Source organism: Uloborus diversus, chromosome 5, assembly GCF_026930045.1.
Source record: "Uloborus diversus isolate 005 chromosome 5, Udiv.v.3.1, whole genome shotgun sequence".
NCBI lineage: Eukaryota > Metazoa > Arthropoda > Arachnida > Araneae > Uloboridae > Uloborus > Uloborus diversus.
Genome location: NC_072735.1, coordinates 34,154,817 through 34,226,905, shown reverse-complemented (window position 1 = coordinate 34,226,905; position 72,089 = coordinate 34,154,817). Strand labels below are relative to the sequence as shown.

General features: G+C 32.0%; 2 protein-coding genes across 3 annotated transcripts in view; one reads left to right on the top strand and one right to left on the bottom strand.

Annotated features, from left to right (window-relative positions):
- Positions 1 to 5,030, bottom strand: part of LOC129222771 (endothelin-converting enzyme homolog) — a 150,598-nt gene extending 145,568 nt beyond the window's left edge. For both annotated transcript variants that reach the window (XM_054857301.1, XM_054857304.1), the window contains exon 1: positions 4,940 to 5,030. The gene's annotated coding sequence lies outside the window, so the exon portion shown is untranslated. The remainder of the gene's footprint in view (positions 1 to 4,939) is intronic.
- A 22,615-nt stretch (positions 5,031 to 27,645) lies between these two features.
- Positions 27,646 to 59,666, top strand: LOC129222769 (SUZ domain-containing protein 1-like). Its single transcript, XM_054857299.1, has 4 exons — positions 27,646 to 27,767; positions 32,031 to 32,083; positions 41,383 to 41,637; positions 56,323 to 59,666. The coding sequence occupies exons 1-4, from the start codon at positions 27,708 to 27,710 to the stop codon at positions 56,435 to 56,437; spliced, it is 483 nt and encodes a 160-aa protein (XP_054713274.1). The 5' UTR covers positions 27,646 to 27,707; the 3' UTR covers positions 56,438 to 59,666.
- The last annotated feature ends 12,423 nt before the right edge of the window (positions 59,667 to 72,089 follow it).

Below are 72,089 nucleotides of genomic sequence, written 5' to 3'. Positions count from 1 at the left end.
TTAGGAAACTTATGACATTTCTCTAAAAAGCTGATTAGTTTTTTTTTTTTTTTTTTGAATCGATTGTTAAAGGAGTAACAAAAGATTCAGTTCCCTAGTGGAGAGTTTCAATCAGGTAGATGCTTTCTCGTTAATTGCTTTGGTCTTTGGGAACACACCTTCTATGTCATCATAAGCGAATGATTAATGGAGAATTGGTTCCTGACAAAAGAATAAATCGTCTAGATATAACAAAAAGTACTCAAAACTATTTTTTGATGGGTTTTTGCTCTTTACAATACACTAAGTTTTAAAAATTTTATTTTAAATCTCAACAAAATGCTCATGATTATTTTTCCATTATAGTTCAAATTAGTTTTTATAGTTATTTTAAATGAATTAACAGAATTACTACTCGTCTTCTTCGATAAGATATATTACGAAAAGCTAGACGTATCGTCTTTGGCAAAAAAGACGTATTTGAGCATATTCAATTGATTTAAATCGAATCAGATGATTTCAAAAGAAATTTATTTGTTAAAATAAAATTTAAAAAAAGGTAACTGAAGAAAACAATATATTTTTTAAGAGTTAATAACTAATTTCAATAAACATATGATGGCATCAGTGGGATAGCAAGACAACTAGCACCCGCTCAAGTTAAAATATTTTTTTTTCTTTTAATTTAAGAATTTTGTTTAAATACGTACTTAGTGCTATTTCTGTGGATTATTTATTTATTTATTTATTTGTTTATTTGAAAAAACTGTAGGATCTGCGTCAACAGCTGAAGTTTTCCATCTAGGTGCAGTGAAAGCTTCTGATGATAAAGAGATAGAGACTAAACACTTATCACAGCAAAAGCAATTAAACAAACTAAAAACAATTATAACAGCTTTAAACTTGGAAGTCTGTAAATAATATTGGTTCAGAAAACAATCTGATATAAAGCTAATATAAAAAGAAAAAAATTAAATTTTTCAAAAAGAAATAAATCCGATGTTTTTTTAAATAATCTGATAAATTCATTTCGTTTTAGAAAACACTAGTCTCAGTGTGTCTGTTTTACAAATGAAGAGAATGTTAGAGCCAGGGGTGGCCACCTCCCTAAGAGCAAGGGCTCACTCCCCCCCCCCAAGTGAAAATTACCCCTCAAAACAACTCTCCCTCCTAAAAATTTCAGTGGCGAGTCTGCGCCATGAAATTAGATTATAATAATGTGAACACAAAATAGCATAGTTTCAAATTTCACTAGATATTTGTTTTAAAAAAAATGTACACAACTTTCATGAACTTATGATGCTTTTGATCAGTTACTTATTATCCAATACAGTTGTGAACAAAAAAAAAAACTATATTTTATAAATAAAACTAACAATTTTTTTAAAGTAGCGTAATGAAGCTAAAATTACAACAACAAAAAAAAAAAGAGAGAGAGAGAGAGGATGACAAGCATGAATATCATCTTATTTGCTTGTTGTCTAGCAATAATAAAATTAAGAGTTTGACCAATTGTATTAATTTTTAAAAAGAGGGAAGAGAAATGTAAGTATCCGTGTACTTATAAAAAAGAAAGAGAAACGTCAAATGCAAACAATTCGTTTGTTGTAGTTCTTAAAGTTCCGCTCAACCCAACTAGATGTGTGCAGCTTAACACATTTTGTCAATTTTTCAGGAAAAACAGATTGATATTACCTTTTCGCTTCAGAAAACTTATTTCTAACTCTAGAAATCCAACTTTGCATTCTATCCGCTAATGGGTCTACGTAATAAATGTAAAGCATTCCCTTCCACGTGTTTCTTTGGGGTAAATTACAGGTTTCTGACAGTTTGTGGTGCAATGTAATTTTAAAGGAATAGAAAAGAAAGCTTCCCATAAACACGATAAAAAATTACTGTCATTCACTAAGCTTCAAAGTAAGTTATAATTTACGAGATTTGTTCGTTTTACCTTTTTCATCCGCCATGAGACAGTGGCTGCAGCGCCCCCTATAGTTTGTTGGAGTTGCGAATAAAGATACATCCAACATAGAGATTATTTGCAGACGATTTGTTTTTAATTTTTATAATGAATATTATTTTTTCTTAAGTTGACATTTTATTGTTTTTTATTTATTTTTGAATGTACATTTATTCATTTTTTATTAATTTTTGGCAACAGGGGGAAAACAAACGATTTTTTTTTCTTTTGTGAAATGCTATTTGATTCCCTAGAATGGTGAATCAGCTCTAATTCATGTAATAATCAGCTCGAATAAATGTAAGTAGTAATATGTACTTACATCCCAAAACCAGCATCTTTATGCAATAAAAAAAAGATGCTTCAGTGTTCCCACAGAACTACATGTATGCAAGTTGTTTTGCAATATTATGCATCACAACGCACCCTCCCCCCCCCCCCCCTCCCTCCCTAAAAACATTCAATTTTTCACGGTTAACACTAATGTTTGTACTAACCTTCCTTTATATTTTCATTCATTAAATCTTTCTCCGGAAACTTATGTAGAATGTCACAGGGAAAAGAGAGTATTTATTTTCAAACTGTGGTATAATGCATAAAAGAATACAACAACGTTAAAATATACTGCAAATTAACACTGTTATTAAAATTTAATATGATTTTGAATTATAGAATGAGTAATTAGTTGGATACATTGAACAAATAATGTTCATTATTGTTTTTGTTTCTTCATTGTTATTGTTATATACAGTGGCTCCCAAAAGTCTTCGTACACCTACGACTTTCAACGAAATAGGCCCCAAATCATTGGTTAGAATTAATATTTCGGAATAGGTATTTAATTATAAGATCTATGATCAATTTTTAACAAAACTGCATGAAAAGTATTTGAAAAATATTAAAACTAAATTTTTTAAAAATCAAAAACCGAAAAGTGCCGGAAATTTTATCTCACAAAAGTCTTCGTACACTTTATAAAATGTCTATATATTATTGACTAATCTAACTTTTGATTAAGTTATTGAATAGTAGAATATCATACAGTATTCATAACGCCTTTTAAACATCTGGGAATAGATTTCATTCTTTTTCTTTCTTTTTTTAGCGTAATTTCTGAGTAAGTGTTATACCACACTTCGAGTATTACTATTTCTAGCTCTATTTTCGTTTTAAAGCCCTATTTTCGTAATCTAGCCTCCAGATATCTCTAAATACGTTACAGTAAGTTACAATCTGGAGATTGAGGGGGTATTTTCTAAATTTTAGGACAATTTTCGAGGCACTAGACGCAAACGTTGAAAACCGTGTGCTTCTTATCGTTATTTTGATAAAAAACAAAGTTGTTTTCAATAACCAAATTTTTGGCTAAGAGTTCAAAATTGGTTTTTAAAATAGTTAAAGAAACAGCATGATTCATTATTTCATCAAAAAATTACAAACTACCAAGTCCTGATGCTGATATGCACCCTCACACTAAAACACCTTCACCGCCCTGATTAACTGATCCAAATAAGTTCTTAAGATTAAGTTCCTAATTTTTACTTCTACTTACAGTTATACAACAATTTAACGAAAAATGTTAAATTGATTTTTATCTGTAAGTAAGACATGATTCTAAACTGTTTTTAGCTTATTTATCATTGATTTTGCGACGAAAAGCGTAAACTTTCTGTTTTTCGCACGACCAAGAAAATTTCTGCTTTAAGAGGACCCATGTAATGCAGCTAATCAGATAACTTGACGAACAATTTTAGGTGAAAATTAAATGTAAAATGTTTCATTTAACTCTGCAGAAACTTTTACAGTACTAAAATGTGTATTTTTCATAAATTTTTTAACTTTAAATCTACGATCACGTTTTGTCAACTTTGCCGTTTAATCTTTTCTTACCTTGTTTTCGGTCCGATTCCTTTCTATAAAGCATTTTATCAAGCACTTTACTATACAAACAAATACATTAACTAATTTAGAGACATTTCAAACCAATTTACCACTACTGTGGGAAAAAAATTCAAATTTTGAATGGCGTTTGCGGTTTTTTACGAATACCAGCCATTTTACAGTAATAAGCAATATATTATGGAATAAATAAACCAAAAATTAAAGCCAAATGACTTATAAGGGTCAACACAATGCAAAAATATTAATAAAACGGCATATGATAATTTTAATCATGAATTTATTCGAAAATATTTGAGTGTACGATGACTTTTGTGGCGTGTTATTTCTCTGTCTCTTCGTTTTCTGACCCATTTCAAAAAGAAGATCCGTCAATATTTTGAAAAAAAAAACAATGGGTTATATTTAGAATGACATAGGAATGATGTGAAAAAATATTGGACTTTATATTCGAATTCAGCTTTGAGTTATTTTGGTTTTACTAAAAAATTTCCAAGTGTACGAACACTTTTGGGAGCCACTGTATCTGTCTACTTTATTCTCATCTTTAATTGAAAACATTTATTAGTACACTTTATAAATATGATTTTCAATTAGTAATATCAATGAACAGATTCTACCTTTTAAACTGATACTATTTTCATTGCTTATCTCCTCCTGATATCTAATTCTATAAAATAATGTAATGATGCAAAAGTAGAACGTTAGTTAGAGAAAAAAGTGTGGTTAGAAAAAAGATAACTATGGAACAGCTAGTTCTATTTCATTCATATGCGCATAGCATATTTGTTTACTTGCAGATGGTATTACAAAAACATGAGTATTTGTTTTTGTTTTTTTTTCCCCACAAGTAAACAAAATTAAATTACATTCGTATGGAAAAGTCTCTGTTGGTGACACAACTTTTAACTGTTAAAAAATTGTAAAACCAACAATACCGGCAACGTAGCACGTCTTAGCGCTTAGCGAAGGAAGAGAAATGTTCCGGGATAAAATCCCCTTTCCCGAACGAAATTGATCTTATTCATCTGCAGAAAATAACCGTCTCCAGCCCATGCATGAAAAGGGTAAAACAATGATAGCATTCGAAAATCAACTCACTTTTATGATGTCAAGGGAAATCTGCAGGGTCAAGGTCAACACCGAGCAGGTGAGAAAAAAAAGGCGGAACAGAAAGAAAGCTAACAAATTTTTATCCTTTGCGATCCGGATGCAACGCCATATTGCTCGGTCCAGGAGCTTGCCGTCAGATGGCGCTCGAGTGTGGATTCGGAGTCACTTGATTTCTCCCGGGTTTTCATTCGAAGCACCCGATTTTTCCACTGCAGTCATTAGCATCAGCAAATTTTGACAACCATCGAAAAACAAAGGGCGCACTAGAATAATCAAGAGAAGTGGTGAAATGTTATCTTCTGAAGGAAAAAAACCATTGCGTTGTCAAGGGAGAGACTGTTTCATCGATTTGTCGTTTTCCGGTGTAATTATCCGCGTACTTGACATGAAAATAGGTATTTAAAATGGCGAAGGCCAGAAATTGATAAAGTTTGGCTTCGGTGTTTGAACGTACGTTATACGGTCGGACCTCCATACATCGAAGTAGCAAATTTCAGGAAAAAAATTCGATATATAGAAATTTCGATATATAGAAACAATCGTTTTTTATCGTACAAATCTCCTAAAACACTAAAATTAAAGCTAAACTTCGTGTATAAAACCCAATTTCTAATTTGTAGGAGCATCGGATTAAATAAAAGTTGAAAAAAAAAAAAAAAAAAAAAAAAAAAAACAGAAATTACATTTTTGCTCCGTCATACATCTTCATTCTTCTAAAATTAACTTGATTCATAACATTAGAGGGGTTTCGTTTTGACAGTGTAATCGAGAAAAAAGTAAAAAATCAATCTACTTAACTTGAATGATTTTTACTGAAGCTAAAAAGACTGGGAATGATAATCCACAGACAAAAGGGATAACTTGAAAATGATTTTACAGTGTTACTGGTTACAACTTAGATTTGAAATAAACTTGAGGGAATTTAAGAACTCCAGAACGGAGCAACGACCTATCTACACAGCCCTCAACCCCAGATTCTTTATGAGATTCGTAGCAACTTTTAGTGAACACAATTCTCTCCCCTAATTTTCATTTTTCATGAGACAAACAGTCTGAAGTGGAAAAAAAAATCTACGAATGTCTCGATTTTTTTTTTCGATATATAGAGATTTTTTCGATATATAGAAACAATTTTTCTATGTAATGAACATAGAAATTCGCTGGGCTTTCGATATATAGAAAATTTCGATATGTGGAAGTTCGATATATGGTGGTTCGACAGTATTTCCTCGCTGACAAGTACACACATACCGATATAGATATGCAATGCATACAGTGGCTCCCAAAAGTGTTCGTATACCTACGACTTTCAATGAAATAAGACCCTATCCATTGGTTAGAATTAATATTTCGGAATAGGTATTTAATTATAAGATCCATGATAAATTTTCAACGAAAATAAATGACATTTTTAAAAAAAATATTAAAACTTAATTTTTTAAAAACCAAAAAGTGCCGGAAATTTTATCTCACAAAAGTATTCGCATACTTTAAAAAATATCTATATATTATTGAATAATCTAACTTTTTATTAGTTTATTATTTAGTAGAATATCATGCAGTATAACAACACATTTTTAACGTCTGGGAATAGATTTCATTTTTTTTTTTTTTTTGCGTAATTTCAGAGCAAGTGCTCAACCACACTTCGAGTCTTACTGATTCTAGCTTTATTATCGTTTCAAAACCGTATTTTCGTAATCTAGCCTCCAAATATCTCGAAGTATGTTACATTAAATTCAAATCTGGAGATTGAAGGGATATTTTCTAAACTTTAGGACAATTTTTGAGGCAATAGACGCAAACGTTGAAAACCGTGTGTTTCTTATCGGTGTCTTGATAAAAAACAAAGGTGTTTCCGATAAATAAAATTTTGGCTAAGAGCTTAAAATTGATTTTTAAAATATTTAAAAGAACAACACAATTCATTATTTCATCAAAAAATTTCAAACTACCAAGTCCTGATGCTGATATGCACCCTCACACAAGTACACCTTGACCGTCCTGATTAACAGGTTCAACTAAGTTCATAAGATTAAGTTCCTAATATTTTCTTGTCTTCACAATTATACAACAGTCTAACCAAAAATGTTGAATTTTTCTTTAATTGTCAGTAAGATGTAATGCCAAAACGTTTTGAGCTTATTAATCATTGATTTTGGGACGAAAAGTGCAAGTTTTCTCTTTTTCGCACGGCCAAGAAAGTTTCAGATCCCATTTAATCCAGGTAATCAGAGAACTTAGCGAACAATTTTAGGTGAAAATTAAATGTAAAAATTTTCATTTAACTCTGCTGAAACTTTTACAGCACTCAGATGTGTATTTTTCATAAATTTTTTAACTAAATCTCCGATCACGCTTTGTCAACTTTGCCGGTTGACCTTTTCTTACCTTGTTTTCGGTCCAATTCTTATATTTAAAGCATTTTATAAAACACTTTACTATAGAATAGAATAAATTAACTAATTTAGAGACATTTCAAACCAATTTACCGCTACTGCGAGGAAAAAATTCAAATTTCGAATGCTATTTGTGGTTTTTTACGAATACCAGCCATTTTAAAGTAATAAGCACAATATTAAGGAATAAATTAACAAAAAATTAAAACCAATAGACTTTTAAGGGTCCACACAATGTAAAAATAACAAAAAAACGACACATGATAATTTTAATCATGAATTTATTCGAAAATATTTGAGAGTACGATGACTTTTGTGGCGTATTATTTCTGTCTCTTCGTTTTTGACTCATTTCAAAAAGAAAATCCCTCAATATTTTGAAAAAAACTACAGGGTTTTATTTAGAATGACATAGGAAAGATGTGAAAAATATTGGACTTCATATTCGAATTCAGTTTTGCGTTATTTTAGTTTTGCTAAAAAATTTCAAGGTGCACGAACACTTTTGGGAGCCACTGTATATAATGGCGTTTCTACCACGATCGTCAACTGGGGGCAGTCTCTTGGGATGTCCTGCAAAAAAGAACAAACAAACAAACAAACACACAAAAACATGTCGTAAACTTTCAAAACGCAGATTTGACTTCCTTAAAGAAGAGAGAGAGAGAGAGAATTACGAATTGACTAAATTATTTAAGGGTCAATATCAGGAGAAGTGCCAAATTGAAAATGGAAATTTTCTATTTTTAAAGACAGTATAAAGAAAATAAAATTAACACGGTATTTTAACTGCACTTTGTCTCTCAAGGTCTTTGTCTCTCAAGGTCTGGCTGTCAATAATGTCACACTTATTTTTCGATACATTGGACCTCCTCCTCCTCCTTTGACACAAAATGTCACACTTCACCTTCCTCCCCCTCTCCCCAAATCACACGGCACGCTATATCGTAACAGCCAAAACTACCGAGGCTAGAAAACTGAAATTTGGAACATAGGTTCATTTTATAACGTAAGCGCGGGCTAAGAAAGGATTTTTGGAAAGTTCAATTTTATTGGGATAAAACGGGATGGGGAATGTTGCGCACTTATATGCGAAATTCTCAAGAACGGGCTCGAGTTCAGAGTTGAACCAGGTATTAAAAAATTTTAAATTTTATTAGAGTCAGGAATATTTCAGCCTCAATTACCAAGGACGCAAATTAACGAAGACATTAATTAAAAACTCAATTTTACGTCCACTTGAACATACGTCTATTTCAAGAAATGGTCCAGATTTTTCGGTTTTTGTACCGTTGGAAAGCCCATAAAAAAAATCATTTCAAAAATATCCGGAAGGACTAGAGTCGTGGACATCGAAAAATGACTCAGAAAATGTTAAATGTTATAAAAGTTGGAAGTAAAAATTAATTTATTTCAAAAAGAAATTTCTTTCTCCACTTTTTGCGCGAAATTAATTTTAGCTTGAAAAAAGCTTAACTATGTTAATTGTTGCCATTCTTGCTTTAGTATCTAGAAGTAAACTTTCCTGCAATCGGTTTTTAATGAATTTGGGCTTTGTCTGTAGCAGGGCATTTAAAATATATTTCCCTTTTGATTGGGTTTTTATAAAATAACTAGCAAAAATATCCGGTTTTGCCAGGCCAGTAATAATGGGGTTGTTTCCTTCAGTCAAAAGTACTACTTTTAGTCACTGAAATTGATATAATTTGAAAAAAAAAGGAAAAAATAACATGGACCCAGAAAATACATTCATTTTCCCAACAGTTATTTTTTAATTAACTTTTTAAAATGTCCGACTTTTCAAACAAGGCGTGGTCTTTATGACGTCACAAATGATGCACTTTGGTGCATCTTTCTTCCACATTATGATAATCAAGAAGCGAATTAAATATTGCACTCTACTGTCTAACCACGGATTGTATGGAAAGGCAAACATCCGGTTTACACGCGGAAATGGAAGCATCTATTAGTTTTCAGGGATGTCAGAGTTTGCAGATGTATGTCAGCCTCTAAATTAAGCAGAGTTTCATTCAAATGAGCGGAATACGCGCATAAAATTTTTATTTTTTCCCCTCATTCAGATGGAGTCGCCTTAACTGGATGTTTGCCAATTCCATACAATCCGTGGTCAAACAGTACGCTTGCTATCAACCAAATCGTTGCCAATACACGTGAGGAAAGATGCGAATTAAATATTTTGCTCTGTGAATGGCAACTTTGAATGACATTTCATCATTTGTGATGTCATCGGCAGAAGCGTAAACAATAAAAGCGCACCGGTTAAAGTCATTTTTTAAAAATATTAAATTTAAACAAATTATTTAAAAAGTAATCAGATCCTATGTTTTTAAGCATGCTCTTCCAGAAAAAAATACTTTTAAAATTTTGGAAACGACCCCATTCCGTTGATTTTATTTTTACTGAGAAACCTCACACTACCAAACTTCACACACGAAAATTTTCATAAGTAATTAATTTTTCATGCTGCTAGCCATTCTTTCTCTTTTTCGACAATAAAACTCGAAAAAAAATTGTAGTCTTGTAGTCTATGTAGTGTGAAGTAAGAGTTGAAAATTATAGCAACTGCGTGATCTCACTTCTATGCATTTTTGACTCAACACAGGGGAAGAGCGGACTCAAATGTTAAAGTAACTAAACTTCAAAGTATTTGAGACGCTCGCATATTCTCCATGTAATGCTTTCATTTAGTTTAATCAGCTTTTTCGATCAAAAGCATCTCATTAAAACGAACGCTTTCAAATTATTTCTCATGAGTAAGCTTTTTCAGCGTTTCGTCATGGCTATCATTCTCAATGAAAGCATTAAAAGCGGCACTTTGCAATGACAGACTAAATTCTTTAAATGTAAAATATGTTATTAAGTATGCAAATATTTTTATGCTAAAAGTATCGAATGTGTGAAACCAAAATGAATTAAAAGGAACAATATTTTCTTGAAACCGCTTGAGCATGAGACTTCATCAGAAACAGGAATGTTAAAGCTCCGCCATTACAATATTTTTTTCGCGAACCCCCTGAAAACCTCTTGTGAAACCCCAGGGGTTCACGAACCACCGCTTGGGAACCTCTGGCATAGATGATAACTATAAAAATACTACTATAGTTGAGGCTAACAAACCTGGTGGCTATGTGAAGGCTAAGCAGATCCTTATCACTGCATTACCTCGCTTCCAGGTTAGGTTTACCCCCACTATAGATCAATGACACTGAAGAAACTTGATGCTTGCTTCAGAGAAGCCTTCATTCAAAATTATCATTACAATTGCAATTAATATTACTGTTTTATGGCCCGAACTTTTGTAACAAAGGGTTTTATATTTAATCATTTAATAGGGAAATTGCAAGAACTTTACTGCTTTTTGCCTATAACTTTTTTTCTAAAGAACAAATATGGTCAAACAAAGTAATGGAACATAAATCGAGTCATCCCCAATCCATTAAAAAAAGAATCATCAAAATCGGTTCACTAGGTGAGACGCTGTGAGTAAACAAAAAAAAAAAACCATGCGGTATAAAATCTGACAACCGCCTCCTTTTTGAAGTCGGTTAAAAAACATTCTTCGTAAGCTCTTTTTTTTTTTTTTTTTTTTTTTTTTTTTTTTTTGCAGTATTTTTCGAGAAATTTGCTTAGACCATTGGTTTCCAAACTTTTCTGATTAGCCAGAGATAGACCAGGGTGACGTGAGAAAATTTTAATTCTTCAAAGGGTGCCGCAAAGTAAAAAGGTTTGGGAACCCCAGTAGCAGATATTAATGCATGCAAGTATAAAAAGCAAAATCGAAAGTACCTATTATTAAATACCGATAACACAATCAAAACGTCCTAAAACATAAATATCAATTCTAGCGCCCTTATTCTGGTTGAAAATTTAAAATTATACTTTATGCCGTAATGAAGCAATAGAAATTAAACTCAAATTTTGCTCATCTTATGAAAGATTGACAAAAGCTGTTTTAAGTAAGGCAAATTATTTATTAAAGAACAATAAAGAAAAATCTTGTTGAAAAGTTGCATTTAAAATTTAACAAAATTAAATGTGAAGGTACTTACCGTGGATCTGTCTGCCAGCTACTTACTGATAAGATCAACTTTGTTTTGCTGATGTGCTTTTTAATGAAGTCTTTTGTTTCGATACTTTGAAAACACTTTCCTATTGAATAAATTCATAGCCCCAGTAGATGGCGCTTCACTACTCTTTGCGTTTGCTCATGCGCAGAACCAAGACGCAGAACTATTTTCGTAGCATTTATAACAAGAAGTTCCGTCTAGAACTATACGAGCCTACTTTCCCGTATACCCATACTACTTTCTAGTACCTGATCAATATTCTCAAAAAAAGCTAAAATCGCAAATTGTTTCAAACATATTTTTCCAATATTTTAAGCTAATTTCTAGGAATAAAATATTCCTCACTCATCTAAAAAAAATAGATGCGTAAAAAGCGTTAAAAAAAAAAAAAAAAAAAAAAAAAAAAAAAAAACGAACAAATAAAATAGCAGCACTTTTTAAACAAAGCAGCTAATACACTTTTTTCCATTTAAAAAAATTCTTTAACAGCTTTCAAAACGAATAAATAATAATTAAAATTAATAAACTCATTAAAATAAATACATCATATAAAAAAATATAAAAAAATTGTCTCTTTTTCCCCTGTTGCCAAAAATAATTTTTTAAATGAATTAATGCACTTACCAAGATAAATAAAAACAATAAAATGTCAACTTAAAAAAATACTGTTCATTGTTTAAAAAAAATAATAATATCGTCTGTGCATATCTTAATGTAGAAACATAAATGACTTCGAGTTTATTCACCGAAAACTGAATACCTAAATTAAAACTTTAGCGTTAAAATAAAAACAAATCATATCAACACTAATTATTTCACAGTTAAAACCATAGCTGCGGAGTCTGAGTCGGAGTTAATCTCATTTTGGGGTAAAGAAGTCAGAGACGAATATCCAAGAATCGGAGTCAGTCATTTGTCCTCCGTGTATAAATTTTTGCCAAAGCTACGAAGTCAGAGTCGAAGTCGGGGAGTCGGAGTCCGATTAATTGTCGGGCACGGCAGTCGGATCCGGAGTCCGGTGTCCCTAAATTCTTGGAGTCGGAATCTGGAGTTTGGCGTCAAGAGCTATTTCCAACAAAATTTGTTTGAAAAAAATCCGTCTTCAAGTACGGAATCTACATTGACTTTCAGTTTCCCCGTAGGCGCTAATGTTAAGGGATTTGAACTGTTCAAAATTGAACGGAAAATTGTTCAAATCAAAAAGATATTTTATATACAAGCTTTTCATCAAAAGCTTTTTCATACAAAGTTTGTTTGAAGCAAATTCGCCTCACAGTTCGGAATTGCCTTGAATTTCCCCGTAGGCGCTAATGTTAAGTTTTTTTGAACTGTTCAAAATTGAACAAAAAATAGTTCAAATCAAAAAGTGAAATACGGGAATGAGGTGTCTTCGCCGAGATCTTTCGAACAAAAAAAAGTTTATTCGAATCGGACTATTCATTCAAAAGTTATTAGGGGGGGGGGGACAGACCGACAGATATTTTTCCCTATCTCAATGCCCTGCTTTCCAATTTTTAATTTTTCGACATTTATTTAATTATTTTATTTATTTTTGACTTTTTTTTTTTGTTTTTCGCGATATTTTTAAGATGCATTAAGCCTTCTTTCATGCTTTTTTCTTCTTTTTCTGAATTTAACTGGGAAAGTAAGAAAACAGCTCTTGTAGGGTAACTGCAAACCAAGGATGTTCGTCAAAGTGGTTGACATGGCACGGACTGCTGCCCTCTTTTTAGTAATAAAGGGAGGAGTTGCGCCATCTCTCTTGTTAGGGCGATAGGCACCTATGAGTAAACTCTTGGTCAAATGTTAACAAGTTAACTCGGGGGTTACAATTATTGTGGTTTACGACATTAAAAAAAAAAAAAACTATTGGAAAAATATTATGACTTTTTTAATGCTTAAATGAAACACTAAAAAATATTTCTACTTTCTTAATTTTCTTTAAAGTAGTATTTAAATATACAAGCCCAAGAATCACTAAATTTATTTTACAAAAGTATTTGACTTCGATAATAAACTAATTTATTTTTTTTTTAATTTCGTGAGTGTTTGTTTTTACTATTAATTAATAAACGGAATAAGACAAAATAATAGATAAATATGCAACTTTGAACAAACACATACATGTATACAAGGTTTGTTAGAAAAGTAACCGACCTTCTTCCCGAAGGAAAAAAAAAGGCAAATGGGCAATTCCATGAAACTAGGGACATCACAGCAAAAAAAAAAAAAAAACTTCCTTGTATCAGTAATTTTTTTTTTCTTTCATATGAGGTAAAAAAAACTATTTTCATAAAACTATGCGAAAAAAGTTATCAGCACATTTTTGTAAGTTTTATAGGCCTTTTTTGACAGCACTACTCAGCGTCCATGTGTCGTTGCATTAGCGATTCTAAAAGTTACTCTTTTTTTTCACTTTGGAAATTAATTGCCATGCCTACAATCTTATTTTTTTATTGAAATGTGGTTTATCTAGGAAGAGATTAGACCAACAAAGAAACTTTAAACTGTTATAATTGTCTTGTAGCAATTGTTTTTAAACTAGGGCTCATACTAATGTAACAACAGTCACAAAACTGCATAAAAGTTTGCATTGCTTAAACAAAAACAAACCCAAGTTTTTAAAATGTCATTTTTCTCTTCATTTATGATGATATCTTTAGTATTAATCCCTTAAATATTTAGAAATAGTTGAATTTAATTATTTAAAACTTATTTAAAGTATGTAACATCAGTCACAGTAACAACAGTCACATTTCTCTTTTCGTTAATAAACCTCAAACAAATTGCACAAATAGCATTGACTGCTGCAGAAAGGCAAAAAAGGAGTCGATATAAATTAAGAAATAAAGAAAAACATGAAAATCACAACAAGTAAAACAAAGTAGAAACTAAAATGAGCGGATGATGAAAAATAAATAAAATAATTTTAAAAATCTAGTATAATTACTAAAGTTGGTTTAGAATAAAATTAAAAAGAGAAATTAGGTGAAGAAATAGAACAAGTATAGAACAAATTTAAAGTATTGAAGTCCCAGGTTTAAATTAGCAGCTGCATTGCCCCACTTTAAAATGATGAAACCTTGGTAAAATCTGTTAGTCACTCAAAGCGCTCTTTGTTATATCTTCACAAAAGAAAACTGCTGCTGTAAAATTTTTTTCTGGCATGACATTTGATAAACAGATACTCCTAGTTTTTCATCCATTACGTTTGAATAAAAGTGCTATATCATCTATACAGAAATATTTCTAAATGTCACAGTTTCACGCAAATTTCAGAGCTATCACCATCCGACTTGCAGTCATGTTATAAAGAGTTATATTTGAGTGATACTTTTTTTAATTCAAAATCTGTATTATGTGTTTAGCAGCGACCCTTTTTTTACAGTAAAGGAGAGAATCACTCCCAGCAGAACATGTTCCAAAATTGTTGACTGCAACTGGAGAACGAGTTCTTGAAGAATATGACAAACAATTGTATCACGAGAAGTTAGATGCATTGAAACTGAAAACTAGGAGTATTTAGTAACTGTCGAGATTCAAGCAGTAAAACATTGGAAATAGCCTGTCAATGCGGATGAAATTTATTATTCACATGAGAAAGGAATAAAATATTTAGCACACTAGATGTAGTAAAGGCAAGATGACTTTTTATTTTATGAAATACATCAAAAATATAACTTTTAAAACTTTATAAATGAACTTTTTAAGTATTTAAAATACAATTTTACAATTCTAAATGCTAATTTAATTTTCAAGGAGAAATAATTTATAATTACAGCAATTTATTGTAAATGTAACATCAGTCACAAAATCTTTGTAGCATCAGTCACGGGTGTTAAATAATTTTTATACTTTTCGTTTCTAAGTTATTTCAATAAAACAAAGTGTTTTCATCAGGTCTAAAATCTCTATTTTAAGGGGAAGAAATCTGTTTAGGTTTTACGTTATTAGTTTGAAGAGAATTTCAAATTATTTATAAGTCACTTTTTTCAATGTCTCTTCTGCGTAACATCAGTCACGTTTTTTTATTCCCCTTAATTTCATACAAAAAAATTTCCTCAAGTCTGAAAACAAGTGTGGGGGCAGTGATGTACCATATCATGATATTTTAGTTCAATTTCAGAAGAAACAAATTTAATTTCAAAACAGTGCTGAATTTATAAGTTAAAAATAGAGTCAAATTGTAACGTCAGTCATCGTGGACATACCCAAATCAGGAGCATGGAAAACCTAATAATTTTTAAAGTAAAAACAAACTCCCCACACTTCTCTCGATGTTGCTGCCATTGTCGGAAACATTCCTAGAAGGCCTTTTCAGAAAGGAGTTTAACTTTGCTGTAATTGAAGCCACAATGTCCTCTTTTGTCTGAAACTCGCACCTTTCAACGCCTCTTCAGTTTTGTGGAACAGCCAAAAGTCGTAGGGGGGCATATCAGGAGAGCAAAGAGCAGTCAAGTCATAGGAGCATGGGAAAAAACGTACAATAAAATCGTCATCGAAAGCCACCTGCTGCATCTTCTGGATGGTTTCAGCTTCTGGCAAAACCTAATGCAGTCACCTGTTGCTCTATTCGCTCCGTTATTTTCCTTGGAATTAAAAAATCCCGACAGGAGCCCTACACACTGCGTCAATCAAACTCTGTTTGCCAGCGACTGACGCAATTGACAGACTCGAAAAAAGTAACGGATGCACACTTAGGTTCTAAGTTAGCTCATGCAAGAGAACTTGATACATATCAATCAGGTTTTCAAACAAATAAATATATGAATAAATAAATAAGGTCGAAATCTTTTCTAACAGCCCTCGTATACATGTTACAAGAAGTGTGTAATTTCAGCTTGTTTATAATTCGGCTTGACGTTGACGTTCAAGCTTGTTTTATTGTAAAAGAACGAAAAAGAAAAAAGGGGGGGGGGGGAATACAGAATGTGTTTGAATATAGTATCTTGTGATAAATTTAGTTAAGAATATCTCTGAAATTAGATTCAAATTCACTTCTTATGAATATTTTCTTAATTGCCTCAGGCAAGGGGTACTTAAATTTCATAGAATTTCATGTCTATTAGTGTAATTTCTTATTTCCTTCACAATTCTACATAAGGTTATATAATGGCTCCCAAAAGTGTTCGTACACTTTAAAATTTTTTAGTAAAACCAAAATAAAGCGAAATTGAATTCGAATATGAAGTCCAATATTTTTTCACACCATTCCTATGTCATTCTAAATAAAATCCTGTAGTTTTTTCAAAATATTGACGGATCTTCTTTTTGAAATGGATCAAAAAACGAAGAGACAGAGAAACAATAGGCCACAAAAGTCATCGTACATTTAAATATCTTCGAATAAATTCATAATTAAAATTATCATATGTCGTTTTTTTTTATTATTTTTGCATTGTGTTGACCCTTAAGAGTCATTAATTTTTTGTTTATTTATGTCTTAATATTGTGCTTATTACTTTAAAATGGCTGTTTTTCGTAAAAAACCACAAACACCATTCGAAATTGGAATCTTTTCCTCACTGTGGAGGTAAATTGGTTTGAAATGTCTCTAAATTAGTTAACTTATTCCATTCTATAGAAAAGTGCTTGATAAAACACTTTAAAGAAAAGAATCGGACCGAAAACAAATACAAATACAAATGTGACGACCAGCAACAGGCTCTGGGTCCAGCTAGACTGGTCCTAGTCAATTTACAATCCCCAGTGAAGATCAATGGCCCTTTTAAAACTATCTACTCCCTTGCTCATTACCACCTCTTCCGGTAAACTGTTTCAAGGTTCCACTACCCTGCTATAATAATAATTTTTCCTAATATCCATGTTAGCCTGAGATTTAAATAGCTTAAAACAATGACCCCTTGTCCTCTTTTCAGTGCTAAACTTCAGCCCCGTAAAATCTTTCATTTTAATAAATTTAAACAATTGAATCATGTCCCCTCGGTCTCTTCTTTGCTCAAGACTGTATATTTTTAACCTTCTAAGCCTGGAATCATAGTCTAAGTGAGAAAGTCCATTTATTAGCCTTGTAGCTCGCCTTTGAACCCTTTCCAATACATTAATGTCTTTCTTAAGATAAGGAGATCAAAACTGAACAGCATACTCCAAATGAGGTCTTACCAAACTTCTATATAAGGGCAGAAGAACTTTTTTAGATTTGTTTGAAATAGATCTATTGATAAACCCAAGCATCTTATTGGCCTTGTTACTAGCAATGCTGCACTGTTGGCTAAACTTTAAATCCTGACTTATTAAGACCCCCAGATCAGTAACTTTGTCTGCCTGACTAATGACTGAACCTTGCAAATAATAACTTGTACACTTATTTCCATGCCCTAAATGTAGCACTTGACATTTCGCATTATTAACAGCCATACCCCATTTATCAGCCCACTCCGTAATATGATACAAGGCAAGAAAAGGTCAACCGGCAAAGATGACAAAGCATGATCGGAGATTTACAGTTAAAAAATTTATGAAAAATACAATGTGAGTGCTGTAAAAGTTTCTGCAGAATTTAATGAAAAAACTTACATTTAATTTTCACCAAAAATTGTTCGCCATGTTCTCTGATTAACTGGATTAAATGGGAATTCTTCCCGCAGAAATTTCTTGTTCGTGCGAAAAACGGAAAGCTTACGCTTTTTCTCGCAAAATCTATATATATAAAAATGGATGTATGTTTGTGGGTATGTGTGTATGTTCCTTATACAAATCCACAGTTTTTGTCGGATTTCTTCAAAATTTGGCACATAGGTAAATTGTTGCTCAGGAATTCATACAAGCTGGTTTTTGGAATTTTAAAAATACCCACAGAGGTCTAATTTTATATTTTGAGTCATAAAATTACTCTTTTCTGCACGAACGAATTTTTGTATAGTTATAAATTTAGTCTAAATGAAAAGCCAGTAAAAAACTGCCCTGGATGAAGTTTTTTCAAAGATTAACTTTAACCGTTAAATTTGTGAACCTTGGTTCAAAGCAAATGAAAACGGTTATCAACATCTAACCACCAGAAGGTATTTTAAATGCAATCAACACAAAATGTATCCTGAACGATTGCTGTCAATGCTATTTAGCGAAAGCGTTAAAGCATGTTTGGCGAGAAAGCCGTAGATATAAGAAATGATGCTGTACATCGTTTCTTAAACTGCGACCTACGAAGCCCCAGGGGTCCATTGGTGTTACTTGATTTGAATGCTACCGTTAAATTATAATTTTTAAATATTGTTGAACTATAAAAACCACAACAGTAAGTGTTGCGTGTAATTTTTGAATAGCGTTTTTCCCGTTAATAGCAGAGAAAATACGAACATGAGTAAGGTAGTAATATTGCATTCAATATTGACGTACAATCTTCGAATGTTTCAGCATTAGACTACTTCTATTAAAACCACATCTATTTCATCCTTGCAACAGAAATTTTATTTAATGTTCTATAATCTTTATGAAACCAATTTGCAATATATAAATTTTTTTTATACTATTCCTTGATTTACGTCGAATCTTTAAGTAATTCGGTTCAACTATAACCGATAACTTAATTCGGTTTAATAGAAGTCGCTCCAGGCGGTCAAAGAACAGGGGTACCAATAAAGCAAATAAATTGAAAAATAATCATAGTAATGTACAATAGCGCATTCGGAATTTATCTTTCAAAGGGGAGGGATGTGGTCAAGGCTTTCCTCACATGCATCTATATATATATATATATAAAGGGATGTATGTTTGTGTGTGTGTGTGTGTGTGTGTGTGTGTCCTTATACAAATCCACAGTTTTAGTCGAATTTCTTCCAAATTCGGCGCAGAGGTAAATTATTGCTGAGGACTTTATATAGGCTGGTTTTTGCAATTTAAAAAAGATCCAAAGAGGTTATATTTTTAATCATAAAAATGCTGTTTTCCATGTTACGAATTTTCATATTTTTATGAGTTTGGTCTGAATGAAAAGCCTGTAAAAAATGCCCTAAATGAAGTCTCTTCAAAGATTAACTGTAATCGTTAAGTTCGTGTTGGTTCAAAGCAAATGAAAATGTTCAGCAACATATAACCACCAGGAGATATTTTAAATGCAATCAACACAAAAGGTATACTTAACAGTGGCTGTAAAGTCGATCAGCGACAAGCGCAAAGCATGTTTGGCAAGAAAGCCGAAAGGAAAAGAAATGCTGCTAATTGTTTTTTTAATAGCATTCTGCAAAGCAGGAATGCATTGCGGTCTCCAACGGTTCTACTTGCTTTGGTATTTCCATAGCAGTAATGGTAGAGCGAAATTATGGATCAGTATTTTCCACATGAACAGCCCAGAAAATACCAAAGTTAGTTCGGTGTCAATAATTCATTCATTATCTATGTACAAGCTTCAACAATTTAATGTTGGATGGTCCTTAAAATCAATACGCATATATTCTTTATACTATTCCATGATTTACGCCGGATCTTTACATAATTCGGTTCAACTAAGTTTAATTGCGGTAGGCTAACAAAGAACAGGGGTAAAAAATACTAATTTCTCAAATAAATTGCAAAATAATCATATTTGTGCGTAGTAGCGTATCTGGAATTTGTTTTTCAAGGGGGAGGGGGGATGGTCATAACGTTTCTTACATGCACATAAACTACTATACTAGGATTGCCAATGTGTGCTAAAACTAAAGGTTGTGCATCTTTTTTATCTGCAAAACCACGGGGAAATATAATTCGGCGGAATTCATACAGTTTGGGAGGGTTGGAGTAAGTTTGGAAGAAATGCAAATAATTATTAATTTAAATTTAAACTGTATTACACTGCAAAAAATTGCTACGTTTTTAATGTAAACAAATTTTTTCATTTGAAATTTTATATTACCTTAACGCTCGAGTAATAATACACCTGATGAAGCATCTTCGCCGACTAGCAATAATTTTAAATCTGTTAGCTGGTATGATGCAACTTTTGACAGAGATTACTATTGAAAAAGGCATGATGAAATATTGCTCCACAATATGAAGTTTTTTCTTCATCGTGAAATAAACTGAACAAAGCTACATTTGCAATTACAAAGCTCATTTCGATAACTGCTATTGTAAACAATCGAAAAATATTGGAAGTTTGTAGCTACCTCTAAGCATTTCAACCGTCTTTGAAGAAGTGCTGTGAGATATGAATGGAAAATTATCACTGTAATAGCTTAAATTCTCTTTAACAGTATAGGGATAAGGTAAAACACTTTGTATCTCACGTGTAACCACAATGGACCTTTTTTAAACTTCAAGAGATTGTAATCTTCAGTGAGACTTTCGTTTTCTATCATGAACAAGTCATGAGAGCAGTCGATTAAGTGCTGTAGATGCATTTGAGATGTAACTATTTTCGATATAGATAGCTTTATGTTACTTGCTCAGTTGGTTTCACTCACAAATGTAATTTTTCTTGCTGCTGGGAGGGGGACTAAAAACAATATTTATCAGAAAAATTTGAATCATTTAAGTTTTAAATTTTTAGACTACGTTTCAAAACGGAAAATACATTTCATTTACTTTTAAGCTGTGGATAAGGGGAACAAAATATGCAACAAGATTCTGTAAAATATAAACAAAAGATTTGTCTATTAGGCAGTTGTAAGTACAAACAAGACGTTTCTTTTTAATTTCATGGACTGCAAATAATATTTTTAAAAAAATCTAACACGGATATTGACCAAAAAGCGTACGCCTACTTCTTTCTCTATAACGCAGTTTAATTAACGGTTTTTAAATAGTTCGTTCAATAAGTTCACGTCCACTTACTTCTATTTTTATTGTTTTAAATGTTTAAAATAATAACTGTAATGTAGTCAATGAACCCATTCCCACCTCTCATGACCACTGTCTCTCAATAAATTAAAATTTTGGTGTTCTCTAAGGAATACTCTGTCTAAAGCAACAAAACTTAAACACGTGCTCTCTCTACCTGCATCAGTGTGAGATATCATCTTTAACATTTACGGCAAGTATTAGGTTTTAAAAATTTGAACAAGAACTTAAATCTTGACAAATTTCAAATCGTTACAAGACATTAATATTACTGTCTAACTATCATTTTTACTTACGAAAATAGAAATTTGACGTCAATATAAGAAAATAAAATGTAACTGACGTGCGTCTTTTTAGGCAAGTTACACTTATCCAATTTTACTCTAATGCATGGCACTAAATCACCATGGAAAGAGCGAGCATACACATTTTGTAAAGTTTTTTATAGTAAGCAAACTTTTTCTGCGAAATGTGCTTGCCTGAAAACATACAAAATAACCTATCACTTGGTCGCTTCATTCGAAAAACATCGCCAAAAAATCCGTAAAACGGAGTGTTATCGTCTTTTAACAACACAGACTGAATTCTTAATTTTCTGTACGGTGGGTTATCAGTTTAGCTTTTGGACATTGGGGATGATTTTAAATTAATCCGAAAATGTTGTAACTGTGTCCAAGAAGACTATTTTATACATATTTGTGCCTGATAATAGGGATTGTTCAGTACAATGAACACTTTTGGGAGTCACTGTATACATTAGTTCAGTGGTTGGAAGTAGCGACGCTACTGTAGTAGCTACATTTTTCAGTAGTTTGTAGTGTAGCGCACTACTTTTAAAAAAGAGTAGTGTAGTGAGTAGTTCGCTACAAAAAAAAAATAGTAGTTTGTAGCGATTTCTGAAAACTACTTTTTAATAAAGATTTTTTTTTTATTTTTTAAGAAACAATTCGGTTCAAACGAATTTGACTCGTGCAAATCATACGCGAGTGCATCAACGGATGCAATGAGAAATAAGACTTATAAAAATACGAGATGACCTCTGGCATATCATTTTGACGCCATACGTTCTATCTGTTTGACGCCATTAGTTCGTTTGCAATTGTAATTTTCATATTTCGCCAAAATTTTTATTGAATAGAGCTTGACTTAAAAAGAAAAGTATATATGAATTAGCGATAACCGCCAATTTAGTAACTCCTTTGTTTTTTCTGACTGTCGGGAATGTCCCGTGGATGGACGTTTTAAACTTCAAAGAGATCCAACACTGTAAAAAATTTATTTTCGCGAAAATGAAGATATCGATGATTTTGCGAATTGAAAATTTCGTTAATTTTATATGAACAAACCTAAAGTTGAAAAGAAAAATATATATAATATATATATTTCGTGAAGCTTAAATTTTCAAGCTACTGTAAATGTTATAGATGAGGATGATATTGAATTGCCCTTGTCGGCTTACAATGAATACGAGAATTACAGTGTTATATGAGAGAAGAATAACGGACATTTTGGGGAGAAATAAATAAGAGATAATTCTTAGTAATATTCCATGTTCAAATGAGCTAATTTGTCAATCTAAACCTTTTTTTCGTTCAATCCTCTTACCGTGTGTGTTTGCATTAGGGTGTCCGCCAAAAATTGAAAATTGATTTTTTCAAGTCGCACACCCTTTTATATTTTCCCGCTTACATCAAAACAATTATAAAAAAGTTTCATATAATTTGAACAACTGCTACCAGTGCCAAATTAAAAAAAAAAAATTAGAAACTCGAAATTTCTGTTGATAAAACGTTGCCCCCCTATACCCCGCATGCACCACAAAAACATGTATTCAAATTAGAAAACATTAAGGTATCCCCTACACTTGGTCTAAAATTATAACTTTCTTAAAAAAAAATTTTTTTTTTTCGATACATATTTTTTTAAATTTATGGTAAATTTTACGAAATTATCAAGCTGAAAAATATCAAGAGTAAAGTAGGTAATTAGCGTTAAATAGAAATTTTTGCTCTCCTGCAATATTGAAGTCTTCCAGATAGTACTCAAAGATATGGATTTTTTCAAGGTTAAGTTGAATTTTTCATTTTAAATGTATTATTTTTTTACTCATTTGAAAATGTTGATCTGAAAATGAGCTCGCTAATAATTTTTGAACTTGATTTTTTATTTAAATTCATGTGTAAATTTTTAAAATATAAATAGGAAAAAAAATCAATTATTTGAAGAAAATTATGATTTTTAGGCTAAGAGTGGGGTATCCAAATGATTTTTAATTTGAATAAATATTTTTTGTGGTACATGTGGGCAGTAGGGTTTAGGGGCAACGTTTTATCAACAAGAATTTCGAATTTTTAAAAAGTTCCTTTTTTTTTTTGGAGGGGGGGGGGGGAGCTAGCATACAAGTGCTAGTTTACACTTTCAGACGTAAGTCGGCACGGGTTGCCGTTATTCAACAAATTATATGAAACATTTTTTCAAATTGTTTTGACATAACTGGAAAAATATAAGAGGGTATGACTTGAAAAATCGACTCATTTTTTTGAGACACACTAAACCCGCTTATTTTATTTTATTTCATTTTTTTATTTTTGTTTATTTACTTATTTTTTGAAAAGTAGCGAAGTAGCGACTACATTTCAAAAGTAGTTTGTAGTTGCTACTTTTTTAAAAAAGTAGTTGTAGTTGTAGTTAATTACATTTGTAAGAAAGTAGCTGTAGTTGTAGTTCGCTACCAAAAAAAAAAATGTAGTTTTTCCAACCACTGCATTAGTTACACCAATATTTATCCGGAAAGTTAAACTGTATTTGTCAATATTCAGATGAGATTTCTACAGTGGTGGACATAATTATAAACTCTTTTTTTTTTTGAGTAATCACGATTGCTTATTGCTTTCATTTGACTGTTTTTGGCGTGCTATCATTTTTCCCACCGGCGCAGCGCCACCCTCTGCCAGCACCACCCGTCGCGTCGGCCGGCCTCACGATGCTGCTCCTCTAGCGAAAACCGTCTCGAGGTTGCGTCCATATCCCACACACACAAGCATACATACACGCACCAACACACGCGCACACACAAACACATACACACACATGCACAAACACCACCATACACACATGCACAAACACCACCATACACACACATACCCCTAAACACATACACAAACACACACACGCAAGCATACAGACACCTACACATACACACAAATACACACAACTGCCCACACATTCATGCCTGCACACAGACACAAACACATATGCTTACACACACATACACATACCCCGCTCCCACGCACACAAACACTCATACACACAACTACCCACACACTCATGACTGCACACAGACACAAACACACATGCCTACACACATACACATACCCCCACACACAAACACACAAGCCTACATACACACACTCGTGATTGCGAAAAACATAATTTGAATTCAAGATGACAAAATTCAAATTATTTTTTCTTTCTTTTTTTTTGGTTTAATTATTCGTAACTCCAGAGCTCGAATATGCTACCTTGCGGTGATTAACAATACTAAAGAAAAAGGTAAAACATTCTTTTTCACGTGTTTTCTTTGGGGTAAATTACAGGATTTAGACAGTTTATGGGGTAATGTAATTTCAGAAGAATAGAAAAGAAAGCTTCCCACAAAACGATGAAAATTACTGTCATTCACTAAGCGTCAAAGCAAGTTATAAGTTACGGCATTTGTTTATTTTACCCTTTTCATCCGCCATTGGACAGTGACTGCAACGCCCCCTATGGTTTATTGGAGTTGCGAATAGATTAACTCAATTTAACTTTTTTTTCACTAAAATAAAGATGAATTCGCAACTTCAACGAACTATAGGGGGGCACTGTAGCCACTTTCTAATGGCGGACGAAAAAGGTAAAGCAAACGCATGTGGTAACGAAGAAAATGCTAATAAGCCTAGTAAATTTTGTTCATATGCATGATTTTTTTCGCTTTATTCTTTTTAAATTAATTTTCAAAGTCTTGTTGATATTCTGGCCTACGTAGAAAGAAATGAGAATTCAAGAAGCATTACTAAACGTTAGAAATTAATGCAAATTACGCAGTTCGTAGCTCTAAGCAGCCATTTCCACGATGTTGAATTCGATATTTATCAATTCTTGATAAAACTAAATAATAATTGTGGCCTGAAAAGAATAACAATTAATGCTAGAAACTTTAATTATATGACATTACGAATTATTGGCAAAAGAAGATGATACTTCTTTGCCTTGTTTGACTAGCGCTAATTGTTTTGCATTTGTAGCTGAGTTATTTTTCTCAAATTGCCGAATCGGTTCATTTAAAATTTTTCTGTTTGGTATGTTTCTAATTTCTGAGTTATGATTTAATTATATCATGCTATACAAGTCATCAACAAAATTCTCACGGATATATGGTGGTAGTTTTCTTTTCAATTGATCTACCATTATTTCTTTTTACTTATCGAATTCTGTAATCTTTCTACCATTTTATTCCACTAATGATAAAAAATAAAAATGGTTTAACTAACATGGGCGGAATCTCGCCAAGGATACTTAGCTCGCACAATACTAAAACTATAACCCTAAACAAATTTGGCGAAACCTTTCAGTGGATAATAAAAGCAACAAAATAAATTCTTTCTCGGTTAAACATTTTGCATTTCGTTCTACGATAATATATTCAAGAAAAAACTTTGCATACTGTCTATTTAACTAAATGCTGCTGTAAAATATGGTTTGTTAAATTAATTTAAGATTAAAAAAAAAAAAAACCCATATTCTTACACATTCACACAAAACAATAAAAAAATTTTACCTGGTATAAGGTTATCCAAGTTTTTTAATCCAGAGTTTTCTGGTGTTAACGCGCTTTCACCATTTCTCAATCAAATCACTTTTTAGAGGGAAATAATGAAAACTAACATTATTTTGAAGAGCTCGAGAATACTATTAAGGGACAAAACACTTTCTGTTGCTGAAAGCACAATCCAAGATACATCGAATGCGTTAATAAATACTCAGAACAAACTGCCATAAGCAAAGTTTTCCTTTCTTTAAAATACCCGAAAATTACCAGGAATTTTCAAAATTTGCTTCCCAAAACTCTTGATGGTTCTTTCCCGGGAATAAATTTTCCTCCCCTTTCAACACTAATGGTGTTACCAAGACTTTCAAAGACGGCGTATTGATCTCGTCATCGGCGAGACTACATAAAGCGATATAGAGAAATATCAGAACTGTCGAATAAACGATGACGTCACAATGTCGTTTACGATATCACCGCAATACCGCATAAACGATATAGGAAGATATCGGAACTGTCGGCTTCGGCAAAACAATACCCACACTAGATTTCAGTAAATTACCGCCCTATAGCCAGGGCTAGGCAGAAATACATGAAATACACCGTCAGTTCAGTCAATTCCAGCCAAGGATTGCAATTTCGTGCTGTATTAGCTACCAGTTTGTTTGGCCGCACTCTTGGCTTCCTTAACAGGTTTTCCACCCCCAGCTCAGTTGCTTCCTAAGCCGGACTGATGAGTGCTAATAAGCACGAAACTGCAGTCTTTGGCTGGAATTGACTGAGCTGGCGGTGTATTTTATGTAATACCGGCACTATATCATTTACGTCGTCGTCCCAATGTCGTATTTGATATCGTAGTAATATCACACCCGGTGTCGGATTAAACATCGTCATATATCAGGGCCTGACAACGTTACGATATAGCATTGGTATTTTTTACGATATGGTCTACTAGGCATGTGCTACTAGGATTCCCTCTTTCCTCTCTGTGATGTACAAATCCGTCTTTTGCTGCCCAGCTGTGCTGGTAGAATGCTGCTGCTAGAAATAGAACAGAATAAAATGAAAGCATACACTGTGCCTACCATTTTGTACACAACAGTAGATAGAAAATAGAAATCTGCGTTCAGTGCAAGTGAAAAAAAAAAAAAAAAAAAAAAAAATGGGGGGGGGGGGACCCGTGGCAGAGTGGTTAGAAGTATTAGTTTCGACGAACTAGAAGTAAGCTATCACACCCACTCCCAGGTAATAATTTTAATTAAAAATTTGGGGAAGAGAAAAACATTTCGAAAAAGGGGAGGGAAGGGCGCTCTTACTGACGTCATTATTAGTTGTTGGTTGCCAAGTTCTAAAATTAAAGGTTGAAAAAAAATATGATACTCTTTTCATTTGAGGAGGTTTGTAAGATAAAGCCATTATAATTGTGAATTAATTCAATAAAATTTACCACTTTTGTAATTTCAGGTTAGCATCAGCAGCGATTTCCAATTCGCGTGTTCGCAAGTCTCGTTCGTTTATTTTCATCATTGTCGTGTACACTTCCGTGCATATTTTGTGTTTTTGTAAGCTTAAATTCTTACGTTTCAATATTCTATTCGAGAAAATATTCCAAAATTCAGCACAAAACAAAATGAAACTGTTTGCACCGTTTTAATCTAGAACCTGGCTACGATGTTCCTAGTGAAATGGCTCAAGACGTAGCTGACGATGTTTGTGACAGTTGGGAAGATATGATCGAAAATGGGGTAAATTATGTGTTCGTGGTTAATTAATACTTTCATGCTGTAATATGACAGACAAGTGATCTTTCTTCATTCAGCCAGCTATATTTTTCAATGTCAACAATTTTGTGTTGATTATTTACTAGGCCTAACATATTTAGCGACAGATAAATTTTTGTGCTGTGATTTTTCTTTTTACCAAGTCAAGATTTCATTGTTTTCATTTACATAATTATTCGTCTTATTGGTTATTTTTTACGAAATTCATGGTAGTATTACAGATAATATATTCTATGAATTAACTAATGAACTAACTCTTTTTTTCCTTTTAGTAATGTTATAACCTATAAAAATATCAATGATAACCTCCACTTTACAGACACTTCATTACTGAAATTTCGAAACCATTGATCCCACATTATATCGTTTTAGCTCGTAACCATAAAATGTTGTGTTCCCTTGCATTTTCGTATACACTTGTGGTTAGAGGTAAATTAAGAAGTAGAGAGGTTTTTGATGGTGGCAGAAATGCCGATTTCATGCAGTCTTCATCTTGTATAGTTGATTTTACTTTGTAGTGAACTGATGTTTCGTTTCTTGTTATAATTTTAAACGAAAAAATCGATTATAAAGATGACATAAGCGTTTAATGTTTACAATGTTTTTCTATCTGAGTATTATGAGGTCATGTGCAAGAGCTGACAACCTGGCACGTGCGTTTTTCATGATCTTCAAGGGTTTGGTTGCAAATCTAAATAGACTATTTCGATCAAATTTTTTCAATGAAATGCATAAAAAATAAATTAGCATCATATTTATATAAATGCATTTTTTGCTCTTAAGAGAAACTTGAAGAAAACTGGGATTGCAAATTTTGAGCTTTTTCAGAAACAAATTTGTATTGTTTTTAAATTTGCTGTTTAAATAGTTACTTTAAAGTTTTAAAAACTTAGAAATAGTTACATTGATCAAAACTGAGCTGTTGTAACTTTATTGGTGACTAGGAAAAATACCCGTCATTGCCTGGGTCTGTAATAATTATGTGAAACGCTACTTTTATTCATTTTCTGCTTTAACTGAAAGAACTCAAAACGCACCGCTTTGAGGTGATTAAAAATCAAGCTACTTTCTTACCCATAAAGTAACATGTCAATAAGCGTTAAGAACAAAATAGTAGGTAATATCCTTTTAGAAACAAAAAAAACAACATTTAAGCATATACAAATTTGAGGAAACATAGTCTTCAACCTTCTCTATATGGCTATTGAAGTACAAACTGTTTTTAAAAAAATGTAGCTGCCTGTAATCCTCCTATACTTACTTTAGTTATTTTGGGAAATTTAAATTATTGTGGGTTCTTTTCTTACTGCAATTTAAAATGTTACCAAATTTGCAGCAATAGTTTTGGGATACCTTGGATAAGGCTCCCCATCCCTACTTTTAAAACTGTGTGTTACTAATTTTCGTTGAAAAGATATTGTCCCAAATACTGAGATACTTCTGGTGACTATAAAATGCTACATATTTTCATCCAAAATGTTTCCAAAATAAGTAGTAAAATTTGGCAATTGTTTGAAATAGTGCAAAAAGACAATTTAATGCAAGTTTTTGTGCTGTTTAATGGATTTGCTTAATTTAGTATTTTGCAGATTAGTATGCATGTTAACAATTAAAGTATTTAAAGATTCTTTTAATGGCAATATTTTGGTTAAACGGCGAAAACAGAGAAACATTACTTTGTAGTCTTTAGCTTCAAAAACAGTGACAGTTGAAGATTTTGCCAAATGTCTTAGTTATTGAAATATAAAAGTTTTGCGAGCTTCCTGCTGGTTGGGTGGATAATGAGTAAATGTCCAGTCAACACAAATGCAATGAAAAAACCCTAGTAAAATAATCCGCCAAATTCATTGCTTGCCAATTTTGTGCAAAAATGTTACTTTAAGATTTGACTTGAGAAAAGCCTTGAACAATCTGACAAAAGCAAAAATGTCAACAATACAACAATTCTAACTATCGACAGAGTTGAGATGATATACTAAGTACTGAATTGGGTCGATGAAAGCCTTTGAACATGGAACTAAAGAGCATATAACTTGTTTTTTTATTTTATTAAAAAATTTCAAACAGGTGCCATCTTCAACAGAAAAATCAGAGCTTTCCATGGACATATAATGTTAATACGTGCAAGTATTTTTCACACCAATATTAGAGAAAATTGCTCCCTATGGGGGGGGGGGGGTTACCCCCCATTACGTAATTTACATCATAAAAGTACATTAAAAGTACCCTATGTGTTATCCTAATGCATAAGCTATGTTATTGTAAAGTTTCATTTCAATCCATTCAGTAGTTTATGCGTGAAAGAGTAACAAACATCCTCACAAATTTTCATATATATAATATAATAGTATTAAGATGTGCCAGATTTCCATATTTGGATATTAGAACTAGGTGATGTATGAATTTCTACATCATGATGCAGCTTCAAACTTACATTGCGATGTTGTGATGCATCACAATGTTTTTTTTTTTTTAAGTTTATTTTTCTTTATTTAAATTTACAAATTATTTCTAAGATATGAAAGTATACATTATTGTGCTAGATACAGTATAACCTCAATTTAACGATTGTTAAGGGACACAGAAAACATTATCGTTAAATCTAGGAGCAGACATTCAATACAGTCAAACCCGGACCAGTGAAATGTATCATTTAATTGAGGAAATCACAAAATCGAGTATCATGAAATCAAAGCTATACTGTACTTACAAACAGATTCTAGTACCAGCAAAATATCCTTATATATATATATAAAAAAAAACATAAACGTGTTAAAAGCGTAAGATAGTGCTGACAGTATTGCTGTGTTATTAAAAAGTGGCTCCTTTGTAACACCAAGTATGTCTGACATTTTTGTTTCAATTTTGCACTTTTAGCTTGGTTTTTGGCTTTTTTTTTTGATAGGAAATGGTAAACTTTTTTTTCCACATTTTTGCTTTGAGCTAAAAAAAAGTTTGCTTTTCTTGCATGTTTTGGGAGAGGTGAAAGTCTTATGATAATTCCACCAATGTTTGTTTGAAAGTTTCTATACAGTTGTGTTGCTAAGCCAGGTTAGCTAAACGCTCTGCTAATTTAATATTGGTGTGACAAAATTGGAAATTCGGTATCAATCACAAACCGGTATCTGTACATCAGTGCTTTTATTTGTAGTGAATGCAAGTAAGTGTCAATGCATTGGTCTAAGGAAAAATTTATAACCATCTTAATAATGTGAGATGGACGCTAGTTTTTTGTGATGGATCGCCCAGCTCTAGTGGATAGGAGGAAAATAAATATCCCTATCTGTTCGATATATGTTTGGCAGATCTTAAATAGTTGCTTTTTATTGATTTGGGGATTGTATTATTCCTCATTTTTGGTTTTCTTAGGCATTATTCAGGAAAAGTGAGACTAAATTCTATGTTTACCATTTGCAATTTCATCAATAAGACCAAGTTGGACGAAATATGTCAGTGCTGCATTTATGCCTAAATAAAATGCCAAAAATTTATTCTTGTTTCTTCAGTGGGTCTAGCCATTTTATTCTTTTTGCTACATCAACTAAAAAAAACCTTGATATAATTTTTTCACATTTTAATAAAAGAATTGTTCCATTCTTCCTGCTCTCCCATTCTTCCCGTTTTCCAGTGTATGACTCAATGGAAATGATACGAAAAAACATCCAATCGCATGTAAATGCTTGAATTTCCCAAAGCCAGGGGGGGGGGGGCAATTGACTCATGATGCTGTGACCCTTTAAATGGCAAGGCTGTGTATGTACAGGACAAACTGTTTAAGTATTGTTCCATCCTCCGGATGTTTTAAATGTATTTAAGCTGAACATTTATGATGCATTTCCAGTGTTTCCATAGGTAGCATTTAATATAACTTTGATTACCATTTTGATTTTAGTGCTCTATTACTTAAAAAGTTTTTTATTATTTAATTTTTGGTTTATATTAGCCCCTATTATTTAATAAATTACAGTTAAGATAACTCCTACTAATTTGTTTGTGATAATAACCAAGGCCTTATTACTGCATCAGCAAACCAGGAATTTTTTCAATGCCCCTAACTCCATGTTAATAAAAACATAAGAATTTTGTCTCTTTTACTTAAGCCTTTTTAATATATATATATATATATATATATATATTTTCTCCTGTGGTTTCTTCCAAGTAAGTGATGTTTAATTTTATTTTTTGACTTTATTTTATTCTTATTTTTTACCCTTTGATCATTTTCAGGTTTTGGATAAAAAACTAGAAGAATTACAAATGAAATCTCCAAAGACAAACAGGTATGAACAAATATGAATACATATTTTTTAGTTTCTCAATGAAAGAAAGAACCTGATTTTTTTTCATAATATATTTTAGCAATAAGAAACTTGATGACATATCTACGTTTTTTCAGAGCCAGGGCAAAATCTTGAAACTCCTCCTCCCCCTTACCCCCATCTTCCTTCCAGTTTTATATTGCATTTTAGCAGAAAAAACACTAAAATTGGACGAATGTGCCTCCTTTCATACATTGTTCTCCAGAGCAAAAAACGTGGCTTGTTGACTCTGGATCTGGCACCGAGAAAACCAATTATTATGCTTATAACAAGAAAGTAAAAGATTGTTTAGATGAATAGATTTCAATTCCCTTCTATGGCTACATAGTTCTATACCGGGACTAAAGGGCACTAAAAGTCGCTAAAACAAATTTGTCACTAAACGATTTTAAAGTTTTTCTTCTGTAATACTTTGCAGGATTGTCATTTATGGGCTAATAAAATAAAAATTTGTTTATGATCTTTATACCTCTAAATAGAGCATAAAAAGTTAAGAAAGATATAGTGCTTGAATCTGGATTTTAGAAAACAAATTGACATAGTAATTTACCTCCCTTGTACAGAATTACACAAAGTGCAGTTTAACTTGTCTACAACAATACTGTTGGGACCTAAAAGAATATTGTTATAGACAGGTTATCGTTATAGACAGTTTGATTATTCAAGCTGACATTTTTCTGGGACCAAGGAAAATATCGTTATATTTAGATTTATTGTTATGGACAGTATCATTATACACAGGTTTCACTGTACAGTGTACACAGGTTTCACTTTACAGTGCAACCTATCTGAACGGCCACCTGTCTTAAGTGGCCACCCCTCTCAATGGTTACTTTTTGGCGGCACCGATTTTTTTTAGCCCATAGACTTAATGTTAAAAACACCCCCTAGCAACGGCCACCCAACCCTTCTGAACGACCACCGAGTGGATGCGCCCATTACATTTTTCAGGAACATCTATTCCCTTTCTGTTTCCAATCTGCAGCTTTTTAGTTCAAAAAGGGGAATTCTTATTGGCCTTTAACAAATTCCGATAATTTTGGAGTAAAAATGTCACTCAGTTTATTTTATTAGTTGGTCAGTGTGTATGTGTAATCTGGGTTGCAAACAACGCTGTCGGAGATAATTTTTTGAATCTTGAACTACGTATTGAAATTCTGAGCAATATGAACTTGGAAAATCGGCGAGAGAATTAATAGAGTACGATTTGGAATTCTTTCCAGCACGAAACATCAATGGAGAGCTTTGATAATTACACTGCAAATTGAGACAAACATTTTGTGGTTAACAAGTCAGCGAAAATAATCGTTTTTGAATCAAATCTAATATTAGTTTTCGATTGGTTTAAATTAAATAATCAGCTCGCTTTGTGTATTTTATTTACGTCTTTTGATCAAATACATTTTTATGCCTTTCAGGCACTAATTCGGCCTCTGACAATCAATTTACTAATACTTTTTGCAGGGCTCCCAAATGGTCCACTTTTCCCGCCAAAGTCCATTTTTTATGGAAAAGTTCGCTTTAGACCGCTTTTAACATTTTGGTCCGATTAGTCCGCTTTTATATTGTTTTTATTTAGATATCAAATTTTAAAAAATTTTCATTTCGTTAAAAGTTACTGTATACCCAAACACGCCGCCGCAGTGCGTGTTAAACAAGGTTCATACGTCCATAAAAAATACCTTGAAAAGTTCTAGGGGGAAAAAAAGAAGAGGTCATTTTCAAGTGCTTGAAAACCTTGAAAAAGTATGAAAAGTTTCTTTATTGCTTGAATTCTTTCAAAAATCATTGGATTGCGCTTGTAATTCTTTAAAAAATATATTACATTAGTGCAATTTTCTGAACATATGTATTCGATATGATTTATCGCGAAAAATTGCTTTCGTGTTTGAAATTTCAATCCTTTTGCATCTTGTGAAAATTTTGATGTTTTCTACAATTGAAAGTTATTTTAACATATGCTACCTTAGTTTAGCTTATTTTTTGTTTAATTTCAATAATTAACAAAGGAATTATTTTGGAAACCATGGCAACATTAAACTTACTCGGACTTCACGGTAAAATGCTTTTCGCGTTTGAAATTTCAATTTGGGGGGGGGGGGGATATTAAATTTAAACAATTGAGCACATAAAATTTTAAAGTAGCGTTTGTATATGAAACAAAGTTGAATTATGTAATTTTATGAAGTTGAATTTGTATACATCATTTCATTGTCATGATGCCTGCTAAAAAGAAGAATTTGTTTTTTCCCCCCATAAAAGTTCAAAGCACTCATGGCCCTGCAATCATGGAGTATATTTTTTTTAATGTAAGCTTTATGATTCTTGAAAATATACTTTGAATATGAAAATTGCAAAACTAAGCCTCATGTGATTTGCTTCTCTTTGTGATTGAGCATTTCAGACATTTTTAGGAAAACTTTCAATACAGTAGATCTGTTTGGTGTGTGATAGATTCATATTGGTTTAGAAGGGATACAATGCTATTAAGAACTCTCTTACAGGACTGGACAGAAAAACACAAAAATAATTTTAAACTAAAGAAAGATGTAGCACAGCTTCATCTATCCTTCGGTGAGACTACCAGCATCCCTGGTTCAATTCAAAATGTATCATTACGCCCATTTAGTTCTAAGGAGGCTGCCTTAAGTCCTGAGCTAAGTGCCTCACCCCCCCCCCATCCGAATGTTTGTGTAAATAATATTATTCAATGGATAAAAAGATCAGTTGTGCAAAAAGTGATAAAGGAATTGTATCATTAAAAATCAGTATTATGGTTAATTAACAAATTATCTTCACGGATTTAGCAGCAGGCAGCTAATTTGCCCTTTGGTGCTTCCTTGGGTTTAAATGAATGGTCCTCCCAAGGTTTTTTTTTAAAATCCTAACTGGTCCTCTTTAGTCCTCTTTTTGATTGAAAATGGTCCTCTTTTACCCCTTTTCTAAAGCTAAAATGTGTTGGGAGCCCTGGTTTTGTAATCAAGCAAACTAAACTTTCAAGTAAAGTGATTTTGGGGATAATAAAGTCATCGAAAATGCAGATGCAATGACAAATAAATGGGTTAGAGCAATTTATTTGTCATTTTGAATTGAAAAACATTTGAATTGCAACGAGCAACATTTTGAATTCGATTTTGTGAACAATTTATGGAGAAGACTGGAAACTTAAGTCACAAATTGTATTCTTTCTGCGAAAAATATAAACTATAATTAAATAATGTACTATTTCCCTTTTAGAACGGTCGCAAACTTCATTCTATGTATTAGACTTGTTTTTATTGTGTATTATAGAATTATATTGCAACTGTACTAAAAACTCTTTAAAGCGACCACTCCATCTGAACGACCAAAATTTTTGCAGAATGGAGGGGTTGCCGCTCAAAGAGGTTTCATTGTATTTACTTTAAAAAAATTATTGGGTATTCAAGTAAAATACCACAAGACTTTTGTTCACCATCATTTAAAACAATTTCATTTTCTCTAACTTGGATATAACGGATACTTTCATCTCTCTAAGTTTCAAATTGCCTTTGTTTGTTAAAAGAAAAAAGTAATTATACATGTTTTAAAATTTGTCATCCCAGAAAATTCACAGAAATATACTCTTTGTGATTTTCTTTTTCCAGAACCTATAGTAATTGAACTGCAAAATTATTTTTTTGCCAAAAAATCATGTCCCCTTTTAAGAAGAAATAAAGTATCTCTTTATCGTCTCCTCAGAGCAACAGTAAGATAGATAAGCCCAGGAATAATAGTAAGATATCCTACTATTGCTTTGAGGCGAACTTTTTTTCTTTAACTTTATTTTCCTATTGACATTGAAAGGACAATCAATACAAAGGAGGAATACAACCCTTGCCTGCATCAGACATTTTTCCAACTTGAAGTTCTACAATGCAAGTGTAGACCATCTTTGATGACATTATGGAACAAAATGGAGATCGAAACTACTAAGAACCCTTTTATTCTCCAAACTTGTTTTTCTTTTGTTGTTCTATTTGAGATTGCCTTTTGTAGTCTCTGTTCAATGAAAAAAATGTGTCAGTAGAAAAGTACAAAGTATTTTTTCCAGTTGCAATATTTTGTGGCAACACTGGAATTATCCTGAAGAGTAAAATTACTTGCATTGCAGTATTTCTGGTGCAAGGGATTAAGAAATAGGACATTTTCATTTTCAATTGCCTTTTTAAACTATGAGAGTCCAGCTTGTTGCTCTTTGTATTATAGATTTACATAAAATGGCTTCAAAAAGAAACTTAATTGAACTTGAGATTGATAAAAAACATGAAATATTAAAATTAATTGAAAAGGGAGGAATCCAGAGAAAATGAGCTGACACATATGGAATTTCCAAAACTAGTGTCTAATAAGTGCGCCAAACTTCAGTAATGAGTTATTTTGTTGAAAAGTAGATCATTATAGTTATAAATGCATATGAAAAAAAAAGAAGCGAAAAAATTTGTTATTTTTGATTAGCTATGAATTTTTAGGAACTATTAATATCAAATAATTAACTTTTCATAAACAATTTTTTTTTTTGTTTTTGATCAATTAACTGAAATTTTAAATTTGCATGACACATTATATGTCATTCTGGGAAAATAATCTCTAAAAATATGTTAAATAACATTTTAAATTATTATTTCAAAGTAATGTTAAGCAGTGAAAGTGAGTTGAACAGAAAGAGTAAGTGCCAATTAGTCAAAAAATGAATACATTGTTCAAAAAATGACAAAACAAAAAATCATTACCCTCTTTATAAGTTGACTAGCAAAGTACTTCTGCACTGCAAGTGGTCAACTTACACAGGTTTCACTGTATGTTCAAAAATTTAACGGGAGGAAATTTGAGTCTGTTAATAGATCCTTCACAAAAATTCAAAACCTCTGATCATCTAGTACCTACTACAAAAAAAAAGTTGGTACTTTTAAGTTGCTTGCACAAGTGCTAAATCTCTAAATACTACTAAATATAGCACTTCCTTATGTAGTTTGTTTCTTTAAGATGAAATTAACTCTAAATAATGTCTTCTTTTGTTATAATTTTGCTTGTTTGTTATAGCACAGCCAAAACAAAATGGCTAGCAGCAGTGCTATAGATCCATCTGAAAATGCAATTGTTAACAGCTTGAAATTGCTGTGTGCGATTTAACCTTTCACTTTTCGCCCCTGCCACTTTCTCTCTCCTGATGATTAAAACAAAATACTTAAAAATAAAGTTAGGGCACATTAGCAATTTGAACTCTGAACTGAAAAGAGATAGGTTGAAAAGATGTGATCGTTTCAGATGAATTACCTGCCATTTATCATCTGGCATTCAACTTTTATAGTGATTTGATAGAATATATTCCTAACATTTATCAACTTGGTAATATTTTTGCTTTTATGGTAAGGCATTATAATTTTAACTGTCGTGGCTGGGTGAAAATTATAATGAGTTAAGAACTTTTGATGCAAAACTAAGCAGACAACTTTTGTCTATTGCAGCTTGTAAACAGTTAAAATAAAGATTCGTAATTGAATACATTGGAGCAAATGTAAAATCAGTTGTAAATGGAAGGGGATTGCTTGTAACACAGGATTTGATTTCGGCATCATTATTAGTTAAATTAGGCTTTAGTGTCTCATAATGCTCATTCTGTTTTACAACTCTAACAATTTGTAATTGATTCCATCTTGATTCCTTTTTTCGGTTGTTAACATAGATTGAAAAGAAAAAGAAAAATTGACGAAATGAGCTAAGCATCTCTATTAAAATATTTTCCTTATTTTTTGAGTGAAAACTTAAAATAAGGAAATTTAGAATATTGTTGAATTAGTGTTTCCCCTGGATCTGAAAAGAGGCAGGGCACTTCTTGATAAAAAGGCACTCTTTCAGTTAAAGGGCACACTCTCAAAAGAGTTTTTTAGTAAAAAAAGGTACAATGTTTTGTAGTATAATCTTCTCACACCAATTCTAGTGGACAAGAGGAATTTGAGAGATGCATTTCAAAGCCATGCTTGCACGAATTTTTACCTTTTGAGCAAAGAATTTGCTTTTGTGGTCAAGTGTTGATAAATTTTGAAGGGGAAAGAAGGGCACATTGAGAAATGCAAAAATGAGGGCAGGGTGCGTCAAAGGTTGGCTGAAAGAAGGCAGGGCACAGTGCCATCCTAAAAATACCTGGGGGAAACACTATCGAATAAACTATATGCTAGTTGACCCGTGCGGAACTCCGCACTGTGCTTCAAATCGTTTCATAAGGCATTTCACTCTAAAAATTTCAAAGAAAGAACATTTGAAGAAGAACCAAAAAAAGTAAACGGAAAAAAGTAAGCGCACAAGAGAAGGCATGTAATTTGAAGACATCAGCACCAAAACCTCGTTAAATACAACGTTGTGATAATTTGATCATGATAATTTGATCATCGCTCACCTTTTGGTTGTACGTAGTTTCAATGCAAACATAAATATCATTAAAAGTGTGGCTGAGTAATGACTTATGAAAAAGCAGTAATTGTGCATGTGAAAAAACAGGTTGTGGCAAATACAGTCCTGCCTATCTGAGCATCTGACGGGGAAAAAAAGAAACATTAAAAAAGAGATTTATTGGCACGGATTCAAATTGAAGCCATTCTGATTAACAGCCTGACACCCCAACAAACTTAGCAACTGCGCCTTCTTTTTCGAAAGCTATTCATTGAAGGAATGCGTAGTAAAAAACAGCAAAAAAGCTTTTTGCCGAAAGAAAGTAATCAGATTATGCGTCTATGTTTTATCATTAGCCAGCATGATACGATTTAAAATTATTCGTATAACATGGGATTCGATTAAAGAATGAGGAATATCTCACGTAGCAATTGAAACAAACATTCTAGAGAAGTAATAAATTAGATTGAAAATAAGTGTTTTTATTTTTGAATATTGAACTATTTCCCATAACTGGCTACTTTAACCGTTACGGCTTAAATTCCCGCACATGTTTCTCTTTTAATCGAACACTTAAAATTCAAAACCAAAACCAGTTAACCTGAATCCGTTTTTTAAGTGTAATTTTTCGAACATAGACAAAATGTATTTTTATTTTCAGCAGAAAGCAGAGGAGTAGAAATGATTTCTTACGAATGGACGTTGATAATAATTTTAATGTTTTATATCGCATTCGCGCAAATAAAAAATTAAAGGTTTACTGGGTGAAACTCGTAGTTTCAATTTGGCCGGCATATTTTTTTTTCATTTGTACAAAACGTTTAACACTATTATTAGAAAAATCTTCATTTCAGCACACAATGAAAATGTTTTTCTGCACAAAAAGGATTTCCTTGAGGTAAATCTAATGCTTTTTTGTACTTACATTATGCTTAGTGATCTGGATGGAGTCAAAACTTTAAAAAAAAGAACACCCTTCGATTAACAGTCAATTGATCCGAACGATAACTGTAGCATGCATAAAGGAGTCGAAACACCAAGTAGCATCCCCACTACATTTATTTTATTACGTTTTTATGTTATGAGTACATGTAATATTAATATAAATTTGATATTATGTCGGACAGCCCAAACTTGCCCGAAGTTCAGATAGTTTATGGCCGAACGCTCTACCGAAAAAACTTATCAATTTAACCGAACAACTAAGTCCAGTGCTTTTAAGCTTTATGAAAATATGAACATACGCACAGGCTTTTTTTTTTGCGGAAAGCGACGTAAAAAAATGCATAAGAACTACAGGCTGCATCAAGGTTTTGAAACAGCAAGGGGCGTTTTCGAAAACTTGATTTTTCGACCGTAAGTCTACTTTTTGTCATTAGCCAGCCTGATTAGTTTTAAAATGAGAGGGGAATAATATATAAGATAAGATATTGAAGAAAAATGTTTTTATTTTTGAAAATTTTTACAATTTGTTACCGCAGGCTGCTTGAACTGTTCATTTAACAGCACGGTTAAAATACAAAATAAATTGTACTATGCTCTTTTTTAAGCGTAGCTTTTCGAATGTAGTAAAAATGCGAAAAGCTATTTGTTTGTTTTTTTGCAAAAAGAAGAAAAAATATATATTTTACCCTTCAAATTGAGGTAGTAATTTTTTTATTTGTACAAAGAGTCAAAAACTCATTAGAAGAATATATATTTCAATGTACGATTTATTATTTTTTTCTGAACAAAAAACAATTCTATTGTAGTCTGAAATCTTAAACCTGTTACTTATATTTTCGCTTACATTATGCTTTAATTTTCTTACCAGAGCCAAAGCTTGAAAAAAAAAAAAAAAAAAACGTACATTTTAGAAGTAATTTAGCACAAAGTCACATCAAGTTTTCATAACAGCAAGGAGCGTTTCCTTCACATTTATTCTCTATCCTCATATTTGTTATTCACTTAATTAAGTGTTCATGCAATGCGCGAAATTTCTCAAATTTTTTGATGCAGATCGTCCGGACGCGGGCCCGAACACGCATTCTCCTGGTTACGAGGAGAACGCTCTGCCGATCAAGCTATTCAGCTCTGTCGGTCATAGTGCAAGTTAAAGTTATAAGTTTAATCGAAAACCTCATTCTGGTTCTTTAAAACACGTTTTTCGGCTGAAAAAAACAATTTTTAGACCGTGGGTCTATTTTTCGTCAGTAGCCAGCACCATAAGCTTTAAAATAAGGTGTAAATCTAAGAAATCGATCAAGAATTGAGGAAAATCTGGCATAGAAACAAAGAACAGGCTACAGAAATAATATATAAGGATAGTTCAAGATGCTCAATGGAGCTGTGGCTCTCCTGCCTCCAAAAACTAGTGAGAATTCATAAGAATATTCCCCCCCCCCCAGAAAGGAGAATGATACTCCAACCCCCCCTTTAAAAAGTTTTACAGCATAATTTCTATCATGTCCCACCCCATACACTATACATATAAATTTTAAAATTTCAAATTATTCCATTTTTTTTGCAAAATTATTTGTTTTTTCACGTCAAAGGGAACCAAGGAAAAATCCTGGTTCTAGACACCTGTTGTTGTTTTTCAAGGAGTTGGGGGGGGGGGGGGACATAGAAAATTATATATTTTATAATTTTGCAATTTGAATGAGGTAATACTGAAAGTAATTTATTGTTTTTTGTTGTTTTTTTTTTTACATTTCAAAAATTTTGATTTTATCACTCAACTGCTGTTGGTTTTAGTCAACAAGTTGTTTTGTATGAAAGTAACATTTGAATGTTGTTAAGTTTTTATAAAATCGATTAAATACAGTTGAATTTAGTTATAGTGACATTACTATATACTTTTTTCTCTTTAGTTCTTCCGAAAACCACACTAGTGATACTGCTTTGTATTCTCAAATGAGGCTGGAAGACAATTCTCGTACCCCATACGTCCCTCAGGTAAAAATTTTGAAACGTCCAAATGATGCCAAAACAGTTGGCGTGGTAAATGATAAATCACCCAGCAGACAGCCCGTCAAAACTCTAAAGCAAAGAGAAGCAGAATATGCTGAAGCCCGTCTTAGGATACTGGGATCTGCACATAGTGAAGAAGAAGAACAAAGTGTTAGGTAATTTATTTTTAAAATCAATGCATGTAAAATAATTTTTTTTGAAATGAGACATACAGCATGGTTTGATGATTTATTGATCCAATTTGTACAAATCATCGAAGCTCTTTAAAATTTGAACCTCCTTCTGCACCAATATACTTGCGCCATTGCAATTTCCTAGCCTAAAAGGCACCCTAGAAGTTCTTGGTCGGGATGTCCTTAAGAAACTTTGCAATGTGAGCTTGTAGGTTCTCTGCAGACTCCCAATGTTTTCCTTTGACCTCTCAGTCGCTGTCCCACTTACAGCTGATGTTGAAATGTTCAGAGTGTCTGTGATTTGTTGGATGCTTAAACCGCGTTCAAATTTGTGCACTTGTTTTATATTGGCGTCAGGCCTTGTATGCGGTGCCGGATTTGGAAGTGTGGAGGCCCCTGGCAACGAAGGAGTGGAGACCCTTAATCAGGGTTCGAAAAGATCATCATATTTTCGAAAATATCTGATACTTTGATATATATCCAAATATTTTGATATATATGTATATATCCGATACTTTCGACGCGTGAAAGTTAGGATATTTTGTAAAAATTTTATTGTGGGGTCCCCCATTGTTGTGCAGGCCCCAGGGCAGTAGCCCTGCCTGCCCTCCCCTAAATCCGACCCTGCCTGGTTTTTGTTGGCTGTATAGAAGAATGCTCATTGACGATGTCATCTCCCCCCCCCTTTTTGAAAGACTTGTGCCATCTTGTGCCTCATTATAAATTCTGAAAATTTCACAGTCAGAAAATTTTACTCAAGTCCACTATTACTGATTAATTGATAAATGAAGCAGTGAGAAGCAAAGGGCTGCAAGTGGAGGATTTCGAGTTATAAGTAAAAAGTGAAAAAGAGTAAAAATGAGTAAAAATTTGAAGATAGGCTTTCATTGAAATTTTTTTCAAATCATGCTTTATAACAGAACCTATTAGGCTACTAGTTCTATCTCTTGTCCGAGGACAGAGGTGAGGTTCAACTGCCATTTGTACTGGTTATCTCAAATTTATAATTTTGCCACTTACATTTACATTCCTTTGCTTCTCACTGCCTCAAATGTGCATAGTGGCCTGGCTGTTATTATTTAGCAATTATTGGCACAAACAGCTGACTTTTGTGATCTGTGGCTTGATTAGGAAAATATGGCAAGGCCTAAGGCCTTTTGACCTATTAATACTTTCAGAATAATGAATGAAGACTAAGTACAGTCGACTCCCGCTACAACGCGATTCGGATTTTGCAAAATGGCTATAACGCGAGTTTTTCAGGAGCAACGAATTTTAGAGCTAAAGCAAATTTCTCGCTCTCAACGTGAAAATATTAGGAAAGGTATTGTGATGCTGTTTCAGCTTTGTTATCGACATTGACTTCGTCAATGTACTTTCATCTTTTCAGCATCACTGACTGCGCAAGTTGCCACACACCACACTATAAACATTGCTTTATTAGTGTATATATAGCACCACTCCTCATTTTGCACTTATTTATTCCAAATATGAATGGTGATGAAATATTGTGGCACCTAGGCACGCTGTTTCATCATCTAAAGTTTGAAGATGAAAACAAAAAGCGAAAGTTTGCGACAATTTAAGAAAAGATTCTTGATACGCTTAAACAACTAGAAAGTGAGTCCAAGGTAGCACTACAATTAGGTATGAATAATCTTTCATACGTATAATTAAATGTCAAGAGCAGTCAATCCGTATAAGTCCAGAACTTAATTTTAATATGAAGCTCGCAGAGTCGTGTTAAAGCAAAATGCAAACAATATGAAGTTGGAACCTGCTCTTGTATTGTAGGTTATAGAGACCTTGAAACAGGGATGTTACCATCAGGGTTGTAGTTTTGGCCCAACAAAGCCTATTTTGGCCATGCCACTGGCAAAAAACCGTTTAAAACTGGCCAAAACTTATAAAAGCACACCAATATGTATACTCATACTGTTTGTATGCATAGCATTGACACATTTTTATGTATAATTAAAATAAATAGAATGACTATTTATCGTAATTGAAATAATTTTTAAAACTGATTTATTGATTTAAATTAACTTTTTTTATACTAACATTAAAAATTGTTCACAGCAAAGACATAAGACATTCGTTTATTAGGAATACGGAACGGCATATACAATATAAACCAATAGCCATTCTTGACAAAACTTGTAACATGTATTCAATGAATTATAAATTTTTTGTATTTAATTTAAAATTCATTTTGTGTGATTAAAACTAAAAACAACTATTGTGCGGCTCTGAGAAGTTGAGCTCCAACTCTGACAATGTTTACCTCTGTTTCGGAAAATAGGGAGCGGTTTTTGGAGCAGGGAAGAGGTGAGATACTTTCTTAGTAGTTTTTCAAAAATATTCCAACTAAAATCTGAGCCAATAATGCCTCTATTTTTCACTAAACTCCCCTAAAACAGGTAAACATAGTCAAGGTCACAGCTCAACTAACCAGAGCTGCGCTATATGTGCTATTTACATTGTTTGAAACATATTTTTTAAAGAATTATGATACATTTCTCCTATGATGTGTCTAACCTTCTTTAACATGCTGCAATTTATTATTTGCCTAGGGTGTAAAATTAACTGTTTACTTAAAATGAATAGTGACTGATTATGGGATTGATGGTTTATGTCTTTTAATTATGTACTCTTTTATTTTGATTAAAAATTTTATTTCCTTTTTCCACATCCAATGGCCAAAACTGGTTTTATCCAAGCCGGATTTAACCACTTTTATCCATGTTTAAAAAAACCACGGGCCGAAACTCTTACAACCCTGGTTACCATAGATGTAAATGTTATAAAAGTAAATGCGAAGCTACTGTATTTATAAATAGTACATTAGAATGACAATCAGATTGCGCAGCATGAATCATCTTCAATTTTTTAAGTTATAAATGTAACTTATTGTCTCTACTGCATAGTAGGACTCGACCGATGCATCGGTCGAGTCCTACTATGCCGATGTTTCAACAATTTAGCCATCGGCATCGGCGGCCGATGGTAACTTGCAGGAAACATCGGCCCATCAGCCTTAAAATACATCGAAAAGCCGATGGAATTGGCCGATGTTTTTGAAAAAAAAAAAAGTACCTTTGCTGTTTTACTTTTTAATACAAAGTAAAGAGAGTTATTGTTTTCATATAAAATTGTTTACTTAATTTTCAGTATGAATTTCTATATTAGTCACCCCTGAAAGAGTTTTTAATACTGCATTCAGGTACCAAACAAATTAATTATTGCGTTGTTTCTTGCAGCTGGATGTACGTATATATCTCTCATAAGTCATAACTCAAAGATGGTAAGCTGTAGAAGGTTCAATTTTCTCATGTGGGGTGTGCGTACGTTCCAGTTGCGCACTTCCTTTTTTGTTTTCGATCGGGTGTTCTAAAAAGCCGGTTTACTCATTTTTTGTAGCTACTAATTACTTATTTCAATGCAAAACTAATCTAGCGTCTCAGACTGATAATCATGTAGTGATATATTGCCGAATTGGAGATCATGGAAACAAATATGAGATGGCGAAACCGGTTTCCGTGTCATTTTGGTAGATTCCTGTTGAATCGACGGTAATTTTTAATTTTTCCAATACTTGTAATATGAATCACAGTAATGCAGTCTTTTCTGTATCGCTTCGGCGGAGTTAGAAGTTTAGGGCCTGTCGAAATACATTTTGGGGCCCTATTTCTCTATCACAGAAGTTGTAAAACATTTATCATAAGCATTTTTGTAACTCCTACGGTGCCCCTATGGTTATGGGGCAACATTTGCTATGTTTTAAACCCGTCACTGCACGTCAAAACAAACTCGGGTGCAAGTGTTGAAAGGTTTTTTCTGATCCATATTTATGACTATTTTGAACTCTATTTTTTATGACTATTTTTTGAATTTCCGAGAACACTTGCGTGCCCCTCCTCCCACTCCCTCAATTTCTGAAATTAAACTCTAGTTATACTTCTGAACTCTTTAAATTAACACCAACATAATTTAATGTTTTTTAACTATTTTTAGTGTACCTAAATCTATACATTATTACAATATTACTGAAATCTTAGTTATATGTTCAATTAAAAAAACAAACAAACAAACCAATTGATTAATAAACAGTCTCTTTGTTTTTCGTCCTTTTTTTTTTTTTTTTTTGGCTGTTCTTTCTCTTTCATCATACAGCAGTCAAAAAAAGGAGAAGCATAACTACACCCTATACATATTGTACGTAGTACGGTCCAAAAGTTCGGGGACAAGCTGTATAGAACCTTACCCAGAATAATTCACATTACTGAAACACATCCACCTTTAAAAGGTCACCTTGAGGGACTATGTACAGCGAAACCTGTGTAAGTTGACCACTTGCGGTGCAGTACTTTGGTGGTCAACTTAGACAGGTAGTCAACTTATAAAGGGGGTAATGATTTTTTTTTTTTTTTTGTCATTTCTTGCACCATGTCATTTTTTGACTGTTCAACTCACTTTCATTGTTTAACATTACTTTGAAACAATAATTTAAAATGTTATTCAAATATTTTTAGAGGTCATTTTTCTCAGAATGACGTATAACGTGTCATGTAAATTTAAAATTTCAGTAAATTGATCAAAAAAAAATCATTGTTTATAAAAAGTTATTTGATATTAATAGTTCGTAAAAATTCATAGCTAATCAAAAAAACCAAATTTTTCGCTTATTTTTTTTTCTTATATACATTTAATACATTTATAATCATGATGATCTGCTTTTCAACAAAATAACTCCTTATTGAAGTTTGGCGCACTTATTAGACACTAGTTTTGGAAATTCCATATGTGTTAGCTAATTTTCTCTGGATTTCTCCCTTTTAAATTAATTTTAATATTTCATACTTTTTATCAATCTCAAGTTCAACTAACTTTCTTTTTGAAGCCATTTTATGTAAAACTATAACACAAAGAACAACAAGCTGGACTCTCATAGTTCTAAAAGGCAGTTGAAAATGAAAATGTCCTATTTCTTAATCCCTTGCACCAGAAATACTGCAATGCAAGTAACTTTTACTCTAGCACAATTCCAGTGTTGCCACAAAATATTGCAACTGGTAAAATAATACTTTGTACTTTTCTACCGACACATGTTTTTATTGAACAGAGAGTACAAAAGGTAATCTCAAATAGAACAACAAAAGAAAAACAAGTTTGGAGAATAAAAGGGTTCTTAGTAGTTTTCCAATGTGGTTAAACTTACAAAGAGGTTTAGTTATGCTGCTGTTTTATTTAGTTGGTAAAATGTTGGTCTGGCATCAAAAATATTCTTGGAAAGCTATAAAAAAATAATAATAAAATAAAATAATTTGCTAAATTAAGTTTTAAAAAAACAAACCAAGTGGTCAACTTACAAAGGGTTTTTTCAATACTCCAAACCAAATTTGGGGTACATTAGTGGTCAAGATAGACAGGTGGTCAAGATAGAAAGGTGGTCAAGTTACAGAGGTTTTCCTTCATTATACAATATAAGGCTAGTTCCGTTCCTGACAAAAGCGGTCAACATAGACAGGTGGTCAACTTACAAAGGTGGTCAACTTTACAGGTTTTACTGTACTTCTGCCAGTGATCATATAACTTTTGGAGACACTCCTGAAAGCCATTTTTCGCAACCTTCTGTGATGAAGCTTTATCTTCTCCTGACGGAAGAAAGCGGTGCCTATACAAATGTTTTTATGCTGGGTACAGGTAAAAATCACTCGGAGCTAAGTCCGATGAAACGTTATGTTATTTGTTTGTCATACCAGAGTATTGACCAATCGAACCGTGCATCCTCAACATGAAAGTCGCCTTCTTCCCCACGATGAAGTTAAAAGCAGCTGCGCAAGAGGCCTTACAGGAGGTTGCATAAAATGTCTTCCAGGAGTGCTTCTAAAAGCTATACGAACGTTGGCAGAAGTGCATAGTCGTCCGAGGTGACCATTTTGTAGATAGATGTGCTTCGGTAATGTGAACTATTCAGGGTAATGTTTTATACAACTTGTCTTCGAACTTTTAGATCATACTACGTACGTATGTGTTTTCAACTTAATATTTCATAACGTTTTTGAGTGACGCAAGTTTACACGCATGATGTCATCACAAGAGAATTTGCAATAATTAACTGAGGAAGCGTTCAAAATGGATATTTCGGTCACCTATATGTTCTTAAGTACATATGCATGTACAAATGTGCCGGAAAACTTGTGAAATTTAAATTTGGTGATCGTAAAATAGAAATTTAGGTCAAAATCTGATTTTTTTTTTTTTTTTTTTTTTTGTGATTATACGATTCCTTATTCGTAGAAAGAAAGTAAAATAAAATGAATCAACGATCCTTTAAATCCCTGATAATCTTATCAATTTATTTCTGTTTGATTTTTTTTTTTTTTTTTTACCATCGGCAATCGGCCATTTGGAGGAAAACAATCGGCCATCGGCTGTCTTTGAACAATCGGCCAACAATCGGCATCAGCCAAAAAATGCCATCGGTCGAGCCCTACTGCATAGCACTCTTACAGTGCAGTGGTTTATAACTACATACTGTACATATCGTACTGGTTTATTTTTGTCTTTCTCTCCCATTGATCATTGATTTTGTGCACCGTAAGAGTATTTTATGTTGAATAATGCTTTTTTTAAAACATGGTAAAAATTCAGCTCCTTATGTAAGAAACGGAAATGTATATTTAAAAAATGGTCCAAAACACTTTAAAAGGTGTTTAAAGATGTGTAAAATGATCGGGTATGTTAATAAAAAAATTATATACACATTTTTCCACAACTCGAAATTCCGACTTACAAGAAGGTCTTGGAACTCATCCCTCGCGTAAGTCGGGATCCGACTGCAATTCTTAAATGTCTTCGAACAGTTTTTTCTTTTTTTTAATCACTTCCTATCCATTTTAATTTCCCCATTTTCTGACAACCTGTTGGCATGAGATCTTCCATGGATTTACGATTTCCCGCTTTCTTGTCTTTCCCCTGATTTTTAAAATCTCTAATTTCTTTGGTAATGCATGATACAGCTAATCCTGTCCCATAGTTAAGCTGTAGTGCAAAAATGGTTTTCAGCATATAAATATGAGACAAAAATCATGAAAAAAAAAGGACATGTTTTACTGGTGACTAGAAGTTGATTGCTTTTTGTTTCTTTTTTCGTATTTATATCGTATAATTTCAAATTTTTAAATTTGCCCATTTTCCTGCTGTTTTTGATAATCAGATTTTGCCTTTTTCGCTCTTCTCTCTTACTGTTCTATTTACATCAGCGGTGCACAACCTTTTTCACTCGGTGGGAATCTCGCAGAGCAGAACACATATAAAATTTATATATATATATACATTCTTTTTTTCCTAGATAGCATTAAAATGGAAAAAAGAAAAAAATCAAACCTAGTAGTGTTAACATTACTCAGGGGCGCAACTTGCAAAAATTATTGAGGGGGCCTGACTTAACTCGGGGGGGGGGGGGGGGGGGGGGCATAGAATTTTCCTCAGCAAAAGGGGTCTGGGGGCCCTCCACCAGAAAATGTTCTTATTTATTTGTACCTTGAACATGCTATTTTACATGTTTTCTGATGTGCGTAATTTGCATGAACCAGCAATACGTGACATGGCATTTTCAAGATTAAGTGTAGGAATCTAAAAATTAGTACGCAAATTTTCTGGCCTTTAGGGGGGCATTTTTACAGTTCAATATTTGCAGAGCCATGCAGTGGATGTATATTGTTTGCGGCTGTTAGTCTAGATCTAGAACCAACTTTTGAATTCTAGCAAACTTCCCCCTCATATTAGACGCAACATACTCTAAGCACGCCTCTTAGATCCAGAAAAGGCAAGTCTAGGCATACAAGAACATCTTTTAGTAGGGTCTTTGCCTTGATATATAATACAAAACTTCATAAATGCCTACAAATTCCTAAAAACTTGGACTCATGCAAAAAGAAACCTTGAGTAAAGCACTGATCATTTCCTCTATAAAAAAACAAAAAAAAAAAAAACACCCACACACAAATTATTGGGATGAGGGGGGGGGGGGTAGCCCCCTCAAGCCCCATGGAGTCTGCGCTAGTGACATTACTACAAGCTTATTTTATTAATACAAAGTTTTCACCTATTTTAAACTAATTTCTTAATTGACTTGATATGTTTTTTGCTACTTAACATTATAATTTTTTTTTTCTGACTATGTTAATTTAAATGTGGTAGTAATAGTTAGGGCTAATGTAGTGTTTCATAAGATTAAAGAAAAATTGAAATGCAACAAAATTTAAACTTTCCATCCAAGTGTTTTCTCCTACAATAAAATAACTTTGGATGTGATAAAACTAATAAGTAAAAATTGGAATTAATTTTGTTCTAAGGTACTATACTATAACTTTCATTTATTGTATAAAAAAATGTATGTTTGTTTACCAATTATCGAACATTTAATTTTATTTATTATTCAGGGTTCGTACGCTCCGGGAATTCCGGGAAAACCGGGAATTGTCAGGGAAAATGACACTGTCAAAAATGTCAGGGAAAAGTCAGGGAGTTTTCAAATTTTGTCCTCCAAAAATTTTTTTTCCATTTTTAAGTACTATGAGATCTAGTCTTCGTTTTTATTGTGATTTCACGAAAAAAATTGTAAACTTTTATCTAAACCGACGCTGGCACTTAAAAACTGCAATCGAAAAATGAACGTTTTTTTTTCACAACGAAAAATGCGCCAAAAAAGCGAAGAGTTTCTTGCATGGAGTCAGTGAGGGGAACGCATTTCTTTCTACTCCCTAAAGTTTTAGATGAGTTGCCACAACATTCTGTTCGGTTCAGGGTTCGTAAGCTCCGGGAAAACTTGGAATTATCAGGGAAAATGACTTAGTCAAAAATGTCAAGGAATTTTCCAAATGTGTCCCCAAAATTTTTCTTTTCCCAATTTTTTCCTAGGGAATTTCGTTTTATAAGACCTAATCTTCATTTTTATCGATGTATTTAAAATAAATTGTAACAATTTTAAAGCAATGAAAAAAGTGGCGACCCAAAAAATCTTCAGCAGCCGCCATTTTTGGCTCTCAGTAGTTCCCAAGGGGAAAAAAATCAGGTGAACAGCAATTATGCACAAACTCAACTGGAGAGAAGACAATTTACTGCTTCGGAAGCACAACCTGTAGATGGGAGGGTCGATCGGGAAAAATCGTTTTTTTTTTTTTTTTGATCGGAAAATCATTTCAGCTACGTGTGAAACGTAGTCGCCATCTTTGGTCATTCACAAGATGGAAGTAGATACAATCCAAAAATGTCTAAGTTTCTAAAAACAAAGCAGAATTGGATGTTTTCTTTAATTGAAAACTGATGAAAACAACTAAAAATGGTCTGCAAATTGTTTTTATATTATTATTTGAAATAATTTTCTTGAGAAATGAAAAATTTTGTTCTTAAAACTTAATCTTATCCTCACTGCCTCGGACGCAAATGTGATAAAAACTTTTCAATGAATTGTATTATCATGAAGATTTATTATTTTTTAATTGTCTTCATGCAACAAATTAAAAAAAAAGTTATTTCTTATTTTTGGGCATAGCCGCCATATTTGGTCATTCCCAAGATGGAAGTACACAAGACTTTTTCAAGTGCCTAAGTTCCCGAAAACGGCATTGGATGTAAATTGCAATGCAAACTATTGAAAACAACACAAATTGTGCCCTTTTTTTCCGGATAATTTGTAATTATTTTCTGGAAAAATGCAAAATTTAATCTTCATAACATTTTTTTGTTTTAATTGATTTAGACTCTTATATGCTAAATACTGACTATTTTGCTTTTATTGTAGTTTTTTAAAGATTATTAATTATTTATTACTACTTTTATACTACAAATCCAAAAATCTACTTATTATTTTAAATTTTTCACTTTGTCGCCATATTTGATCGTTTGCACAATGGAAGTAGACTTAAACTTCCAGAAACAGAATTGGGCGTTTATATCAATGTGTAATATTGAAAATAACATTAAATGTGCAAAAAGTTATGAATTTTTGAAAATTAACTATTACTTTCTGGAAAAGAAAGTTTGAAATTTTAATGTAAGCGTCCTTTAATATGTGAAAAAAAAAAAAAAAAAAAAAAAAAGATTATTGGCATTAGCCTATGATTGGCGGATGTTGATTTTTGTTAGTATGCATTACATGGTATGCCGATTGATGCAACAAGTTAATCATATTTATACTGAAATTTAGCATTGCATTTTGCTCAATATGTTTCGTGTAACCTACTTATAAGAAAATAAAAAGTATGGTAAACCAAAAGCGGATGCTAAAAGGTTGCTGCAAGACTACAGCAAAACGCTATAATATTACGCGTGACATCAAAGAAACGCTAAAATAAGTTGAAAGTACTCTGTTTTCAACAAATAATAAACAAATTAAAACAATTTTGAACAAAATGTTTAAAAAAAACTTAAAATTTTGACAGAGAAAACAAACAAAAAAAAAAGTTTTTTTTTAAATCTAAGGGGAGAAGTTTCAGTTCTGCATCGCTACTTTAAACAATTTTAATTATTTTGAAAATATTACTATTGAAACTTAAATTTTGAATGAAGCGAGTAACCTGGAATTTTCTAAAAAACAACCTGGAAAACCTGGAAAAGTCAGGGAACTTTTTTTAACCAAAAGTGTATGAACCCTGTTATTCCTGGTGCATTGAAGTATTCGGCCAAACCGAATATTCGGTTTGTCTGCAGAATATGCAATATACCAATTGAATGGTATATTGCATCTCTATTTGGTTGCATCTCTATTTTAAGGTTTTGTTACTTTTCATCCTTCACTTTCAAGGTTTTTGATATTGAGCTACTATCATCCCTTGTCACTGTTTACATCTGCACTTGCTGGAAAGTCAGGGAAATTGTGGAAATTCATGAATTTCGACCATGATCGTAAATGGTCATGAAAAAATCATGATTTTTAGCAAAAAATGTTCAAAAATCATTTAAACTGACAAATGATCATGGTTTTAGATTCTAGAGCATACATACTTGACGAATTTTACAAATAAGGTGTAAAAATTATACATCTTAGCTGTTTCTTACACATTAAAAGGTCAATCCTGATTTTTTATGCATTTCGAAATCCAATTATATTTGCTTTGTGAAACTCACTTGTTTTTCTTTACTGTGTGTTTCCAATGCCTCAAAATTTATAATTTCGTTTTTAACACTATTTTAAACCTTTCTTGTATGTCTTATTGTGTACTTTTGAGAAATTGTGCACTTCTAACTGAGCCTCGCTCAAAAGAAAATTTTTAATCATTTGTATCCCAGTTGATTTGAGAGACCCATGAAAATTATTATTGCATCAATGTCTTAAATTAATAAAGATTTTAGAAAACAAAATTGGTATAAAGAATTAAAGTAATTTAGAACGGCGGAAAAAAAATGGAAACCAGAGAACTTTCATTGGTGAAAGTTTTAACAAGTTCAAAAATGTTAAAAATTACACTAATTTGGGATTTTTTTAAATATTTGTCTCTTATCATATAAGTTTGGTGATCATATGTGATAAGCTAGTTGCTAAATAAACTAATTTAATGTTTTATTTTTATTCTGATTTATTTCTTTTATTTATTTATTTATTTTGAACTTAATTTTAGTACGCAATACATTATTGCTGATCGCAGTCTTTTTAGAAAACTGCTAGCTTTAAAAAAAATTAGATTTTGTATTCTTCTTCTAAAATATTTATTTTCAAAAGTTAAAGGAAAAATGTACAAATAGAATCTGCTTAACTGCTCACTTTTCATCAGTTGTATGGTTCTTGCTGCAAGTTTGAAAATTTGGAAAATTGTTTTACAATTTACAAAAGAAAAGTGCTTCAACATTTTTAGTGACTATAAGATTGTGTATTGTATCATAGATTTTTTAAAGATAACTTAATAAATTCGTTTACACATTAAATTCTTATCTATTTAAAACTTTTGTATGATTTGTCGGAAACAAAAACATATTTTCAAAAGTTTTAGATTAATAAATGTGTGTCCTTGGTAGCACAATATTGAATTTAGGAATTATATCATGTGTTGTCATGTCATGTGTGTAATTGAACAAGTCTGTGCATTTTAGTTATTGTTGCATTGATTGTTTTTTTAGTTTGAATATTAGTTCAGCTCCTTTCATTTCGCTTTGATTTAAATCTTTAGAAGCATATGTGCAAAGCACAGATCAGGTGGTTGAAATTTTATTTGAACAAAACACTTAATTTAAATGTTCTTGTAAAAAAATGTATGTTTTTCTGAAAAATCAAAACTCAAAGTGTAGCAGATACTTGATGTGTGTGGAGGGGGGGGGGGGGTTCCAGGACGTATCCCAAGGTAGGATTTTGGAATATGCCTCCCCTCTCCCGAAGCTAACAAGCTCTTCTTTTTGAATTAATGGACCCTCCTAAAATGAAACAATATTGCTCTTGGAATTTTTTTTCTCTTACCATATCCTGAAATCAGACAATACTCCCCTCCGAATTTTTTTTCTTCTGTCTATGCCACTGGTTTACTTGATTTGTTCGGTTAATTTCATTATACCAACCAAACCAAGTAACCAAACAAATCTGTATTTGCCCTCTCTCATATTCTTATCAAAGATTCATTCTTTTATAGTCTTATCAAAGTTTTGAATGCTGAATTTCTGACTGGCAATACTAAAAAACAAAATAATTATTGAAATTTAAAAAAATGTTTTCAACTCACATTGTTTTTGAAACCAACTTAAAATGAAGAAATAATTTCTGAAAGGCCTCATGTTGAGGACTTAAAGCCCCATACTGATTCAGACTTCTTGCAGATTGTCTGGAAATAAAATGCATTTAAAGTTTTAACAACAAGGGGAAAATGTGCTGCGTAGGTACTACATAACTATAAGTGTAAAGAGTAGTTAACAATTGAAAAACTTACACATCAGCTTATGTAGCTCACAATAAAATTATTAATTACATTATAAGTGCATCAATTGTCTGTATCTTGATTCTTGAGTCTCAAGTTTTTCCTATTAAACCTTATACAAATACAAAAGTGACAACCAGCAACACCACACCAACATGAATGGGCCCAGCTAGGCTGGTCCTAGTCAATGTACAATCCCCAGTGAAGATCAATGGCCCTCTTAAAACTATCTACTCCCTTGCTCATTACCACCTCTTCCGGTAAGCTGTTCCAAGGTTCCACTACCCTGCTAAAATAATAATTTTTCCTAATATCCATGTTAGCCTGAGATTTAAATAGCTTAAAACTGACCCCTTGTCCTGTTTTCAGTGCTAAACTTTAGCCCCGTAACATCTTTTATTTTAATAAATTTAAACAACTGAATCATGTCCCCTCGGTCTCTTCTTTGCTCAAGATTGTGCATTCTTAGCATTCTAAGCCTGGAATCGTAGTCTAAATGAGAAAGTCCATTTATTAGCCTTGTATCCCGCCTTTGAACCCTTTCCAATACAGTAATATATTTCTTAAGATAAAGAGACCAAAACTGAACAGCATACTCCAAATGAAGTAAATTACGTGAGGTCCTTACATGTATTTCAATAGCTATTAAAAATCAGCTCTGATCAGAGGAGACAAATTTCCGGGGGAATCCCCAGAACCCTGTCTTCCACCCCACATCCTGGAGAGAATTTTTAGGATTAGGTTCGTATTGTCGCTACTTGGTCGTAGTAGTCACTTCCTCTTATACTAAAAAGCTAAAACCCATTATCTTTCCCTATGTTTGAGATACTTTTTAAAAAGTTAAGGGGCCATCAATTTCATACACCCCTCTTAATTTTTTGACCTCTCAAAGCACACATGCGTCTAGAGCAAATTACATAAAAATAGTTCATAGTTTTTATTTGTTTTTTGTATGTTATTCCACTTAAAATTTCGTTCTAACACAACTGTAGTTGTTTCTGAAAATTGAATGAATTTCATGTTTACAAAGAGAATATTAAAACCTTTTTTTTTGGCGGTGTAGGTTTGTAGGGGGGGGGGGGGGTATAACACCCGGAAGTTCCACCCCGGGTGTCACCCATGCTAGGTATGCCACTGGGAGAGGTTATAGAAATTATTCACATGGGTCCCAACATGTTGTGTTCAATTTAAAAGAAAAAAAAATTCTTATTTTAGTTTAAAAATTTAAAATATGTCAAACTTACTTGAATGTACATATAATGGTTTGCAATATTTAAGTTAAGCTCATTAGTTAGATAAAATTTGTTTTTGTATGAAGAATGCTGATAAAATTACATCAACATCTGCTAAAACAAAGATGTTGTCACCACAGGAACATAAACTGGCTCATTGCTCTATAAGTTTGGTCAAGAAGTAGGACTGGTACTGCTATTACTTTAAATTTTTTTAGATTTTTTTTGCTTGATGTTATCATGGTAAAATATACCATTTTCGCATGTGCGCCCTTTTCTCCTACATACAAACTGATAACTGCCTCTTTTTTGAAGTTTGCTACTTAAGAAATAGATACTATTCTTTTTTGTCTTGAATTACCACATTGCTTTTTCAAGCTACAATAATTTTTTTCGTTTATATATTTTTTACTAATAGTATGATTTTCAGTGACTGGAATATCAGTAGTAAAATTATAATGACAAGTTATTTTATAAATTTAGAGGAATGTATGGTGCATTATTTAATGATTTTTCTTTTTTCTTTACAGCAATTCAAGTCCAGTTTCCCTTGTTTCTTCTGATAGGAAAAGTGATGCTGAAGTAATAGTGATACGTTTGCCTCATGGGCCTGATGGTACAAAAGGATTTCTTCTACAGCGGTAGCAGTAGCCTATGTAGAAAACTAGGTTTTTCCAAGGTCCGATTCTAATTAGATATTATGCTGGGAAATGGACAATTGAAATTTTTTTTCCCAGCAATCATTAAATTATATTTAAAAAGGACTTAGATAAATGTATTTATCTGTTAAGCATGAAATTTTTATGCAAATTCATCCAAATGGCATATTGCCTTTGCTGGTGGTGAAGAAAATGTTTACATATGCCTAAAAATGCTGTGGACATGTTTTTTTTTACAGCTTTTAATATTTTAAAGTTCTGTCATTTTTCAACAGGATTTTTTTTTTAATTACAATGCTGCTACCCATTTCATTAATAAATATTTTACTGAGAAATAGCATACCAAATAATTTCAATGCATTTCACGATAGAAGCTAACACTGCATTTTAAATCATCATTTATAAATAAAAATAAATGTATATTTTCATACAAAGATTGTTGCATGTCTGGTTTATAATATCCAACTTCCAGTTTTGATGAAATGTGATATTTGTCTGTTATGGTTGTCATGTATACCATGCTAGTAAGAACTGAATCTAATACATCATGATCTCTTTAAATTGTAAATTATCTGGTTGAAAACGCTTTATGTTTGGCAGTTGGAAAATGTTGTTTTCATATATTTTAATGTCTCTCCATCCTCTTTCTGTATGTCTTCATATGTGTGCATTACTTCAATCATATGTTGAAAATGATCAGTTCCCTCACCGTTTTTTTTTCTTTTAAATAAAAAGCACATTGGATAATCGTTAGGGTTTAAAAAAATTCCTATTGTATTTTAAAAAAAAACATTGCATTGATGCAACTGAGTTCTTTGAAATGAGGCTCACATATATTTTGAATACCTAAATGCTCCTGTTTTATACACATGATTTTAGTAGTATAGAATGATTTTAGTGAAATCTAAAACGCCATGAGTATTGCCAAGAAAAATGTTACAGTATTGATGTGTAACACTCTAATGAATCAATTCAAGAATGTCAGCTGTAACGGCTTTTTATTTTCTTGCTGAAAGGATTCCCAAACGTTATTAATTTTTTGCATGTCACTTTACATTATTTTTTTATTCCACTGTAAACTGCATTCTGAAATTTTTTCCAAAACTTATGTGAGTTATAAGTTTATTTGCTGGTTCTTTAACTTTAAATAACTCATGCAAATTGTTCCTTTTCCAAATAGAAGCTTAAAATTTTTCCAATTCAGTTTATAAAGAAAAGTAATCATAATACTTTAACATGTGTAAAAAACTTAAAAATGTAGATGAAAAGAAAGCAAAAATGTTTTGAATGAACTTAATATGTACAACATGGAATTCAGCAGAACCAAATCCATTGATGTTCAAAAAAAATCTATTTTTCATAAGGTGTATGCAAAACCATGTTCCATTAGGAAATACTTCTGTCTGGAAGATTTAAACCTAAGGACTGTTGTTTAATTTACTCTCAAGTTTGGAATTGATTTTATAAACCATCGAATATAAATAATTATTAAGTGTGTTTTTTTTTCAGTGTGTGTTATTGAGATGTCAGAATTGTAATATTAGCCAAAAAATGTACTGCATTTTTTTTTTTTGTAAACTACAAACTTTCCTATTCTACCTCAAAGAGTCAAAACAGCAAAAAGTATAGCTAGTGGGCTTAATTTGAATTTATAAAATATTTTGGGATTTGATTCTTTTGGAATGTAATGGTGTTTCATTGCTTTCCTGATTGTCCTGAAACTTTATTTGAATTTACTTCAGGGATGTTTTAAGTTATTGAATCTTCATATTAAGCATTATCTAAAGTTGACTTACCACCTAATTTTTGGACCTCAGCTCTAGTGACTGATGAATATTTTTTAATTCTGCCAAAATCATATTAATAATGTTCAATAAATTAACAGAAGCCCCCCCCCCCCCATTGTTTACATGTTTTGTTACGATAGAAAAAAATTGGAACTCTATTTTCGCTTTTAGTATGCAATGGCTGTCGCTTGTATGAGTTCTGCTTGTTCTTAAACAGTTTTGATTCCACAAAGTGGCTTATTCAATAAAGCAGCTAATTCAAATAAAGCTGGATTTTGTTCTGTTTTTGACATTTTGGTTCATTAAAGCGGTTGATTCAATTAACCACTGAGCTGATTCCATTAACCGGTGTCCACTATTTCTGATCGTAAATGAGCTTCATTTATTGCATATTGATTAAATACATTTTGTTAGGAACAAAAATTTTAAATGAAAGCTTCATACCATGTTTATTCCTTTAATTAAGTTTCTATTTCTCATAAGTTTTCAATAGGAAAAGTTATTTGTAGTTACAATGTAAGACCTACTGTCATTTTCATTTTTGTTCATTCTAAAAAGGAAATTCATGTGACTGTTCTGGAATCTAATTGCTACTCATGAAACAATAAAATTCATCTTAAGTTCAAGTGGGAGCTGAAGAACTATCTACTGAGGATTTTCAAGTTGTAAAAAGGAGGTCAGATGATGAATAACTGTTTGAAATTAGAATTAAAATCTAAGTGTCATGATGACATCTAGTGTAAGTTCCTATCTGTCAAAATGGGCGACCTAGGTGCCATTTCAATGATTGAATTAAATATGCTTGTTCTGAGTATAAAAAAATTAAGAAACAGAACTGTTACATTATCAATAACAAATTTAAAATACTGTCAGCCCCACTTAATTGGGTAACGGATAAACAGATATCCCGTGTATTCGAATAAAACCTCTCGGAACCGAATCGTTTCCCATAGACGCAATGTTAAAGATCTCCGCTTAATCAAATATTTTCCTCATATAATCAAATAATATTGATCATCTTTCTCAACTATTTTTGCTGATAAAATTATCGAATAAATTGGAAATAAACTAAGCAAGAACTATATTATTAACGTAAAAACATACAGTTATAGTTTTTGCTGCCAAATGGGCGGGAAAAGCAACGTACACATTCTATCAATACATTTCCACTGTTCAATCAAATTTCTTTTGTCTTTGCCATAACAAAAAAAAAAAAAAAAAACGATAGCTCAGTCAATAATAAAATTAAATAACATAAAGAAATATACACATTTTTGATGATAATGAATTGATAAAACTTAAATCTAAAACACAGTAAATGAGAAGGGGAAAAGGGAGTTTAGAAAATGTGTTCCCAAAAGACCTTGAGCAAGCTATCCACTATTATGGACTTTTTCAAAAAATAATGTAGTGAAAACCGATGGTAAAACAAAGATAAGTTACTTTTTATAATTTTCATACGTAATTATTAAACTATTTTGTCGTTTATTTAGTTTATTTCAAAAGGCTTTTCACCAAAAATATTATTTCCTTTATATAGTTATTGATTTATTATCATGTTTTAAGACATATGTTGTTTATTTAGAAAGGTACCAGAAAACTTCCCCGCTTAATCAAATATCTCGCTTAATAGAATAATATTTCTTAGAACCGACGATATTCAATTAAGCGGGGCCGACAGTATCAGTAAAATATGTGAAAAGAAGACAAAATTGTTGCATTTAAAAACTACTTTTGAAAATGTATAGGCTTTGGATTAATCACGGATCTTATTCACAACGAATTAAGAAAGAAAAAACTCAATGCAATCCAGAACTTGAGGCGTCAAAATTGGTGCCTAGGGTTGAAAATCTCTGTTTAAAATCAAAAATTTTGGTCGCAAAATGCGTTTAATGACTGCTTATTTCTAACACTGGAATAACACTAATTATGTGAGGAAAAAATAAAACAAATGCAAAGAAGTGTGATTTAACTCCAAGGTGACTAGAAAATGATGAAACATGGTAATGACATTTTCTGTTCTTTATAGGAATCTATATGCTTGAAATGTTAAATGTTGAAACCATTAGTAGATGAAGTATTGTAATGTAAACATGTTTTCTCAGAATTGGTATTTAGTGATTTTAATTCTTGAAATCTATTGAGATTTTTCTCACCTAATTTATCATTGCTATAAAAAAATCATGTTGCATAAAATATTTAAATTGAAGTTAAATATTTTATGATACTTCATGATATATTATATACTATATGATATATTATTGATATATTATTGATTATATATTATGATACTATATGATATATTATATTCAGAAACAAACATATTTAATGTTATGTGTCTTTATGAATATTAATTCTGAGTATGATCTGAAATTTATTGTAACATGTGGACCATTTTTTACTAACTTAAAAAATCTCTTAAAAGTGATAAAACTGGTGCATTATTCCACCAGGATTTGAGAAATGGGCAGTAATTTGAGTATTGTTTCGAGCTTGATTTTTAGATTTCCAAAAAAAGAAGAAGAAAAAAAAGACCAATATATGAACAAAGGTAAAATTTTAATAGCATATTTTAACTCATTTCCAAATGTAAAGATTTCAATATTCTTTTTTAAAAATATTCAAAATTTAATAAAACAGGAACTACCTTTTTATATAGTGTTAATGATTTTTTTAATGCAATATATTTTGCTTTTAAAAAGTTTATGAAAAGTTTAATGTGATTGTACTTCTACTCCATATTTTTTGCATTATTTATTTAGGTTAGATTTAATTTATATGAACTGTGTATATGACCTTGTGTACAGTATTTATATTTTTCATATTTATTTTAGTTGCATGATTTATGTATGTTATTGAAATCTTATAAAATGAGAAACATATTTCCAGAGTAACTTGAAATTACTTTCTTGGTTTTCTCCCCAGTTGCTTAAAATTATTAATTCATGTACAAAGTAGAAATTGTTGCTCTTCTTTTTCCAACCACTGCCCACCTGATGTTTAAAAAAAAATTTTATTCCTTCACAATTTTAGTTTATTAACTATGTAATTTATTAAAAGTTATCAAAGTTTTTAAATTTCAATTAGGAAAGAACTAAGGGCATTATTAATAAATAAATTTTTGTAATTTTAGCATTTTACAGAATTATGTTAAAAAAAATTCATCAAAACAGTAAAATTAACTACTGCTAGACTTGACTTCATTAGGGGAAGAAGATTTTGTATGAATTACTGCTACAGTTGTCACCTGTGAAAATATTTCTGATTAATTAAAACAATACCAACTGCTCTGAAAGATGCAGAGCACTTCTGCATGTATGAGGTAAATCCAAAATTCCACTGTTTATATTGACTGCTACAGAAATCTACTCATTCAGAAGAGTTTTTCATTCTGAGGAGAACCACTTTTCATTGCACTTCATCAGTTATGAGAATTCCCTTTGGTTCTATGAGGGTATGTCCTTTCCATAAACTTCCTTTTGATGTACGGAGTACATTATCAATTTAAGAAATAATTTCATTTTAATTATTTAAAAAAAATTATTGCAGCTATTTATTTTAAACAGTTTGTTTTGTATTCACTGGTAATATGTTCTAGACTTCTACAGTTGACTTTCTATATTCTGAACACTCATGGGACCGAACAAAGCATAGCTAGGATAATGTAGATGTGTATGCCGTGCGTGGATGCATTTGCCGCTGTGCGGATACCTTTGCTGCAAATATGTACTTCGCTCAAGATTTTTAAATTAATACCAATATTAAACAATGGTTATCTTGAAAATTTGTTGTTAAATTAATGAAATTACTCCCTTGATTTCATGGATGCACGATTGAAAGCAAAATGAGCATTGTATTACTCAAAATTTAACCTCTCCACTGTATATTGTTTTAAATACCTGCAGATAGTTTTGAGTTGTGTGCGCAGATTCTTTATATTTTTAACTTACTATGGTCTTCAGATTATGGTGGTGTTCATTGTAGAGGGAGACAGAATTAATGCACTGTGCTCCCCAGAACCATCAAAATGTGTTCATAATATCAGGGTGTTCACATTGGAGAGTGTTCATAGGAGAGTCATAACATAAGAGTCCACAGTTTTTTTTTTTTTTTTTTTTAATTTTTCAAACTGTACTTTAAATTGCAATCTAAAAGTAGAGCTACAAACAACACAAAGTGAAGTTTAAAATATTTTTGTAACTTGCAAAATGAAATGAATAAAAAAAAGTGCATCTATGGATAATATTTTAAAGGTTTCATTTTTATTTTATTTTTTAAATTTCATTGGTAGTTGAAAAGATTATATCAGATTCTGATTTGATAAAACATTCCTCTTTTAATTTCTGCTCAAAAAAATGTCACCTAATGTTTTTCTGGGTTTATTCCAGTCTGTAAGTAACAAACAAAAAATTGAGTCTTTTGGCGTTTCTAAGAAATTACTTGTCTTTTATGTGCATTAAAAGCTTTTTTTCCCCACTCCTGGTACTCATTTTCAGCTTGCTTTTTTTTAAATTTTCTGATTCTGAAAGAGTTAGTCTAAACCTCATTATATGGCTACAATTTCATTAATTGTTTGTAAAAATTGTGACTCTACTCTCAACGCTTCAATAACCATATCTTGTATTTCATACATTAAAAAACAATATATATATTTTATGGTTTGCATAAAAACTAGTACATTCTTAGAGGGTTTTCCTTTAATAATGTGTAGCATAAAAGCATTAGCAGCATAAAATCTGAGAAGTTATGTTTTTCATCTTTTCATTGCATATTTTCATGTTAAATTATTGTTAACACATTTTATTCTTTGAAAAGAAAAAATGAGTTAATGTTACTGTTACTGAAATTAATTTGTTTTTCATGCTATGAATTACTTCTCTATTAGGAGCATAGCAAATTATTTTGCTTTGGCGATTTTAAATTGCAAGCTTTCCTCATGTTTCTCATCCTATTGTTAATCCATTAATATGTATGTTTGATTCCCTGATTCAGACATGTTTATTAATATATATTTATAATGCTATTAAATAACATTGAAGTGTAAAGGGTTAAGATATCATTTTTTGAAATTATTTCACTTTTTTCTAAAATATAGTCTTGTTTTACATGGTGTATTTATGTACAGTGCATAATGTATTCAAGTAACTGTTGTAAATTGATGTCTTCCTCTTCATCTCAAATTTTATATGCAAAAGCTTAATATTACTTTTGCTTTTGTAGTGTAATTTTTAATTGAAAGTTCAATGAATTTTGTCTGAATTTTTTTTTTAAATTCCATTTCCTTCATGTTTCTCTATGTTTATATGGAGTGAAAATGCTTTCAGCAAGCAGGATTTCCTATTTGTAGCTTCTGTAACACTGTTGGCCTGCCATTTTTTTTTTTTTTTACCATCCTGTTAAATCTTCCACTTACAGCTTTTTGGAAAGTATTGCAGGGTTTCAATTCTTACGCCAGCAGTAAGTTTGTTGCAACCATTTTGCATCGTTTTTTTATTTGCCTCAATATTTTAACATTCTTATCTGTCAATAAGGAAACTTATATATTTACTTATTAATGTTCAAAAATTAACTCTTTATTTTAATTTATTTTATTTTCTGGAAAGTTAAATGAATGTTAATATTGAATATTAATGAAAATTAATACTGAGCTATATTATTTATTTTCAGGGTGTACATTTTTCTGTCATTTATCAGGTTTTTAACTCTTGATATGCTTAAAAATTTTGGAAATCCGTATGTTCTCCCACTATTTCTGTGACAAAATGTTTCAAATGTTTCTTTCCAAGAGCAAAATGTTTCAAAAACTATAAGATTGTCACTAAAGCGTAACAATTTTATACAATTTCTGAGATTTTGTTGATTGATTGCTCTTATCCTTGTATTTCATAACAAATCAGCTTGTAAATGACTTGAAGGGAAGAATTTTACTTGTCTCCTTAAATATAATCCTCTAGGAAATATACTGTGTGTGCCCAGATTTGTCAGGACATTAACAAAGTGAATTGTTAAAGAGTGAAACCTTCCTGATTTTTTCACTTTAAATGCTGGCATGTCTGCAAACTTTAAAAAACCTGAAATAATTTTGTTTTGGAAAAATTTTTATTAATTTAGCATTTTGTCAGAATTAGTGCCTACTGCAGTCCTCAAAAATTTAAAAACATAAAAACTTAGCCTAAAGCACATTCAAGTGTGCCACTCTTAAATACACCCTGCTTTAGCCTTTTAAGTTTACTGTGTCATGTCGTTCAGAGGCTTAAAATTTGGAAATCCGTTTTGTTGTAGGTATGTTCCTTACACACATTCTAAATTCCTCTTTTTCATTGTCATCTGAGTTTAGTTGCAGTTTACATATTGTAATTAACTTCATTTTAAACTGTGTTGTGTATTGAAACTTCGTTTTCACTTTGGCTCATGTGTTTGCTTTTTTGGAAGAATATGTTTTCGAGACTTGAATTTGTTTGCTTGTGCCTAGTATACACAGGTAACTGTGCCTGGTAGTCTTTAAAGTAATATATACAAGTCAATCAGAAATTTTGTACATTGAAAGATTTGTAAATATTTGAAGGAGTTTGATGTAACTCATATTTTTTCTACTACAGTTAGAAGACTATTAAAAATTCAATTTAATATTGGCTGCAATGTCATATAGTGATAATATTTTGTTAAATTTGCCTGAATCCACAGAAGTTAGCTTGACTGTTGTTATCAGTAGCTTTTATATTTTTGATATTCACATTTTGTTTTCTAGTCTTACTGGTTGTAATTTTTCCACCTCAAAGTTTTATTTTATTTTCAAAAGGAATATTCTTTGAAATTAGTACAAATCACTCTTATTTATTGCTTGAATCGTTCTGCAGGATTTCAATTTTAACACACCTTGTGAATTTCCAGAAGAAAAAAAAATGTATAATGAAAATATTTCCTTAATGACGATATACTTTTTAAATTTGTACAATGCTTCTGCTTGTCAGCATATTTGTTTATGTAATAAAATTTTTATGAAGAAAGTTTTAGAACAGTTGTTTATTCTTTGTCATTTCCATTTCACTTTTCAAAAGTTTATTTTGAATTAAGTTGATTCAGGTAAGTATTTGGTGTTTTTAAAAATTTACTATGCCCAAGTATGACTATAATTAGCATTTAGAGTTATTCGTATTTGGAGAAGTGTAAAGTTCCTTTGATTTGAATAATTAAAGTGAGTAAACTTTTTTACCTTAAACATTTTTTCATTTTGTAAAATGTCACCTAAAATAACATTTAAGTACTTTGTGTAGTGTTTTAATTTTTAATACCGTCCCAGACGCAAGCATTTTTCATTCTAGGGAAATTATTTCTATCAATTCTGTATTTCTTGAGTATTTGTTTATTTTTAATGATTTTGCAAGTTAAAATGTGGTTTTCCATTACGAATTTCCTTGTACATAGCTTTTTTTATTTTATGAGCAACACTTATGTTTCCACTAGCTTATTCCAAACTGAGAAGATTTTGCACTATTTGCAAACTGCACATACATTAATGAGATACAGTAAAACCTCGCTACAACGCTATCCGATACAACGATAAATCCCTCAACAACGATAATATTTCGTGGTCCTGGTGAACTCGCATAGGAATTAATGTTATCCTCCTTTTAATATTGCGATATTCTCTACAGCAATAAACCCCTGTAAAGCGATGTTTTTTTTTTTAAGTTTTCAACCCCTCTTTATTACGATAATTTGGTTTTCAAGTACAGTAAAATCCTGAAAGTAACCCCTCCTATTTTCAAAAAAAAAAAAACTTAAAACTTTATTTTTTCTTTAAAAATGGTTAGCTCTAAGTTTCGCGCTACATTTTAAACAATGCGTTTCCAAAATGGCGTCGCGCTGGAGATAGTTTATTTTCACAAGTCAAAACTACAGTGCCTAGGCACTATAGTCAAAACAAAAATGCACCTTCCAAAATAAATAAAAAAGCAGTAGGATCATCGTATAAATTTATTTTGCAACACATATGAACAAAAAGAAAAGGCGCCCTTGTATCAAAAAGGCGTCTAGACCAAAGGAAAAAAAGAGCTGAAACCGTCCTTCCTCCCCCACCCCCCTGAGATTGTTCTTTTATTTTGTTTAAACCAGTTTTTTTTTTTTTTTGGAAAAGAAAACATGCACATGGAGAGGGAAACTAAACATCTAAAAATGCTTGATAAGTAAAAAAAAAAACAGAATTTTTTTTTTGAGTGAGTGGCAAATGAAGATGAGGAGGAAGAAGAAGATGATGATAATACGAGTCCATCACAATCCTTATTGTCGACCCAGGAAGCACTTCAATCAGTCAAATGTCTGCGGACATTTTTTTGAAGTCTTCCATCCACAAACGAGGATCATTTTCGTGCTTTGGACTCAATGTATACCTTGTTGGTTGACTTAACAGTCAAAAAAAAAACGGCCAAACAAACAAAAATATTGGATTTTTTTCAATAAAAACGGATTTGAGGTATGTTTACGAACTTATTTTCAGAATTTATTTCAATTGATAGTAATATTTAATCATAATTAACACCTTGCCAATAAATGTATTACAAATATACTATATATAAAAACATTTACACCTAGGTAATGCATATACTATAACATTTAAATAAAAAAAACCCTATTGTATTATCAAAATATATAGGCCCTCGATATAACAATATATCCCTCTACAACAATATTTTTCTTTGGTCCCCAAAATATCGATATAGCGAGGTTTTACTGTATAAACTTTCAGACTAATTTTTAATCATCGTAAAACAATTAATTGGCCCTCTCTTTTGCATTCATTGACTCTGATGCAGCATTGCATTTAAAATTGGGGGAATTTTATCAGTGCTCGCACAAGAAACTAATGGAAAGTAATGCTAGCTTATTGGATGGGGATGTGTTTATATCCATCAGCTTACTTCTTTTCATTCAAAAGCAGGTTCCTTGTAACCCCAAAACACGTTTGCAGTTTTATGTCATTAACATTTTTAATATCTAAATAGTATAAAATGAAGTCTCCAAAAACCGTCTGTTTGTGTGAGCGAGTAAAACTCGAGAACTACCCGGTCGATTTTTGCTGAAATTTTCAGATTATCTTCCTTTCAGCACCAGAAAAGTTTGCAGACCAATTCCAAAAAAAATTGGTAAATAGTTCTTTTTTTTAAATTCCAATTTAGGCCCAATTTTCACATAAATCCCTGAATATGGGGGTGAAAAATTACTTGCATACATTAATATAACATATCGTTGGAAAGGGTAGAATTTCCCGCATGCTCTTTGTTTCAATTCTCTAACTTAATTACGGTGGGAGCCATTTGTGTTTTTAGCTTGAATTTTTTTAGACAGCTGAAGTTCAAACATTTTAATTTTTTGAAAAAATAATAAGTATGTTTATTACTTAAAGAAAGCACATGAAAGAAATACTAAAATTAAAAAGAATTTTTCCCCCCGGTGTTTTAAGTTCGTGCACTTCAGTGAAGTAAAATTGAAAAAAAAAAAAAATCCTTTTGCAATACAAAAAGTATCTCACACACAAACCAGAACGTAGCATAACTTTTTGAGATATAGCATTCGCAATGAAAAAGAAAGAACGTTCGATTGCACCACCCCCTTTTCAGCTTTTGACGCCAAAATAGAATCAGCTCTTATACTCTTTAAGGGCTTATTATTAATAAATTTTTGTTTGATTCCGTTCATTATTTCTTGAGATACAGCAGTCATAATTGACAACAAAAAATGTTCTATAGCTCAGCCCCTTTTTTGCTCTATTGACACCAAAATTGAATCAGCACCTGTACACGTTAACGGTAATATTTGGACCAAATTTTGTTTGATTCTGCCGGTTACTTCCTGGGGAATAGCAGGCACTCATAACTCAAGAAACGTTCTATTGCCCCCCCCCCCCTTGGAGGAATTCGCACCAAACACAACTGGGCACAAATTCACATAGGGGCTTTTAAGTGTACCAAATTTCGTTTGATTTCACGCGGTAGTTTTTGGTTTAGACCGACCACAAAAAACCGGGCACACACATACGAACATACACACACACAGACATACGTTTTCTGTCATTCCAGTCATCCTGTGTTTTATGCAAGTTTCTGTTGCCCCTTTCAAAGTCTTGCCGAATATATGTCAGGTTTTTCATTGCTTTCTTCTTTGGAGTGCATTTTTTGTGATTTAAAGGTTTTAAAGCTTACAGAAGTGCTTCAACATTGCATTCAGGCTACTCCAGCGGTTACTGGAATTTGTAATGAACTTTCTCTACTTTAAAGCTTAATTTATTGGATTTTAAATTTTAGTGATGGTTTTCGAAAATGCTTCTAAATTTTAAGCATTTTCCCAATTGTTGAACGTATGAAAACTGAAACCAAGAATGTGAATATCATTCCCAATTCATTCTCAGGAAAATATGCTCTTGTGTTCTTAAATGGTAAATCCACCGTTTATCATATATGAGACAAAGTTTTTCTTGCTCTTCTTAGAGATATACGAGGAAGGTGATTCAAACTTCAGATGATGCATGTGAAAATAGTCGTTTTATGAGCGACAAAAGCTGGAAAACGCTTGCATGGTAAAATTTTGCGAGATTGGAAATCCCGCCAAATATCCTGCGGGATTCGAGATCGGGATTTCGGTATTGGAAACCCTAATTTGCGTATCCTTTACAATACTGCCAGGTTAAGGTTTACCCCAACTATAGACAACACAGCGCCTAGTTAAAACAACATATGTAATAGTTATAAATATAGTATAAAACAACATATGCATATAGTTGAATAAATGTTCAAAATATCAAAGTGAAGTAAAAAATATATATATATATACTAGCAAAAATATCCGGCGTTGCCTGGGTCAGAAATAAATGCAAGAAACAATCGCTACTTCATTTCGTTTTCTGTTTTAATTGAAAGAACTCAAAACATATCACTTTGACGTGATTAAAAATCGAGCTTCTTCCTTACCCATTAAAGTAAAATAGCAATAAGTATAAAGAACGAACGAATATTCATTTAGAAACAAAAGCACGAATTTAAGCATATAAAAATTTGAAGAATTTCCAAAATATGAACTAACAAAAACAAAGATCACTGAAAAAACCGTGCGCTTTCTTTAATTAAATAGTACACACTCAAAAGAAAAAAAAAAGCTCTCTACTATGTTTCTTTAAGGATGCAAAAAGTAGTTTCCAAATGTTTAAACAACTTTAAACTCATGTCTGCTCCGGAGAAGCCTTGATTCAAAAATTTCATTACGATAACTTTTATTATTGCTGTTGTTAGGCAACGAATTTTTGTAACAATGGGTTTTATATTCGCAATTTCAAAGCTCGAATACGCTACCTTGCGGTGATTACCAATACTAAAGAAAAAGATAAAACATTTCATTCCACGAGTTTTCTTTGGGGTAAATTTCCAGTTTCAAGATGTTTGTGGTGTAATGTAATTTCAGAAGAATAAAAAAGAAAGCTTCGCACAAATACGATGAAAAAGTACCGTCATTCACTAAACGTCAAAGCAAGTTATGGCATTTGTTTGTTTCACCTTCTTTCATCCGCCATTAGACAGTGGCTGCGCCCCCTATAATTTATTGGAGTTGCGAATTTAAATATTTAATAGAGAAATGATATGAAATTTACTGTTTTCCACCATAACTTTTTACAACTAAGTTTTTAAGGAATAAATTACAGCCTAAGTTGCTCCCTCATAATGTATCTATCTATGTGGAACAAATGGTTAAAATCCGTCCAGTAGTTTTGAAGTTTACCCCGGACATCCTGACAGAGATTAACCTTTATGTATAAAGATGAGGATGCAATTCCTAAGAAAGCAATGTCGTGCTTGCTCCAGAGAGGCCTTGATTCAAAACTTACATTATGATTACTTTTAATATTGCTGTTGTTAGGCAACGAATTTTCGAAACAATAGGTTTAATCTTTAATCATTTGATGTGGAAATTACATGACATTTACTGTTTTCGATCGCGACCTTTTTAAACTAAGTTTTTTAGCAATAAATTATAGCCTAAGTTGTTCCCCAATTATGTAGCTATCTATGTGGAAAAAATGGTTAAAATCCGTCCAGTAGTTTTGAAGTTTACCCCGGACATCCGGACAGAGATTAGCCCTTTATGTATAAAGATACATGTATAGTAAACTAATATTAGAATGAAAAATAAAACTGAAAATAGCCTTCGAATACAATCACTCTGTATCAGTGAATATGTCTTTTTTTTTTTTTTTTTTTTAAATGTTAAAATTCGCCACTGAAATGGGAGATGGGGTGTCTGAAAGAGCAGTTGATCTAAATTGATTTAAACGAATGCCATCTGAAAAACTAATAGGGTAACGACACCTGTAACAGACATCGCTCTCAGGTTAAGTCAATTTTCTGAGCCTTTTAATGTATTTAGAATTTTTAAACTTTTTTTCTCACATACAACTACATTTCGTCTAACGTTTGGTTGCTTCTGGATCCTCTGGATTTAGTTAATTCTCTCTCTCTCTCTTTTTTTTGGCTCAATTTCGAAAAATGTCTGACACCTAGTAACAGACACCGAAAAATCTGATGATACCCAATAACAGATAGGATGAGTAAAGGACAAAATTCCCTTTTTCTCTTCAAAATGTGTAAACGTTCTTTTTTTTTTAGAACAAAAAATTTTGTTTAATTTAAATGAATATGAAACACCATCTGACCTCGTGGTGGCTGTTAATAACCTTCCACCACTGTCTGGTGTAAATACCAACTGGCTCGTAAAATTCACTCCGATAACACTAGATCAGCGATTCCCAAAGTGTGTTTCTGAAAGATTAAGGAAAAAAATATAAAAAATCTAAGATTCGAAGTGTCATGCCACATTGTAACTGTCGTCACCAACAGTGGCGTACTGTGCCGCCGAGGTACCGGAAAATTCCCGGTGCGCCAACGCCTAGAGCAGTAATTTTTTAATGGCATTTTTATTTTCATGAAAATTATATTTTAAATCAATATTGTTACAAATCCTGTAAATAGTTTCCCGTAATGAATATACAACCCCTTTTCATATGGCTAAAGTATACGACCCCCCTATTTCCTTTTTGTTCATTGATAAAATTTGATAACGGTCTACTTTTTTCCAGAAGCGTGTGGAATATTTGAGAGATTTCTTTTCGGTGTGTATATCAGCCGTTAGCGATGGATAAAAAGAGAGTTTCGATTGAGATTTCGAACTGAGAGCGTATTTGCTCTGTTTATTGCGAGGCATTTCGCTGTGCTGTTTTCGTATTTGGAAGTAAATACGTGTGTAAACGTTGAGTTTACGGTGTTGTGTGATAATTGCTTAATTGCTGATGAATAATTAAGCAGTTGTTGACGATCTTTCCTGTACATAGTGTAAATAAATTTCCTGTGTTTTTATCAAGAACTGTGTCCTCATTTCAAGAAAGTGGAAGTCGCACCGAATCCGTTACAATTTGGCGCCCAACGTGGGGCTACTTCTGGACTTTCTTGGAGTAAAAGTGTGACTTTGGACATTTTTTTCATAAAGACTTTTTAAATTTGGACTTTGTTTTTATGGTGATTACTCGCGCAATGGATGAACAATTAAAACAACTTCTTGACGCAATCACCTCTGTGAAAAGTGATTTGACTGCAAGTTTTACTGCAAATCAAGAACAATTGAAAAATGAATTAGCGACTAACCAAGAACTGTTAAATAGTGATTTAACTGCTAAAATTACTACAAGTCACGATGAAATGAAAAGTGACCTAACGTCGATGAAAACCATGATGCAGAATCAACTAACCGCCATGGGAGATAAAGTCGATGCTCTGGAAGAAAAATTTGATACTGTGGAAGAGCGCATCGCCA

Bases quoted from the DNA above. Each gene is read 5' to 3' on its own strand.
- LOC129222769 (XM_054857299.1), top strand. From the start codon at position 27,708: ATGGCTCAAGACGTAGCTGACGATGTTTGTGACAGTTGGGAAGATATG. The intron at 27,768-32,030 runs GTAAATTATGTG...GATCATTTTCAG, and splicing joins AAGATATGATCGAAAATGGG to GTTTTGGATAAAAAACTAGA. The intron at 41,638-56,322 runs GTAATTTATTTT...TTTTCTTTACAG, and splicing joins GAAGAAGAACAAAGTGTTAG to CAATTCAAGTCCAGTTTCCC.